At 38.0% G+C, this 72,089-nt stretch overlaps 1 long non-coding RNA gene across 1 annotated transcript; it reads left to right on the forward strand.

Annotated features, from left to right (window-relative positions):
* The first annotated feature begins 21,088 nt into the window (after positions 1 to 21,088).
* Positions 21,089 to 24,182, forward strand: LOC145166340 (uncharacterized). The gene is made up of 2 exons (XR_013740490.1): positions 21,089 to 21,407; positions 23,989 to 24,182. It is a non-coding gene; the product is annotated as an uncharacterized LOC145166340 (long non-coding RNA).
* The last annotated feature ends 47,907 nt before the right edge of the window (positions 24,183 to 72,089 follow it).

Consider the following 72,089-nt stretch of genomic DNA (forward strand, 5'->3'; position numbering starts at 1 on the left):
GCTCGCTGGCCCTTACAATAAATCGTGGCACCAAACCTGCTCAACCAGTCCATACCTACTATCACGGACACATCCCCCATGGGAATAGGGATCAAATCAATCAAATAAGGCACCCCGAAGATCTCTAGTACACAATCCTGATATACCGCAGATGCAAAAACCCCGTGTTCATTGGCGATAGAAACCCACAACGGATACTGTAACTCCCCAATATGCATATCAAACTCCTTACTGAATGATCAAGATACAAAAGACCGACTCACACCCGAGTCAAACAACACAAGAGCAGGCAAAGATTTCACTACAAACGTACCTATCAGGGGCATATATAAACATAACATAAAACATGATAAACAGAATAATAAATCGAAACATACCATTCATAACATCTGGAGCTGCTCTGGCCTCCTCGGCAGCGAACTGAAAAGCGCGAACTCGAGCCCGCGGAGGCTTTGCCCTACCGTGACTCCTATCTGTGATCCTCAGAGTAGCCAAAACTGGAGCCTACGCCAACCTGGAAGCAAGAAAGGGGAACTGGGCCTTCATATGGCCCACCTAATCACAATGATAACAAAGTCTGATGCCAGAAGCTGGAGCCTGCTGCTGGCAGTCCCTCGCAATGTGACCCTGCTTGCCACATTTGTGGCATCCCGAAGAAGATCGACAAGCTCCATCATGAACCTTGCCGTACTTCCCATAAGTGCAGCCCCTATGACTCCTTGGCCTAGAATCGGTGGCCCTAAACCGCTTCAGCGCAGGTTGCTACAGTGTCGGGGCCGGTCTCTGCTCTCTCGACTGGAGCTCCATCTTAATCTCCCGCCGCCAGGTGGCCTCCTACAACTCCATCAATGAACAATAAGGCTGAGTGGATACAAACTGCTTGATATCCGTCTTGAGCATGCTCAAGTAACGAGTCATCTGAGCCTGCTCAGAAGCACGAAACTCAGGACAAAACATGGCCCTCTCCGTGAACATGTTGGTGATATCCGTCACCAACTCAGTCCCCTGTCTCAAATCCAAGTACTAGTGGCCCAACCTCTCACGCTCCACTAACAGAACATATCTAGAATGGAACATATCCGAGAACTGCTCCCAAGTCACTACAGTCCTCTACTCAGGAGAAGATGAGCTGGTAACAAGTCTCCAACAATCCTTCGCTCTGGACCTTAGAAGGTTCAGAGCGCACCTGACCCTCTGATCAGCTAGGCAAGAGCAAGTTAAAAAACACCCTTCAATGTCAGAAAACCACCTCATGGCTATGAAAGGGTCATGAACTCTATCAAATGTCGGGGGCTTCATATTGTCGAAGTCCCGATACTGGAAAACTCTCCCAGCACCAACCCCAGCAGCGATAACAGCTCATCAAAATACTTCACCATGGCGGTCTTAATAGACCCAAACATCTATGGAAATTGTGCCTGAAGGTTGGCAACAACGTCCTCCTGAACGATCTCCCTAATCCTGTCCTCGGACATAGCTGGCCCATTATGGCCACCTGTCCCTGATCCTGATCCGGATCCTGCCTCGAAACGACGTGTCATCATCATACTGAAAATAAACCAAGGAGATATCAGATAACATGCATATCATACCAGGGGAACCAACTCCCAACAAAGCCCTAGGGGTTGTGACTTCCTTGTTATGCGTACGGGTCCTATGCTTCCAGTAGTATGATCCCATACTAACTTCCACACCTACCCGTATTTGTCTCAAGGATCATCACAAAAACCCTAACAATACTCACTAGAAAACGCTTACACTCAATCCTCACTCCCTAGAGGAAGGCTAAACATCACAAAACTGGACGGCTGACCCCACACAACTCATCCATGAAACTTCCACCAACCCTGTAGCACCCGTGTTTGCTAATCATACATAACACTGGACCCTATAGACAATCGAATATCTAATCCTTCCCTAAGCCCTTCATCAAACAAGAACAGTAAATAAGGCCAAAGCAAACATTCTCAGGCTATAGAATCTTAGCTATGTATAACTATGATGCATACACTAAGCAACTACAGTAATGATGTTAATTTCGTATAAGAAAGAACCTTAGGCTATCAGTCATCATATAATCAGACAATTCTATCATAAAATTCCTGAAGATCCCTAGCCTATCACTAGCATGCTATTCTAACATATCACAAGATCAAATAATAGTGTGGTAATTTGGGGTCTACTTACTGGCCCCGACTGATTGTACACATCGCATCCTCTTTGATTATTTTAAAAACAATTTGTAAATCATTTTAAAAATCTTTTTCCTCTTTTATTATTTTGAAAACAGTTTGTAAATCATTTTAAAAATCTTTTTCCTTAGTTTGAGACTGGATTCGCACGAGTGTTCCTCCAATTCACTCAAACCAATGCTCTGATACCAACTTGTAACATCCATAAAAATCATGATAAAATTAAACTTTCTAAAAACAACCCAAATTCAAAAATTGTTTACAAACATAGTTTTCAAAACATTTTTAACATCAGAGTCTCCCAAAATCATAAGACAAAATGTAACGCCCTGTTTCGAATCGTTCCCATTTTGGAGTAGTAATAAGGGATTGGGTAATAGTGGGCTTGGGCCCTTGAAGAATTGAGATTTGGACTCGGTTGGGGTTGAATAATGTAATTTGGATGTTTCGAGTATTCGGTTTGTGTTTTGGGTCAAAGGGTATTTCGGTAATTTGTCGGCTCCGGATTTTATGGAAATTAGATGTTTGTTCGGGATATTGTAAGGCAGGTATGGGTTGGTTAAAGTGTAGAGCTTCTCGTCACCTTTTCATGGATATAAAGATCATCAAAATCAGATTGATAATGAGGAAGCTATGACCTTCGGTGTATATTAGGGTTAAGGGGTTAAGCAGTACGTGGGGCGCACATATGTGTACGGATGGCATACTAGTTCTAAAGCCGGTACACGGGGCGTACAATGGTGTACACAGGGCATACTGATGTGAGGCAGGATCGCGCCTTCGGGCACGTACACGGGGCGTACATGTATCTTAATGAAAACCCTAATTTTGATGATATACCTTATATAAGCTCATTAAGTCTTTAGGGTTGGCCTCTCTACCAGCCTCCAAGTCCTCAAAACCCTAGAAATAGACCTTTAGCCTTCATGATGGTATTTTGAGCTCATGGTATCCATATTTGGTGTGTTTTGGTCCATAACCAAGAAGTAGCAGATTGGTGCAAGGTTGAGGATCAAGGAAGAGCTTATGGATCTTGATTATGTGCTTCATTTCCATCTTGTTTGAGGTATAAAGCTATGAAATTGATCATTGATGTCTTAGATCTATCAGTTATGACTTTTGGTTCCTTTTTGACCCTATGGATATGATCTAGTGGCTTGATGCCACTCCAGGAGCTTTGAGTCGCCTCTCTTGGTGCTTCTGAGGTTCAAGGTCCATAAAGTTAGCACCTTTAGGATTTAAACCCATCCATGCACAAGTTTGGGTCCTTTTTCATGATGGTAGAATGCTATATTTTGAGGTTGGGTCTTCTTGGGTCATGCAAAGTCACCAAGTCAGTGACTTTATGGTTCTAGACTCTTATTGGACTCAGATCTGTGGTTTGGACTTCTGGATTTATGCGTTAAGAGCTTAATGGAAGGATTCAACTTATTGGGTGAGTACATTGGGCGTACAAGTCTATACGTGTAGCGTACAAGCCAAACAGCAAGTACGCTTAGCGTACAAATGGATACACCCCGCGTACTCAGCAAGGAAGGATCTTGCATGTTGGGCTTCGATTTGGGCCATCATTTGGGCTTAGTTGTCTTGGGACATGTTGGGCCATCAGGTTTTGGACTGCTAATTATTTTGAGAAATCCTACAATGGTTTTGGGCCCAATTTGGAAAATTGGGCCATGGTTTAGACCTTGGGTGGTTTTTGGTATTTAGGCCTTATTGGATTGTTAAGTTTGGGACTAATTCTATGCTTACCGGGCGATGCCCGATGCCGGGCGGGGCTTGATGACTGTATGGGATGCTATAGTCTCTGTGATTATTACATGTGCTAGTAAGATTATATGTTTACATGGTTATATTATTATGTGTGTATCGGGCGGGGCCCAATGTCCCGCGGGTGCCTGGTGAATGACAGATCTGTAATCCGAGCGGGGCCCGATGTCGAGAGGGAATCGAGACCAGGCGAGGCCCGATGGAGGGGGGCCAGTAATTGATTTATGTATGTGTGGTATGTGGTATCTTAGGGAATTCACTAAGCTTTGTGCTTACGGTTTTCAGCTTATGTTTTCAGGTGCTTCGGTTTTCAAATGGAGAGCTCGGGATGATTGTAAAGCACACACCACATGTTTTCGCATTTTATGACTTACTCTGATTTTATGATGATGTTTTGATAAATCTTGATTACCTTGGTTTTATGGAAATGTTATGTACTAACGACTTATTAATCTAAAAACGAAAATTTTATGTTATTACGAGTGGGATGTTACATAAAACATGAGGAGGTGTACGATCAAGCCTGCGCCTTCCCGCGGTTATCTGAAGTACCTGAAACATAACCCAAAACTGTAAGCCAACACTTACTGAGATCCCCCAAAGTACCAACACACAAATAAATAACATATACGATAACAACATGTTGGGTCCAATCAAGCATCGAGTTGGAATACCCCAGGCCCCTCAACCATCGGGTTGGAATGCCAATACACTATGGGTCCATTCAACCATCGAGTTGGAATACTGCAGACCCCTCAACGATCGGGTTGGAATGCCAATACACAACGGGTCCTATCATCCTCGGGATGGAATACCCTCGGACCCACTCAACCATCGGGTTGGAATGCTCCCGGTCTGTTAGGTCACGCATAAAGCAGTAAAGCCTCAACCACCAACCAAACATGTGCACATATAACAGATAATCATATAACAGTTTACAGACAGTAAGACATATCTACTGATCACTAAGCATAGCATTATCCTATATACCAGGATACTTATCTAACATATCAATATAGTACAATAGCATGCATAACAAGATATCGAATCCAAAGGACCGACCTTGGTGCATTCGACCCGCAAGTACAGTGAGGAAAACTCACCTCACAAACTGAACAGAAGTTAATGAGGTCCCAACTCCGAATCTCAACTCTCTAACTGACACATATTCCCACCAATGACCAATTTCCATCAAAATCCCAAAATACCCAAATACCCTCAAGGTCAAACTTTGTTAAACTTGATAACAAACTCAACTGGTCAAACCAACTAGGTCAATTGAGTCAACCCATACGAGTCAACTCAGGGTGTGTATGTGGGGCGTACTCCGGAGGTACGATGGGCGTACACGCAACCTCACAGTTGACCACCATCGAGGTGGTTGACCTCGTAGGCGGGCTTACTCCGAGTACGCGGGGTGTACCCTTGCAAGTCCCAAACTCCATTAAGAGCTTAATGGATTAAGCTTTTATGTCCATAATTCAGATCCATGGCTAAAATCCTCCTAGGAGTGATAAAGTCTCCAACTTTATGACGTAGCTTGTCCAATAAGTGCTTACAAAGGTCTTATTCCATTTCAGACCTTCTAAATGATGCATGAAGAAATACTAGCCATTTGGAACCCATTTTTATGACTTAAGACCCCTCCTAGGGTCTAAAAGGACAACTCAAAGGTCAAGAACATGCCATATTCAAGATCTAACATTTTGGGACCAAAAAGCTCCATAAAGACATCCAAATCTAGATCTATATGCGAGAGGGGTAAAGTTGCAAGATTTATACCTTATAATGGTTGCATGGTGAAGGAATCTCAGATCCAAGTGTTCAACTCCTTCAAGATGAGCTTGGCTTCCTTTCCTTCTTCTTCAAAAGCACCAAAACACACAAGCTTAGAAATGTCTCCTCAAGAGGATATTAGGGTTGAAAACACGTATGAGAGGGTGGAGGTTGATAAGGTGAATGAAATGAGGCTATAAGAGTGCTTAAATATCAACCAAACCCTAAAAATTAAGGTTTCCTTATCTGGAAAGTACGCCCAGCATACATTGATGTATGCCTATCGTACTAGGGTGTGCCCTAGTGCGCTCAGCTTACACCACATACGCGTGGCGTACTCCGAAGGCCCAAAATTACAACAATGCCATTAAGGCCCTCTTTCATACATTCCTTGAACTTTGGGACCAAATGCAACATAAATGAATTAAGGGGTTTAATTTTGAAGTACCTAACATCGGGATGTTATAAGTACGAGTGAGATATGGATTTTATAGTAACTAAATATCTACCGTACTTAAAAAGTTACAACGACAAACACTACAAGGAGACTGGTTGACTTTTGGAAAAAGTCACCATCTAGGCAATCGTAGTACTACTTAAAGTAGGAATTATGAGGCAAGGAACGCCTAAAACGGAAGCCATATGAGAGCATTATGATTTTTATAAAATCATAACGGTAATAAAAACTCGTCGAAAAACGAAAATCAAAACTAGACAAACTGACCGAAAGGAAAGTTTTAGAGAATAACGATACCTACACGAATATATAAGAGTTGTTGAGAATGTAGTTCATATGCGAGAGTTATGGAATTTCAAAGTTGAATTTTCACCGTCACACATGCTCGTGCGCACCTGACAGAAGATATGTCTGGATACGGGATGGCATGGCACTCTGAGATGTCGACACGTGGCAGAAATCTATGGATCACGCGTATTTGTGCGGAGCACACTCCAAAACTTACTATAAATAGAAAGCTTCGGCAGATCAATTTCTTCACCCCTATCATATGTTCTATCTCTGTCTCGATTCGTGTGTCACTGCTCCAAGCGCCTCTCGAAGTGCTAACTTGTGGTTTCTACCCTACAACAATGATTTCATAACTCACAGGTGAGTTCACGGCCCCATTTTCCAAATCTTTTCGGGGGAGGAGGGATACATGTTTAAAATGCAACTTTACATAGTTATTACTAATTTTAGTTAGATAATTGTGCTCATAACATTAGGATGATATTATGCCCGGTAGATACTCTGCCCAAACATTTTAGCTAGTATTAGGCCTAGTTGTTATACTAAACCACAATGATAGATAAGATCGTACCTAGTTGTTATACTTTTTAGTTCGACTATACACGCGCATTCGCAACATGTTTCCGAAAAATGTAATCATACTCTGATATATTTTAATAAATAAAAATGAAAATTTTGCCTTGAAAATCAGGACGTGACGTTTATAAACTAGAATTGTCACATTTCCATCTTCGAATGAAAATTGATATTCATGTTTATGCAATGCATAAAATAAAATTTTGGTTTATAAACATCTCTAAAAAGTAATGGCAAACAACTAGTTTAATCCTAACTCTACTACTAAGCACAAAATCGAAATCCTCAATCATCGAGACATGCGACATTCATCCATTCCAATGATTGGATTTTGTTCTTGATGCATAAGCTTCATTCTTTACTTTAGATCCTACAATGTCATCGTGTGATTAGCATATCATGCATCAAGGAACCACAAATTGAATGTATTTGGAGCTTGATTATTCAAGTACTTGATGTAGATTCAAACATTTGACTTTACCATCTCCAAGTACTTAGGGAAACTTCGTTTCCTATGATCCTTGTCATTGTATTGATTGCAACTGCCTCTTTTGAATCATTTTTGCGTGAAATAGAGGACACACCAATTCCATTCTTTTATAATGGGAAGTTCCGGCTAAAATCATTCCTTTCCATTTAGGATTCGAACGTTTCCTCTTCTTTCTATCAACATTCAGAAACACAATAACTGGAACTAGATAAGAAATCTAATTCCTTTCTAGTTTCCCAGTTTGGAGAAGGTTTAAGAAATCCATCAATGTTTTTCTCCATACTATTAGTATGATAAATCAAGTCGAAACTATCATAAGAACTAATGAAATATCCAAGCACAAGGTCTATTGCAAGACTTTTGTCAAGGGTAACATTGAGATTCTCGAGTTTGTTTGTGTAGCTTTCATTGATTACATAGAAAACTCTTTTCTTCAATTAAAATTCAATTAGGAAGTTTTGACGATTTTCAAATCACTCTTTCCTTGTCTTTTAGTAAAACATTTCACTCAATGGCAAAATTATTTAATATGTTCACATGTTTACTATAAATCATTTTGGAACATCGAGGACATAAACATAGATATGCAAGAGACCCTTTTGACTAATCTACATAATTATGGGAATAACAACTTCTTTAAAGTTGCCACATTATTGATTTGAGAGATATGCTCATTATGGACATATTTCCCAATATCAAAATCAAGGAAGATCACATAAAAAATGAGCCATTCCCGTTAGAGAACACAGAGAAGTTAGAAATAGAACATATGTCAGGAGGTGGGACAGGATTCCCATCTAACCTAAAAGGAAAATTTTTAATAAGTTGGTTCAATCCTTAATTATTAACCCAATTTTAAATTGAGGCTAGGATCCAAAAATACTATTCGTAATATGAAGAAGGATGTCGTAGTCACATCACGAAACAATTTTAGGTAGGTAAAGCATTTTACCAATTTCAATCATAATGAAACTCCTAGATCTTTTGATATTCATTATATAATCAATGACATGTTAATCTCGGATTATGTTCTTCGATTTGTGACTGAGATGTCGAGGATCACAAACAATATGTGAATAACCACGCAAACCCATGTGACACCCTCGATATCGTTTAAGATCTCAGATTGGCATGCCGATTAAATACACACGCTCCATCAACAATCATAAATTTCAAGAATATACCATCATTTTTACTTTTTAGTCCCACATTAGTGTGCCGGTTAACCACACACGCTCCACTAACGACTTACAAGGAAATAATGTGTGTTTTCACAAATTAGCATACAATTTCACATTTTACCTACAGTGACTAGAGTGATATTTTTATAGAATGTTCTAGTACTTTTACATTATACTTTTATTTTGATCATTGTCCTATTAAACCATTTCGGCCAACGATCCACCACCACACAAAGAAGCGGTGGGTGGAAAGGACACATATTGAACAATCATTTTATAGGTTGTATCCTTATACCCCTCTTATAGTGTGGCTTCTTGAATGAGGTCTACTCTTGATTTTTATGACTTTATGTTATACATATAATATTATAACTTTATATGTATATGTACGGTGTATTTTGAATCCTTTTACAAATACAAGATTTAAATTTAATTATCTTAATTAACCTTTAATTAATTAATCTTTTAAACCATTTTGATTTAATATTTATCTTTTAATTAAATAATTAATTAATTTTGTATTAAATCTTTTAAAGGATAATTCTATTATCTAATTATATTATAATTGGATAATTACCTTTTAATTATCCTCAATTTTCAAATTTGGATTTCTTAATTATCTAGTTTTAATATTCAGATTTTAACCATTTAAAATAGTATTAAATAAGTAATAATTATCCAACATTTTGAAAAAAGCAACTAAATCCCAAAATTAAAATTCCAGGATGTCACCACGACGTGGTAGAGGACTGATCACGTCGCGGTCTTAATAAATTTTCGATTTACAGGTTTAGTTTTCCAGTTTCATCTCTATGCACTTATAATTGAAATGCCTACGCTCTGATACCACTGATGGGGTTTTTAGGTTAAAAAATAATGTACTTGCATAATTTCACATAAATAATTATGAGTACATGCAACCTAAAAGTATCTATGACATTTGCATTGTTATAGCAACATACTTTATGAAAAAAACTTATAACCTAATGAAATCGAAGATATTTGATTAGAATACATACCTTTAACATAATCAAATATGTTAGGTCCTTTGATCTTAAAATTCCATGGAAAAGAAGCACCAATAATGTGAACGCCTCTAATGGATCACAACCAAATACCCTAGAATACTTGAAATCAACAAGGAGAGAAGAGACAATGATAAAAATCGGATTTCATTATTCCATGAAGGTTATATACAGAAAATGCAAGGCCAATGGGTCCTATTTATAGTTTATGTAACTTGCAAATGAATTCGGATTTGAATAACTAAATATTAGATTTAATCCTTAATTCAAATCATTTCTTTATCAACTAGCAGGATAATTCTAGAACCTTTCTAGACTTCCCATAAAATCTTCCATCATATGGCTTATTTTAGAATTGCTTATTTTGTTCAACAATTGAACAATTACAATTCAACACTTGCACATTTAATTACTTCCAATTAATCCCAAATTAATTTCAGATTAATTCTGATTAATAATTAATTAATTTCGACTATTTCTAATTAATTCATAATTAATTATTAACTACTTCTGATTAATATATTAATCATATAATATATTAACAAATCTTTTTATCTCTCTCTCTCTCAAAGTCATTTCTAGCTATTTATAGCTTCTGAGGGCAGCCCAAAAAGGACTTTACTTTTATTCCATAAAGTTATATATCAATTTAGTCATGGCCTTGACCAATTTAGTTATGACATTGGACACTTATTCCACCAATTATGTATATATGTTAACTATGTTTGTCACTATGCTTGCAAATCTTAACCTCTATTTTTCTGTCATGTCTTTTAGAACCGAGTAATCATGATAGGGGTACGATAGTAAGCAAGAAATAAAAGAACTATAAATCAAATGTGGAGTTTGCATTTTGATGTAGAAGTAATGTAATTCCCGACCTGGTCCTTGATTGCTTGTTTGTTTAAATGTATTAGAATAACTAATGATATGCTTCCAAGTTAATAAAAATGTACACTTGAATGTTATGTGATATAAAAATGAAAAAAATGGTGTATTTTATGTATATTTATCATGTGTTACAAACCATGGTAAAATGATTTTGTAATTAATAAAACGCTTGTATGGGTTGATGCATAAGGGGTCCCCTTAAAGGCATGGAGTATGAATTCCTTTAAGAAGATCGCCATGATATATGATAAGTTGGTTTATATGAATGATGAAATAGGAGATAGCTTATACTCTAGTTGGGTATGCATTATATCAAAGGATAAGGGGATCATAATTGATGTTGTAAAAGTCATAGTGGAAAATGTTAACTATCTTTTCACGTTACATAAATCATGGGTTAGATTCCTAAGTTTAATCAAGATGAGTTGAAATTCCTAATAAACATTTTTAAGAATAATAATATGGATATTGAGACAATATTCATGATAAATGAAGAAGTTTTGAATGATGGGATTCCATACACTTTTCAACATGTGTTGGAGTAGATAATTACTACTCCATAACTAGGTGGGAGATATAATAAACAACATATGTGTGAAGATTTCAGAAATGCTAAAAAGGATATTATACATTCTGAGGTGGTTGACACTAGGGATAAATTTACAAGAGTTGTTGCTCCTGATCGAGATGTTGTTGGGCTGTTACAGCCCATATAGACCTTTTGGTAGATTTGTTAGAGTTTTTTTCTCATTACATTGTTGATATAACTAATTGATATGTGGTGGGTAATGTTCATGTGGTTGTTGTTGGGTAATGGGGGAGGTGGTCCGATTGGTGTTGAGATGGTTATTGTAACATCCTAAAATTTAAGATAAGGTTCTTAAATTAATTAAGAACCTAAATAAAGGATTATTTACATAACTAAGTCATTTAAATTATAATTATATCATTAGTTGATATAAAGCTTAGAAAGTTAAAGGTTGAAATGTTAACATTTCGGAGTTAAGGGACCAAAAGTCCCAATTTGGCAAAGTATGTTTGACCAAGGGTCGACTCAACTAATGGAAGTGACTAGAAATTTTTTATAATGGATGGAGGAGGACTTTTTATGCCAAAAATTGAGTTTAAATCATAAATATTGAGTTTATTGTGGGAATTGGCAAAAATTCTCAAACTAGGGACCAAATGTGACAAATCCGAAATTAAGATGCATCCACTCTTCCTTTATGGAGTAAGAACGAGGTTGAGCACCAAAAACCCTCTCTAATGGCGATTTTTCATCCCTTATCCATCTATGCTTGATTCAAGTGAGCAATTGAACATCCAAGCAAAGAAATGAAGGAACAAAGGTTTACAAGGTATAATTTCTTCCCCTATTAGCCTAGAGATCGATTTTATGAAGTGGGTAAAACCCCAATGTCGAATTTGATGAGATTCAATGATTAGGTTTTGTTTTTCTAACCTCCCTTGATTGATTTCCATAGTTCTAATCTCAATCCAATCATCCTATTGATGGATTTGATGATTTGGGTGAAAACCCCCATGAACCCTAGAAATTCAAATTAGGGATTTCATGTTTATATGTTAGATTGGAATGGATTCAATGAACTAGATGTTGTTTGAAGGCAATGAATCCAAGTATAATGCTCAAACACATCTATGATGGTAGAATCATGTATAAGCTTGGATTGAAATGGATTTGGGGACAATATGATGAAAACAATGGAATCCTTAGTTGTTGGAATTTTGAGGAGTAAAGGAAGTTCATAAGTATAAATGGATACTCTTAGAATGATTGGAATTTAAATCTTAAGTTGATTACTTGATTCCTTGATTGATATATTGAATTATTGGCCATAAGGGAATTTTGGGAAATCTAGGGATAACTACATGTTAATTGACATCTAAGAGGTGAATGACATTCATGGATATGAATTGACACTTTAGAGATGGAATTGGAACATAAACATTAAGGGTCTCTTGATCTATAAGTGGCTCTAATGATTGTTTTAGCCTAAAGGGAAATTTGGGAAACATGGAATAAAATTGAGGATTCCATGGTTAGTTTATGTACTTAAAATGAGATTAGTGAAGGTTTTATGTGCTTTAAAACATTTATTTTAGTGTTCAATAAGTTGAGAACAAGCCTTGTGATCTTTGGAATGTTCAAGTGAAAAATGGACTGGTTTACCCTTCTTTTGAACACTTGAGGATCATCATGATCTTAAGATTTCAATGAACACTTAATGGATTAAGTGGAGTGTTTTAAGATGATAAAACACTTCCTAAACATGTCTGAGAACCTATACAAATGGAACAAAGTGATTTTGAAAAGGGTCTTCAAGAAGTATGCAAAGTATAGTGTTATTTTGAGAAAAATCGAGTTTTGTGTGTGTGCAGACATCAAAACACGGCCCGTGTAAATGCATGCTTTAATTTACACGACTCGCGTAACTGTTAGAGGTTTTCTTGTGTTCTTCATAACTTTTGCATACAGACTCGGATTTACGCACGGTTTTTTCCTACATTCATATTTTGCATGAGGAATGATTTGAAGCAATAAAATTTAATAATGGAAGCTATGAGGGGTATTTTGGTCATTTTAATGACTTATGTCCATATATGGTGTATGTAGTGTTTGAAGAGGATTGATTTAGGGAAAGGAACTTGAAGAGCATTAGCTAACCTACGTGTGATTGAGGTGAGTACGTGTTAGCATTTTTCCCACTTTAGGGCACATGGCAAAATAATTTTATTATAATGAAATGCAATGCCTTGATATATGAAATATTTTGAAAAGAAAGTGTTAAATGTTTTTGTAAAGAATTGTTTTGAAAGAACGCCTTTAAGGCAAGAATGTTTTTTAAGGAAAGAAATTTTTGGAAGAACGAATGTTTTGTTAACGTGTTTGAAATGTTTTGAAATATAGGTGTTTTGCTTTTTTTTTTAAATGAGTATTTTGATACTAATGTATGAACTATGTAAAGCATGGAAAGTAATGAACAGAACGGAAAGAAATGAAAAGAATGGAAAGAAACGGAACGTAATGAATAGAACGGAAAATAATGAAAAGAATGGAAATAAATGGAAAGTAATGATTAGAATGGAAGAAATGGAAAGTAATGAAAATAATATATTGCTTGAGACATGATGTCTCTGTAATGCGATATAGAGGAATCTATCGGGGTGACGCCTCCCCTTCGCGAGATAGATGTCCTAATGGAAATGATGCCTTGGTGGATTGATTTGTTCTTTCCACCTTGGTATAGACATGGGGATATTTCTAGGCCCTAAGTATAAAAATGGCAACGGTTTAACACCGGAATTAACCCTTAATGAAATAAGGAATGGAATATGAAAAGAAATGTCTTGAATTACATTATGACTAATGAAATGTTTTGATATAGAATGGAATAAGGAAAGATATATTCTGAAATGAAATGGTAATACATGAAACGATATTTATGATATGTATGAAAAGAGTTTTCTTGAAAATGCTTGAAAAGATATGTTTTGTAAAAATGAAATGTTTTGATGAAAATGTGATAAATGTTTTTTGGTCACAAACCCGCATAATTCACAAGACATTATTGTCTTACATATCTCTTTTTAATGCCATGTATTCCAAGATTGTACTTAAGGAGAGAGGATGATAGATAAAAGTTAGAAGTTCAGAGATAGAGAATGGAGTGGAACTTCTTAAGTTCCTTATTTATTGTATTGATGTAATTCTCATTTTCTTGCTATGGTTTGTATGATGCTTAATGGTAACACCCAATGTTTGTAAATGTTTTTGTGGGACCGGTTTTTGTTAAATGTGGGTTATTACCTGAAATGATTTTAAAACCATAGCATTTTAAAGTTTGAATTTTTTTTTTGGGGTGTTACAGTTATGGTGGATGCACCAATGATGTTCTTATATGCTATCAATTATTCTATCCAGATTGATGGTGTTTATAATGGAAGTGAAGGTTATTATGGGGATACTCCTATACACCTTATGACTTTTACCCCTATAAGTCTATCAATGCTTTTGTCCATATTGAAGCTATTAATAATGGAGGTGAGAGTTATTATGGGGATACTTCTATACACCATATGGCTTTTACCCCTTTGATTCCCCCTTCAAATAGGGCTAGATCTCTAGTGCATGAATATGTTTTGAAAAAAAGAGAAGTACCATGCAATAACAATGTTTTGATTCGTGATGGGAACAAAGATAAGTCGTCAAGATCTTTCAAGTAAACATCCTCTCTATTCAAGTGTAATGGAATTTTTACAAGTGTGGACTTATATAACACTATTTTCATATGTAGATTCATGGGCTACTGTGTAAAGGGGTGCGAAGGAGATATGAATGAATTGTTAAATAGAATAAAAGGAGTGGGATCTATCAAATGAATTGCTTAACAATTAATATTCAAGGAGGTGTGATCACAAAAATAGTAATTAGATAAGGGGTTTGTGTCAACAACATATGATAAATTTCTTAGGATTTCAAGAAACAAATATGTCTAATATGGAGAAATCCATGATTACAACTTATTAAGGAAATCTATTTTTCAATCACACTTGTTCGAATGCTAAAGGTAATTCATGTGATATACTTTTCATGTAGTATCCATCTAAGTTTGTAGAAACTCATGTTACTTGTAATGAAATTTATATTACAGTCGAAGGGAAATGTATTTCTTATATTTCACCTATTTTAATCATTACAGTTTATACCCAACAACCATTGGTTAAGATATAGACTTTAGGGTCCACTTTACTATGATTGATTCATGGTCGTGATGGTGATGTTTTACTCCTTGGTGGATTTAATGAAGTCTAAGACTAGTATAAAAGAAAAGGATTGCTTTTTATCGATCTTCAGCTAATGTTTATTTTGGATGTTGATCATGTTGATATTCCTCAAGGAGATTACTTGTTTACTTGGGTGAATAAATGAGGTTCTAAAATGAATAAGCTCGACCGATGTTTGATTTTCAATGGTATCATTGATGCCTTTTCTAATGTTATGGGGGACGTTTGGATAAAAATAGTCAGATCATCTTCTGGTTCTTATTCAAGAGGTAAATTCAGATGACATGCCTACTCTTCTTCATTTAGTTCATTCATGGTTTTCTATTGATGACTTTAAAAGGGTGTTCACGAATTATTGGACTCAATATTGGGAAGTTTCGGAGAACCATATGATCAATTTAAGAAAGAAACTCCAATATCTTAGATGTAACTTAAGCAGTCGGTATGCTGAGGTGAAAAAAGTTAAAAAAAAACAAAAACAAAAAATCATCTTAACAAAACTATTGAAGACAATGGTGATATAGACAAAAGTTGGTTTTAAGGGTGGATTTAGATTTTTGCATAAATTTCTTGAAATAAGTGGAGATATTCATCATCTTAAAAGTGTGGATTTTTCTCAAAAGGCTAAAGTTAATTAGAGAGGTATAATGATATAAAGCTCCAAATATTTCCATGGAATTATTAACAAGAAGAGAAAGAGAATTATTATTCATGTAATTATGGTTAATAAAGAATAGGTGATTGATCCTACTTGGTTCAAAAACGAGTTTCATTCGTATTTTACTGAGAAGATTTTGTTAATTACCCCCTTTCGAACTACTCATGATTATTACTTTTTTTTTAAAGAAAATCACCAATAACAAATTTTCTTTTCTTGAATCTCATTTACTTGCGAGGAGATTAAGCAAGATGTGTGAGATTATGTGTGTGTGTGTGTGTGGGGGGGGGGGGGGAGCCCCAAGACCGAATGGTTTCTTCTTAAAATTTTTGCAAAAACAATGTATATTGGTTGCGACATTTTCTCTTTGTTTGAAGCGTTTTTTTGAATGAATAAAACAAGAGTGGTCGAAGTCGGCGTTATGAGTAAGATGAAGAAACTAACATTCAAACTGCACTGGTTGGTTTAATGTTAGGTGAAATTATGTCGATAAAACAGATGACACCATATCGAATCCACTCTACTAGATCTTATACATGACGATCATAATTGTCGAAAGGAACCGAAGATAACACATAAAATATATAGGGAGTAAATAAGACTCTAAGTATTTTTCAACGTTGAAAATAAAAGCTACAAAAATGCAGGGTTGTTTTAGTAGGAATTAGTTATTTAGTTATTTATATTTTTTAACTTATCAAAATGGGAATACTTCAATAAAGTCCTTACATATTAGCCTCATAATCGATTTAGTCATTATATCTTTTTTTTATTCAATTAAGTCCCAAAAACTGATAATCGTATTGAATTTAACCATTAACCTGTCAAAAGGTCATCAAACTTTCAAAAATTACATTTTTGGCCCAGATTTCAAAATTTATTACAAATTTGGTCAAAAATTTACACTTTTGGCCCAAATTTTTTTTTTTATAAATTTGGTCCAAAATTTACCCTTTTGGCCCAAATTTTAGAATTTTGTTATGAATCCATCCTAATTTTAGTTTTTTTACAACTTTTTTCTCAAAATTTTGTTTCGAATATGTTTTTCTTTATAAAATCATATTTATATAAAAAACATATTTTCAGATAAAAATAGGTATTTATTAAAATAGGTATTTATTAAGTACATAAATATATACAAATCCTTTTTTATAAAAAATTATATACAAACACATATTTTACAAAAAAAATGTGGGTTTGTGTGTGTGTGTATATATATATATATATATATATATATATATATATATATATATATATATATATATATATATATATATATATATATATGCACACAAATAGGTGAATCTATATTTTTTTTATAAAATCATGTTTGTATACATTTCTTTTATAAAAACGTGTTTGAATAATTTTTTTATATAATATGTGTTTGTATACATTTTATATATAAACGTGTTTGAATACAAATGCATTTATTATAAAATAGGTGTTTATAAATATATATATATATATATATATATATATATATATATATATATATATGTGTGTGTGTGTGTGTGTGTGTGTGTGTATGTGTGTGTTTATAAAAGAAATATATACAAACACTTATTTGGGCGCATATAAATATGTTTTTACAAAAGAAAAGTATACGTTTACTATAAAATAGATGTTTATATATATTTTTGTATAAATATGTGTTTTCATACAAATGTATTTATAATAAAATAGGTATTTGTATACATTTTTTTTTTGTAAAATACATATCTGTATACATTTTTTTTTATAAAAACGGATTTGTATATATTTATGTACTAAATAAATACCTATTTTTATAGATAGGTATTTCGTATACAAAAAAGTTTTTTTAAAAAAAGTTTTTATATAGAAAATATAAGATTTTTTATGTGAAAATATGTTTTTTTGTATAATTATGATTTTATAAAGAAAAAACATATTTGAAACAAAATTTTGAGAAAAAAAGTTGTAAAAACAACTAGTTAGGATGAATTCATAAAAAATTCTAAAAGTTGGGCCAAAATGGTAAATTTTGGACCAAATTTGTAATAAAATTTAAAATCTAGGCCAAAAGTGCAAATTTTGGACCAAATTTGTGACAAATTTTGAATTCTGGGCAAAAAAAATGTAATTTTTGAAAGTTGGATGACCTGTTGATCTGGTAAAAAAGTTAAATTGAATACGATTACCGACTTTTGGTACTTAATTGAATAAAAAAAGATATAAGGACTAAATCGATTATGAGATCAATATGTAAAGACTTTATTGCAGTTTCCCTATCAAAATTAATTAAAATAATAATTTGAGAAAATATAATATTTTGAAACTTTATAAAACATATGACATGCGTATTTTAAACTTTGATATATAAGAATGGTTACCTTGTTACGACTTTACTCCAGTCACTAGCCCTGCCTTCGGTATCCCCCTCCTTGCAGTTAAGGTAACGACTTAGGGCATGACCAACTCCCATTGTGTAACGGGCGGTGTGTACAAGGCTCGGGAACAGATTCACCACCGTATGACTGATCGGCAGTTACTAGTGATTCTGACTTCATGCAGTCGAGTTGCAACCTGCAATTTGAACTGATGACGAGTTTTTGGAGTTAGCTCACCCTTGCAGGATCGCGACCTTTTGTCCCGCCCATTGTAGCACGTGTGTCCCCCATGGCATAAGGGCATAAGGAGCATGATGACTTGACGTCATCCTCACCTTCCTCCGGCTTATCACCGACAGTCTGTTCATGGTTCCAAACTCAATGATGACAACTAAACACGAGAGTTGCGTTTGTTGCAGGACTTAGTCCAACACATTACAACACGAGCTAACGACAGCCATGCAACACCTTTGTCCGGGTATAATAATCAATTGATAAAAATAAAGATTTAAAATAATTATAAAATATTTAAAAATATTAAAAATTGACAAATATAATATTTTAAAATTTTATAAAATATAAACATGATACTTGAAAATTAAGTCAAACGAATATTATCTGTTGATATTTAAAAAGTGTATCATCTTTTAATAATGGTGAAGTGAACAAGCGCAAAGCTTTTTCTAGTTTTGATTTTTTTTAATATCATAAATTTTTATTTATCGTTTTCAAAGGATGATATAAAGTCGGTAGTAATATGGAATTCAATGAATAAAAGAAGGTATGGGCAAGAAAATATCTTTAAACCAATAGCTTGATTTGTGTGGTCCTTGTTATTTATACAATAAATAAATGAAAAAGAGAGTCATCTTTAAATAATGGTTTTCAAAATATAATTTTTTATGGGTTTTAGTTTCCAAGTGTCATAACATAATTTAATCTTAAAATTATTAAAAAACCCAAAACATAGAGATAAGGAGATAATATATATATATATATATATATATATATATATATATATATATATATATATATATATATATATATATATATATATATTAAAACAACTTTTAACAAATCCTTTCCTAAAGTTAGCTTATTTAAATAATATGAATTAGTACAATCAAATAAATGCATGAGACTAGTATTTTCATTGTGACTTGGACATTCCCTAGGCTTGGAAATAACATAATTTCCCTCTTTAAACTCTATTAATATTTAACCCTTATTAAGAACCTAGTAATTTGAGGCGTAAAGTTCCACACACAAAGTTTAAAGTTCAAACTTCAAACCTTGATACACTAAAAAAAAATTGAAAATATTCCACAATTGACTTTCCATTTCCATGTAGGTCATTCACATGGTATGAGTTTATTATTATTATTATTATTATTTTTTATCAATATTCATAGTGATATCTAGATGAAGCAATTAGAAATCTATTTTGACTTGCTTTTAAAATACATAGCTCAACGGGCTTATTAAATTTGAGAATATTTTCTCCATTCCGTTATTGGATTGGGAGTTCAGAGTTGTATATAATTTAAATTAATAATCATTACAATTCTTTGTATATTTGGAGAGGGGTAAAGATGTAAAATAGGAGGAGTTAAAAGAAAAAGAAAGGTCAAATCAGTCATTTTCAGAGAGGAGGATGAGTCACCAGCCTTCCCACCTCTCGCCTTGGATTCTTGTAAGTTGTAGGGATTATTCGGTTTCGCCGTTTTAAGCCAACCCATCTTCATGTTATGTGTCCAGTATGAATGAAGTGATAAAGAGGTCGGAAAATTGGATTATCGGTTTGAAGATAAATATAATATTAATTTTAATATGAAATATTAAACGCAAATTTTAAAATTTACGAGTAAATAGTTTACAATTGTTTACGACAAGCTTTTATATTATAAAAACAATCAACAAGTTTTCGTGTATTATTTTCATTATCATAAAATAAATAACGTGTTTCACCTGCAATCTTAACATTGTATCACAAACTCATAATCATAAATTTATTTAATAAACAAATAAACAATTAACACCCATCTAAATTAAATATATCTAGAACTTAAATAAATAAATTGTTAATCACATCAAAAATATTTTGGGAAAAAGAGAAAACAATTTACCAAATTCTAAAGTTTAGTGTTGGACGATGTATAATGAAAATCCAATAGAGCCGTTGTGATTTACGAATTTTGGTCATTAACAACGTTTGTTTGTTTAATTTCAACCTCTAAATCAGTCAAAGATATCAACCATTTATCCAAAAACTCTCTAAACCCTTTAGGGAGCTGAGAAAGACCCAAATTGTCCATAATTTCGTAAAACAGATATGTTTTTTTTTTTCCACAAACCTTGATTCATTTAGTTTCAACACCATTTTATTCTATCTTTAATATATTAAAAATTACTTATTATGTTAAATTAAATACATGATTCTTATATTATGTCGAAGATTATGATCATATTAAAAATTAATTTCTTTACTCATAATATATACTTGTCTATTTTACCATTTTAAAATATGTGTTTATTTTTGTTGCTTCTATGGTCCTAAGACGAATGTCGTTTTCTATAATTATGCCCAAATTGAAAACAAATATAAGAGATTCAATTAAGTTTGGTAGTTGCAATCAAAGTATGAAAACCACAACTTATGAATTTATAGCTGGGGGCAAAAGTCTAAAAGTAGATACAATTCTATGGACCTGATTGCAAATTGTCAAAAGGTTGAAACTGGAAGCGACTCATTGATTGGAAGTTAACGTGATCATAATGTGCATCTTTTACATGGGGTTTAAGATGTCAAAGTATATAATTGTTTCTGTAATCGAAAAACCCTCCCAAAACCTTGAAAGAATTCAGAGAAATCGATAAAGAACAGCGGCAATGGGGGCAGGTCCGAGTTAGCGAAGATCAAGTTTGAATTCACTGTGTTTTGAGGTAAATTTTGAAACCAAACTTCGATTAAATGATATATTAAAGTTTATGTGTGTGAATCTCGTTACTTAGTTGAGTTCCCGTGTTCGATTCGACCAAAAAATCCATGGATTGATACGTTTAGAGGGTAGTGAATCCTTGGTTTTGAACGAAGGATTTAATCTTCTGATTTTGGTTAAGGCTAGAGGTGTTTAATATAATATTTATATGTTTATCTTACATGATCCGAAAGCCCAGATCATAGCTTCAAAATTGGCGTAGTTGCAGAAAAATCGGGTATTGGGGACTAGATCCATACCCGGTGTTAAGTCGGGTGTTGGGCTAGATCAGATCCAGTTGCAGAATGGGTTAAAGACTGCTTGGGAATTGGAAAAACGAAACCAATTGATGGTTACACTTTTATTAGTGGCGTTTTTTTTTCATCAAACATATTCATAATTTTAGGTTACAGCCCCCGAGGGATTTTAGTATTGCAACTTCTTGCCATTTTAGAAAGGCAGAATTTCGTATATACCCTTGCTAAACATTTAAATATCATATTTGCCCGACCTAAACTTTAAATATCATATTTGCCCTTCTTAATATTTTAAAATATCATATTTACCCAAATCTAATTTTTAAATAGATTTTACTATTTAATAATCATTTTTTACAATTTAAAATCATTAAAATTGAAAAAAATAACTAAATGGACAAGAATACCCTTACTCTCTATCGCATAAACCCCTTACCTGATGGCTTCTGCGATCGCAGAAGATCTCGTCGATCAAAAAACGCACAAAGTCGACATTCTTTTCAGCCTTCTCGCCTCTTCCCTGTTGCAATAGGCACGATTATCAGGTTAATTTCTGGCTTTATTTGTGAATTGAACATTCAATTCATGATTACAACGGATGAATAACTTAAAACCTGAGAATGCGTGATCAACAGATGTGTAATCGGATACAATCAGTAGGTTATTTGTTAGCTCTGTTTGTCAATTAAACCGTTTTGCAGCTCGTTGAGCAAGACTCTGAAGGCCAATCTGCTTGTTTCGATTTCAAGCATGTACAGATTTGAACAAAATCATAAAGAAATAAACAATTGATTAAACTTAGGGATAGTATACGCGAGATAGACATGAAAGAAGTTGAACAATTGAAACTATATTCATGTTAATTCTAGTCGATCGCAACTATAAAGGAATTGAACAATTGAAACTAGGAACCCTAAAAAAGGAATTCACATTCTACCTGATTGAATGTTTAGTGCGTTTGATGAATACCTGAATTCTAAATCATAGATGTAGTATGTAGCTTCCAATACGAATTGCTGGTTGGCGCTTGATCTGAGATACGGGAAGAAGCTGAAGCTGCGATGCCATATGGAGCCTGCAATCATCAACGCGATTGATATGTACTGGAAATTAGACTAGGGGTATTATTGTCTATTTATTAAGTTCCTTTAATTATAATCATTTAAAATTATGAAAAATAATTATAAATCAATAAAAGTTATCAGAAAAATAGATTTGGGTAAATAAGATATTAAAAATATTTAAGGAGGGCAAATACGATATTTAAAGTTTAGGTCGGACAAATACGATATTTAGATGTTTAGCAGGGGTATATACGAAATTCTGCCTTTTAGAGGGATAATTACGAAAAAAACCAACATATATTTTCAAAAATTCGGTTTAATCATCAATTTTTAATAAGTTATAAAAAAATATCAATTTTTGCTAAAACAGTTTTTATTATAAAAAACATTATATTTTTTCAAAAGTTCGGTTTAACCACCAATTTATGGATGATTTTTTTAACACAAAATAAAAATTAGTGGTTTTTAGCACAAATACAGGTCAGTGGTCGCGATAAAATTTTATAAAAAAATGAGTTATTTCAACACAAATGAAAATTGTATGGTTAAACTGAAAAAATAACAAAATATATTGGTTTTTTAGTTATTATGAAGTTATAAATATCACAAAATGGTCCGAAAGCTCTAAAAATAGGTTTGTAACCTTGCTGTAGCAACAAAAATGATTATAGAAAACTTGTATCTTGGTAAAAAGATACCAAAAGTGATTATAGAAAACTTATATCTTGGTAAAAAGATGCTTAGTAAATAAATCTTGATTTCAAATCATTTTTTTTTTGGTATAGTTGCACTAGGGGTATTTTGTTAATATTAAAATAGGCTGAGCTCAAGATTGACTTGCGATTCAAAAAAAATTGTTTATGCCGAAAATTTTAAAAAAGTTTAAATATTAGAATCGTTAGAATGATAAATTTACCTAATATTACTACGAATGAACAATAAGCCCGAACTGATCGAACAGAACAAGTGGATATTGTTGAATATTATAGGGCATTGGTTTAAAAATGTTAAAATATATTTCTTAGGGATATTTGTTCGAACATGTAGGGATTTCAGTTACCAAAGATAAAGTAACAAAGGGCCAAGTTTAACCATATGAGTTTCGTGTGATTATTATGTTTGCTTGCACAAAAATATTTATCAATCAAATATTATTGAATATTGTAAGGCATAAATTTCCAAATGTCTTAATATATTGTTTAGGGATATTTCTTGGAACTTGTAGGGGTTTCGGTTACGAGAGATAAAGCATCCAAGGCTCAAGTTTACCCATAAGAGTTTCATGTGTTTTTTTATGTTTGCTTGCACAAAAATGTATATCATGCAAAGTTTTGTGTATATATGTTTCTAATTATTATTTCAAGTTTACTTTATGATGAACATTGTTGCATGGAAATTATATATGGAGTTGTTTACATAGTCCATGATTATTTGGGGTGACACATTTAGTGGTAGCAAATATGTTGTTTGATCGTCGTGAGCAAGAGGGATGTGTTACGACCAAAAAACATGAGAATTGAGAGTTTCACTCTCTCTCATTTCTTCTTATTCACATTTTTTAGAGATAATCTGATTCTGTTGGATAAATATTGTTATGGTTTGTTTTTAATCCATTCTATGGTATTCTACATGGTTCTAAGCTTAAAACATGATTCATATTTATGAATTTGAGTTTGGGTGAAAGCCAACCATGAATCCTAGTTATGAAATTATAACTAATGAAGGTATTCTACATGGTTCTAAGCTTAAAACATGATTCATATTTATGAATTTGAGTTTGGGTGAAAGCCAACCATGAATCCTAGTTATGAAATTATAACTAATGAAGTTGAGAAACAAGTAATTGCTTGGATTCTATAATCATATGGTAAGTTTGATGCATTAATCACAAGGTGAATGCTCAAACTTATGAAATATGAAGAAATATGGTTTATACATGGGAATTGGTCGTCTTAAGGCTTGTGTTCTTTAAAAAGAGTGCAAGCAACCCTTATAAGTAAACCTATGTTCATGGAATTCAAATTAATTCATTGGAAAATGGTTATAATCATAAATAAAGAGAAACTCGATGAATCCAAAGTGATTCAATAAAGTATCTTTGTATTTTGGACAATTTGGAGACTATGGAATAGGACAAGTTGTTTCCATAGTTGTAATAATGGACCTACACTCACTTGAAGTGGATTACAAATATAAATTATGTTTCATGACTAGTTTTTATGATTATTAGAGATACTAGATTAATTACGTTGACTACGTATGGACATTTGTGCAAAAAGAGTCCATAACCCATCTAGATGGAGTTTTGGATAACATAAGGTACTTGGAGTAGTTTTAATGAACATAATAAGTTAAGTTATGAGAAAAAAGCTCATAAATTAATGTAAACTTGTTATTAATACCTAAAGCATCTAGGAAAAGTACAATGGCTTAATAGGAAAATCTGCATCTTTTGGGTTGTGTGTTGGTGTGTCCCCTTCATGTTACTTTTTCGTAACTTATGTGTTTGAGGTCGGTTTTGATTCCAATCACCGCCATTAGTCCTTATATGATGAATATATGTTAGGAAATGAGTTATTGGACCTTGGATATGGTGTGACCTTGTAGGCGTATTTTGGTTTGTTAGTAATCTATGTTTGAAATCCATAGGTGATGATTAAAGAACATAAAGCTTAAAAGGAGTTGTTTTATTGTTAACTTTTTGAGGTGGATTTATAAGGAACACATGTTGTTATATTAATATCTTATTTTCAAGTATTTTATGCTACTATATGCTAGATATTATTTGAGTTGTTTTTGAATTATATGATGTTTCCTTATATGCAATATGTTTACTATGAGTTTTTTTTGTGCATTGTACGAAATCTCTTTTAAAAAGTATGTTGCTCATTTTAGCTATTGTCTGTTAACTTGAAAACTATTTAGTATCTTTCATGTACATACATTTGGGATGAGATACCATAAGTGTATCCATGTAGGATTTGACAATTAGGTGTTGATATAATGGTGCGTATGTAGATTTCTACATAATCCTTACATTACACAAGTGAGACTAACTACATCTTGTGTAGCCTAATGTGATGGTTCACTAGTGTCTCTGGTTTGTAAATGAGTAAACTTTGAGGGTTACTCATAAGCTCAATTATTTCTTTAGTTTACTTTGGTGAGTTTGGACGAATGAGATTGACACAAGTTGCGAATAAATGCATTTATTGAATATTGAGTTGTAGAATTATTTATTGATTACCCTATTGATGTTTATTAATATTGTTTATCTTTGCTAACCATTGTATAGCATTTTTTGAAGTATATGGGTCTATAGTACCCTACGATATGTTTTTATTATTTCAATTGGTTTTAGGTGTTTAACTCGAATGTGATGATCATCAACATTTACTCAAAATGTATTCTCACTTGGCTTTCCAGTGCCTAACTTATTGGTATTTGCTTAGACTGAAGACCTTAGAGACAAGGATAAAAGATAGCAAAGACATTTCGAAGGTCACCACTTGTATGGTTATCTGGACTATGTTATGATATTGCATTATTACATCCTTGCTATTTTTGAATTCTAAAACTTTTTTTTGAATGATGGGACCATATGATTTTCCGCAACTAAAACCTTGAAAGGATTAAAATCATATTGTTTAAATGATATGTTAAATTAACCTAACGAAGGGTGTTTCATTTTGTTCTATGTTTGTCATTAATTTCTTTTTGTCCATAAGGGTCTGTTCCATTTTTTTTTCATTTTGTCATAATGTACTATTTGTTATCGGAAAGAGTCGGTTTCACCAGTGTTACAAGTAAATGTATTTTTTTTCACATTATTTAACGAGTTGGCAATGTTACATGGACATCTTATTTCTAGGAACTCTTAGAACCCTTCAACTAAAAATTATGTTTCCTTTTAGTCATTGAAACAATGATCAAAATTTTAGCTGGAAACTAAATTAATCACGCTAGTAACCTTCAATATAGATTCAGGAAAGTCGATTAAGGTACAATCATGTTTAATATTAAAGAATTTTTGTTTTGATAAAAACCATAAGCTAGGTATAAATGGTGATACTTGAGAATGGTTGTTGATCATTCTATTACTTTGGTGGTGGATATACACCGGTCAAGGGTCTTCCTTGAAAACCCCTTAAGCCATTTTGATGGCCAAGTAAACACATACACACACACATTGACGAGGGTTTATAGTGATGGAATATTTGGTTTGCGTTGTATTTCTTGTTGAAGTTGTCCCACAACCAATCCATTTTGTTTAATATCATATTCCTAACAACAATTTTAATAAAATGATAAGATTGATAATGTTTGATCCATAGTGTAGGGAGTTAATAACTTTAGTATGTATATTGAAATCATGCACACAAGGTTCATGAGTGGCTTCTAGATGTAATTTAAATCGAGTAGTCTCTACAATTTTTTAGGATGTATATGATGATGAAACATGTGATGATAAAGAATATGATGATGAAGCAAAGGAGGTTCAAATGAGGTGAAGTATCAATGAATGAGGTGCAATAAGACGAGGATGAAGCACTTGAGTTGAGGTAGAGGTGAAAGCAAATTATAATGGGGTGTTATAGATGGTAAGGTAGTCAGAAGGTGGGGAAGTTTTATAGATGGTGAGGTGATAGTAAGGTTTTTGGACAAGGTTTTTATAGATAATAATGTAAGGGGAAGGGTTTATATTTTTAAATAAAAATAAAATGATTTTTATGGAATCCATAATCTTTTGGTGAAAACCTATTTGCGCATCGACTTCAATGCTTATTCCATATCCCTTAGATTTTTATATATTTTCCATATCTCTTAGATTTTGTATATTCTAAGGGAATTGATCCTCCTTGAGTCTTTATATCTTAAAAAAATTGGCATCAACTTTAGCGATCAAGTTTTGTCTCAAAACTCACTCACTTTCTTTAGCTAGATTTTGCCTCTCTAATGTTGATTCTATATTCCTTAGATTTTTTAGAAAGATATATAAATGATTTTGAGGCTCATTTTATATACAAGTTGGTGCGGCTTCATCATAATTTATGTAATACCCTTATTTTTAATAGAAAATTTACTTGAAATATCTATATTTTCTAAAAAATAAACCAACATTGTTTTTAAAAAATTCTACCAAAAATTCCAATTTATTTTTACATAATTAGAATACGTCTGTAGGAAAACCAACTACAATTTTCAATAGTTTCCAACATGAAAAAAAAATGTATAAATGTAAGTACCAACTATATAATACAACTTGCAAACTCAATATGTGCTAATAGCTATCAGCAATAGGGATGCTACTTTGGCACTAACCCGATAACATTTACCTTGTCTTCATATCTCTTAAGCATAATGGTAAAAAAAATTGATGATATAAAACAACTAAATAACCAAATTATCTAAAGTATATCAACTATGCTTATTATGATACAAAGATACACCATACGTATGCAAATGTAATTCATATGATTCTAGGTGCAACTTAACCCAAGATCCCAATAACAGCTTATCTAAATTCCAAAATAATCCACACTAATAAATGGTGTCTGGTACCAATAAAAGGGAATGGTTCTCAAAATGATACGCCATCCAACCACAACATCATAAGAATTGAAAAGAAAGATCCTAATAACATTAGTATACAAACTAACAAACAAACCTCCAATACTGTGTCCTCCATTGCAACAACCCACATTTATTACCACTCTACTACCGGCACAATACAATATCTACGACACCCCATTATTTATACATTTCAATACTATGGTTTTAACACATTTTAGACTTGAAGCCACATTTTACAAAATACGGCCCCACAAAAACGTTTTTTAAGTATCAATCGATCGTTGGGTGTTACAACTAGTTACCAAAATACAAACCTTAGTAAAGTAGCATACTAACGCAAAATAAGTCCATCGTCTAGTCTTTCGAAAGGTCTTCTTCTAAGGATTAACATCTTCTATTTGTTTACGCACGAACCTGATATACATGGAATAAAAAGCAAAGTATGTAACACAATAATTTCTCGTAATTTACATTGGATTTAGATAATTAACTACAAAAATATTGGATAAATTCTTTTAATCAAACCTACTTCATGCGACAATATGTATGTTATGCATGATCACATTCCAATGTAATCTACAGGGAGTCTATCCCATTATGTCAGACCATACCGACTCTTTTGGGCCTCCCGCCTTTTATCTTCTCGATTGTAAACCTTGCATCCTTAATCTAGATCACTTATGTATCGATTATGATTTTTTATGCACATGACCTACAATAGTGACTCTTCATGTATGTACCAATATAGGAAGAACAAATCAACCTATCATGACATAATGCTAAATAGACATATACTCTACAAGTGTGGCACCGTCTCAATAGAGTATTGTTTATGCCATTTTAGGACATCAAGTTTCTAGACAATCTTTATATGTTATGCTATTCACGTTCAATGTTTACATGATCACCACTTTTCTTTTATGTAAGGCAATCACACACAAGTGCCTTGATATGCATACACTTAAACATAAAATTTAATAGCTTGAAGACATTCATAATAGTTTGTGTAAAATAATGAGAAACATAAACTTAGACATTTATAAAGAATAAATCATATAACATTCTTTGTCATTCATAATTATTGTAACACACAAGTTATAATATTATCAATGATAAAGCATGTTATGTGATTTCTTCTTTGTAAATGTCTAAGTTTTGTGTTTGTTATGATTTTAGGCAAAGTATTTTGAATGTCTTCAAATTATTAAAGTTTATGTTTACGTATATGCATATCAAGGAACTTGTGTGTGACTGGCTTACATAAAAGAAAAGTGATGATGATATAAACATTGAATGTGAATTGCATAACATATAAATATTGTCTAGAAACATGACGTCTTAAAATGGGATAGACAATAATCTATTGGGATAGTGCCACACTTGTAGAGTAGATGTCTATTTAACATAATGTCATGATAGGTTGATTTATTCTCCCTATTGTGTATAAAAATTAGGATTGATATATATATATATATATATATATATATATATATATATATATATATATATATATATATATATATATATATGTTCTAAAAGGCGCACCATGGCGCGTGTAACACCCCGACTCCCAGGTATAAATTTTATAGCTTTATATTCATATTCAAAGGCCTACTCGACGAGTTGGATGCCCCAACTCGTCGTGTAGAAACATATATGGCCGCGTGACTTAAGGGACCTACTCGACGAATTGGAGGACCCAACTCGACGAGTTGAAGATGGAATATGAAACCCTAATTTTTAGGGTTTGCACCCTATTTAAAGGACCTTAAGTCCTTCCTCCCAGCCTCCTTACCACCATTTCACGTCCAGAAGAAAACCCTAAGCGATCTAACCACATTTTTTAGTGTTTGTGAGGCTAAAAGGGTGTTTTTGGTGCATTTGTTGAAGAGGCTTGAAGGTTGAGAAGCTTGGAACGGGAAGGAGCTTGTAGAACCAACATCTACATGTTTTGGTTTCCATTTGAAGGTAACAAGTTGTTACCTTGATCATTCTAGTGTTAGATCTCCTTATTCATGGGTTTAAGGCCATTTTTAGCATATTTGTGGGTCATTTCGGGTATTGAGCATGATCCGAAATTGTAACTTCAGATCTGGACTCCTCTAAGTCCTCATGGTCATAAAGTTATTGAATTTATCAAGCTTTGGCCCTTCTTTTTGGCTTAAACCTCTTCCTTAGCTTGGTTTTGGCATTTAAGACCTTGCATGCACGTAAAGTTTGCAACTTTACGTGGTAACCATGCCCTAGGAGGCTAGATCTACAATTTGGAGCCTTGGTCTCGCTTAAAAGCGTCTAAATAAGAAAAGGACCAAAGGGACTCGACGAGTTGCATGGTGAACTCGACGATTCGGATGAAGATTGCATGATTGTTTGATTGGGGGTTTGGATTGATGCGATCTCGCTTTGTGCTTGTGCCAACATACCCAGGGAGGACCGGATAGACTGCAGACCCGGTTAGGACGTACTAGTCAGGCCGAAGGCCTGGCGAGCGGTCCGGATAGGCTGAAGGCCTTGCGAGGCGGTCCATACGTGCCGATGGCTCGGAGAGCGGTCCAGATAGACTGATGGCCTGTGAGGCGGTCCAGTCAGGCTGATGGCTCATTATGCATGCTGTTTTCTATGATATGGTTATATTTGTATGGCGTTGGTATTTTGGGGGAACACACTAAGCTTCGGGCTTATAGTTGTTGATTTTGTTTCAGGTACTTCTGATGCTCGCGGGAAGGCGAAGGCGTGATCGTGCACCTCCTTATATTTTTATGATTTGATTCTAGGATACTCTCACGTGAAACCATTTTGAAAACAAATTTGTAATAATTTTTGGTTTTTGAATGATTTAAAAAGTTTTAAATTGGCATGATTTTTATGGGTGTTACAAGTTGGTATCAGAGCCTTGGTTTGAGTGAATTGGAGGATTCACTCATGTGTATCCAATCTCAAACTGAGGACAAGATTTTTAAAATGATTTTAAAATGGTTTTTAAAACGATCAGCCGAAGCCAGTAAGTAGACCCCAAAATACCTTACAGATTATTTGATTTTGTGATATGTTAGAACAACATGCTAGTACTGAAGAGTTTTGAGCATTCTAACACTCCTAAGGTGTACATGCAACCCTAGGAACCTTGGATCTATGTTTGTCTAAAATACATGTAAATTTTGATTTCCAAGGTTCTTAATCCTATCTAGCATACATGGGGAACTTATAAACATAAAAGATAGCTAGAATTACATACCTTGTAGTTGATTTGATTCCTTGAAAACCTTGAGAGCCTAGCACCTCAAGTGTGATGCCTCAAATGTCTCACACAACACCAAATGCACTTGGAATAAACTTGAGAGAAATGTCACACTACTTGAAATCGACTAGCCCTCTTCTTTCTTGCTTAAGTGCCGATTTTGGTAAACATAAGGATCCTTATATACTGTGTTACAATTAGGGTTACACCATGTAAACCCTAATTGTCATGACCTTTCATTTCCATGACCCATGGGTTCTATAACCACCATGGAGCATCCTATGCGTTTTAGCCCAACTTGATAATCCATGAAGCATTAGCCCACTATACAAGTATGAGTTATTTACACAATCAACCCATATATTTAATTAGTCTTCTTTTGATTACTTAATTAATTCCAAATTAATTCTTGATCAATACTAATTAAATAATATTATTAATATATTAGAACTTATAATATATTAATAAACCATAAGTGTTATTTCTCTCACTTTAGTCTATCCAAATGCATGATGCCATGCAACCCAAATGGACCATGCCAAACCGTGTCAAGTACATACCAGAAATAGTTATGGACTTAGACACCTTATCCAACAGTCTCCCACTTGGATAAGTCTAATAACTATAGCTGCAAGTATGACTTCAGGAACCGATCAGCAATCGTAGCTCTTTCAAGGTCTCTCGGAACTGAGATGATGATGATACGCCATTTAAGATAAGTGATCATATAATCCTCTGATCTAGATATCAGCCGAACAAATACATGGAACAATGTCTTACTTAATGTCCAACAGTTTGTTTCTCGATTTCCGATTTGTTTGACATAGAACTTAATTGAACACATCAACTTAGTTCTGACCGGGCCCGGTACATAGGTCAAAACAAAATCATCGAGGGGCCCAGATATCGCTTCTAATCCAAGAAGGAACAGATAAACTTCGACTTATATGCTTGTTCTACTACTTGTTAAATCACACACAAAGGCACATTTTATAATATCGAGTTACCAATGCATTTTCGTACGATCAATGCATAAACAACTCATAGGCAACAAGTCATATCTCTAGGTTTGAAGACTTATATGATATTACCGTCTCACGATCACTCGAGATAAATTCCATGAAGTGATACCAGTGAGCGTGGGTTGAATCCAATACTCAGAACTTATGAGCACTCATGAGTGTTGTAGCATCTCTTGCTATGTCTAACCACATAGCCCTCTACAAGCCAACTTCATGACAATCTTAATTCATATCTACTTCCAACATATGACCGACTGTGGATAATTTGAATAATATGTAAAACATAACATAAATATTCTGGAAGTCAAAACATGAAAAAGAAATAATAGTAAACGATCGACACAAGATAGCAACACTTTATTCATAAATAAACACACCTTTTATTCATCATCAAATGTCAATTTCACTTTACAAATTTCAAAGTTATCTAACTACTAAAACTAATATCATCCTTCAGCCCTATGCTCCTTGTATGCTGGAGATGCTTAGCCCTACTCAGTCCCTTCGTGAGGGGGTCTGCTGGGTTCTCATCCGATGATACCCTCTTTGCCACGAGGAGTCCTTCTTCTATTCGATGTCTGATGAAATGGTATTTTCTGTCAATGTGTCTGGATCTCCCGTGATCCCTTGGTTCCTTGGCTAAGGGAACTGCACTTTCACTATCACAGAAAATTTCCATAGGCTCCTTTATAGCTGGTACTACTCCAAGGTCTCCAATGAAGTTCTTCAGCCATATTTCCTCCTTTGCTGCCTCGCTTGCTGCTATATACTCTGATTCGCAAGTTGAATTAGCCAATGTCTCCTGCTTGGAACTTTTCCAAGTAATTGATCCTCCGTTTAAGGTAAAGACCCAGCCCGACTGAGAGCGGAAATTGTCCCTATCAGTCTGGAAGCCAGCATCACTATACCCTACAACTCTCAAGTCATCACTCCCACCAAGGGTAAGGACCCAGTCCTTAGTCCTCCGTAGGTACTTGAGAATGTTCTTTACCGCAGTCCAGTGAGCCTTGCCAGGGTTCCCCTGATATCTGCTGACCATGCTCAAGGGAAAGACCACATCAGGACGAGTACAAGTCATAGCATACATGATCGAGCCTACATCGGAAGCATAAGGTACTCGACTCATTTATGCTATCTCAGCCTTGGTACTCGGGTTCTGAGTCTTACTCAATCTGGCGTTACTCTAGATGGGTAACTCTCCTTTCTTGGAATCTTGCATGCTGAACCTCTTCAGCACCTTATCCAAGTATGTACTCTGACTAAGTCCAATTAGTCTTTTACTCCGGTCTCTCAGAATCCTTATCCCTAGAATATAGGCAACTTCTCCTAGGTCTTTCATAGCGAAACACTTCCCAAGCCAGGACTTCACTTCCTGCAAGGTTGGGATGTCATTCCCTATGAGTAGTATGTCATCCACATACAGTACCAAAAAGCTAACTATGCTCCCACTAGCCTTGACATATACACAAGATTCATCTTCACTCCTTGAAAAACCAAACTCTTTGACTTTCTCATCGAAACAAAGATTCCATATGCGAGGTGCTTGTTTCAATCCATAGATGGATTTCTCAAGCTTACTCACTCTATTAGGGTACTCTGTACTGATAAAACCCTCTGACTGACTCATGTAAACATCCTCAGCCAACTTTCCATTAAGGAAAGCGGTTTTGACATCCATTTGCCATATTTCATAGTCATGAAATGCAGCAATGGCTAACAATACCCTAATAGACTTAATCTTGGCTACTGGTGAAAAGGTCTCATCATAATCAACTCCCGGATTTTGAGAAAATCCCTTTGCAACCAGTCACGCCTTATACGTGTGTACATTACCATTCATGTCGGTCTTCTTCTTGAAGATCCATTTGCACCCAACTGTCTTACGACCTGGTACATTGTCAACCAAGTTCCAAACTTGATTGTCATACATGGACTGTATCTCGCTGTCCATTGCCTCTTTCCATTTAGCAGACTCGGGGCCTGCCATGGCTTCCACATAGCTGTTAGGTTCATCCAGACTTACCAGTGTCTCATCACTGATAAGTGTATCACCTTCCGCAGTAATATGGAAACCATAGTAATGCTCAGGTGCATTCCTAACTCTCGTGGAACGCCTCAGAGGTATAGACTCGTCAATTGGATCAACAAGAGTTTCCTCCTCAAGTTGACTGCTAGGGTTTGAGGTTCCTTCACCACTTGACTCTTGAATTTCTTCAAGGTCAATTTGCCTCTCACTGTTTCCTTGGCTTATGAACTATCTCTCTCGAAAGACTCCCCTCCTTGGTACAAAGACCACATTCTCACTAGGTCTGTAGAAGAGGTAACCAAACGATTTCTATGGGTAGCCGATGAAAATACACCTCTCACTTCGAGGTTCGAGCTTATCGTGAGTCTCGCGTCTCACGAAAGCTTCGCAACCCCAAATCTTGATGTGGGCTAGATTAGGAACTTTTCCAGTCCACATCTCGTGATGTGTTTTGGCAACCTTCTTTGTAGGGACCAAATTAAGGATATGGGCGGCAGTCTCTAAGGCATACCCCCAGAATGAGATTGGCAGCGAAGCTCGACTCATCATGGAACGAACCATGTCCAACAAGGTTCGATTACGCCTCTCAGCCACACCATTCAACTATGGTGTCCTGGGAGGTGTCAATTGTGAGACAACCCCACATTCCTTAAGATAGTCGAGGAACTCTGTACTAAGATACTCACCACCACGATCGGATCGAAGCATCTTAATGTTCCTGCCCAATTGATTCTCGACTTCCTGTTTAAACTCTTTAAACCTTTCGAAAGTCTCTGACTTATGCTTGGTTAAGTAGACATATTCATATCTACTATAATCATCTGTAAAAGTCACATAATAACGATTAGCATCCCTTGTGGCAGTTTTCAAGGGTCCACACACATCTGTGTGCACTAGATCCAACAAACCTTTACCCCTTGCACAAGAACCAGTAAAGGGTGACTTTGTCATTTTTCCAAGTAAGCATGATTCACAATTATCATCTGACTTTAAGTCAAATGACTCCAAGACTCCATCCTTTTGGAGTTGGCCTATGCGTTTCTTGCTTACATGTCCAAGACGACAATGCCATAATGATGCTTTATCCAAGTTATTATCATTAGTAGAATCAATACACAACACATTATTTCCTAAGTTATCTACAACAGACACAACTTCATACACACCATCACAAGGTAATGCTTTAAAATAAAACACATTATTAAAGAAAGCATTTATTCCACCAACTTCATTAGTCCACTACTTAGCAATAAAGAGTAAACTCCAATCTTGGTGACAGGTGAAGCTTTCCTATTTCCCATGATCAAGTTTATCTTTCCATGCTCCACATTCTCACTTCTTCTTAGTCCCTGCAAATCAGAACAAATATGAATACCACAGCCGGTATCAAGGACCCAAGAGTCAGAATAGGGTGAGTTATTAGATAATATAGTGTAAATACCTGCATTGTTGGGTTTTACTTTCCCATCCTTCAGATCTTGCTGGTACTTTGGGCAGTTCCGCTTTCAGTACGCCTTTTCATGGCAATAGAAGTATTTATCCTCTTTTGGATAAGAAGAAGGAGTGACGAAACCTTTCTTGGTTCCACTTGTAGAGGAGCCATCAAGGGTCTTACCCTTGGTACCCTTGGAAGGGTTCTTCCTATTCTTCCCTCTACTTTTCCCGATTGCCAAGACAGGGGGAGTTTTGAGTAGGAGTATAAGTGGTAACAATCGATTTTCCTTTAAGACCACTTTCAGCGGTCTTTAGGAGTCCTTGAAGTTTGCTAAGTGTAACTTCCTCCTTGTTCATGTGGTATGTCATGCGGAATTGATCATAACACGAAGGTAAGGAATGCAAAATGATATCTATTGCCAACTCCTCGGGGAAGTTCACATTCAGCTTCACTAAACGGTCCACATACCTTTGCATTTTCTGCATGTGACCCGTGATGGGTTCACCATCCTTCATCCGAGTTGTTATCATGGAGGAGATGATTTCATATCGCTCTTGACGAGCACTCTGATGGTAGCGGTCCATCAAATCCTGGTGCATCTCAAAAGGATAGTAGTCCTCATAGGACTTTTGGAGCTCGGCTGTCATAGTGGCCATCATGATGCATGCCACTTTGGTAGCATCTCTTTCACGTGCCTCATATTTAGCAAGCTCCTCAGGAGTAGCAGTCGGCTCGGGTACCTTAAGCTCCTTGTCAAGAACATATTCTTTGTTCTCATACCGAGTGACCATCCTGATGTTCCTGATCCAATCTGTAAAGTTGGATCCATCAAAGATGACTCTCCCACAAAGGTTCATGAGAGAGAAGGAGCCGATAGGGTTTGAGCCAGAAGCAACATTGTTGGAAGACATCTGAAAAAAAGAAAAGACAAGTTTAGTTTAGATATAAAGATAGTCCTTAATAAGACACCCAATTGTAATGTTAAGGCTAGGACCCAATCACAATATATTATAACTTAGAAGAGGGATGCCGTAATCTAAGCTAAAACATATTTGAAAGGTAGGTGAATGACGATTCACCAATTTCCACCATGAAAAACGAAATATATAAATTATTAGGTTTTATTTGGTTTTTAGAAACTCCTAGATTCTTTTGAGATTCATTGAACTTTTCAATGGCATGTTTCAATCTCGAGTGTGCCCTTCATGTTTTGTGACTGGGATACCGAGGATCACAAAACAAGGTGTGAAGTAACCATGCAAATTAGTTGGTACCCTTAATGTTTTTCACTTAATCGATGTGCCGGTTAACCACACACGCTCCACCGACCTATGAAAAACCTTAAATCACCCAGTGCCTACCTTGTTAAGTCCAAGTTAGTGTGCCGGTTAACCACACACGCTCCACTAACGACTTAATCAAAGTGCAAAGTGTAATTTCATGGGTTAGCACCTTATTAACATTTTCCTAAAGTAACTAAGATTGGGAATTTGTAAAAACATTTAGTTACTTTATAATAATCATTATACTTTTAATGAGAACTTTAAGTCATTGTCCTACCCGTTCGGCTAACGGCCCTCCACCAGTCAAGGAAGCGGTGGGTGAGAGTGGACACCCACTAAGCTGCCATTTTATAGGCAACAACCTTATACCCCCCTTATAGACCGGTTTCGTGAATGATGCCTACTAACGGTAAAACGACTTGATCTTATACATATATATATATATATATATATATATATTATTAACTTATAATATTATAAAGTATAAGGGTTGAATTTTAACTTTTAAAATTCTAGGGGTTGGAACTAAAGTTTATTAGATGACTTTACATGTTCCAAAACTTGAGGGCAAGTTTTGTAACTTTACAAAACCTTTCAACTTATGAGTTATTAAAATGAAGACTCTTCATTTTTTTGTAACTTATGTGTTCTTTTAATGGACTTATAACAAAGTGACTTTTGGTTATCCATAACTTGAGGACAAGTTATGGACTCCATTAAAACACATAAAGATCATGAATTAAGCATTAAACAAGTAATTCCTATGATCTATCAAGAACTCATAAGAACATGAATAGTCATATCAAAATTTCAAGAACATATGAACACATATAATCATGTAATTTTGATACTAGCCATTGTAAATGGATTAGAACAACCATTACACCAACTAAAACAAGTTTTAAAACACCAAAACAGATTAGGGTAATGTTTCTAGTCCTTTTCCAACAGCAAAAGTCGAAAATCTGCACTCTGACTGACCAACTCGTCGAGTGCAAGAACTGACTCGCCGAGTTGGTTGATTTTATGCTTGGACTCGTCGAGTCCCCTGTGCAGACAACAAGAAATTCGACTTTTTTCACTATTTTGCAACAAGTATCAAACAAACAAGCCTAGGCTCTGATACCACTGAAGGGTTTTGAGCATTCTAACACTCCTAAGGTGTACATGCAACCCTAGAAACCTTGGATCTATGTTTGTCTAAAATACATGCAAAATTTGATTTCCAAGGTTCTTAATCCTATCTAGCATACATGGGGAACTTATAAACATAAAAGATAGCTAGAATTACATACCTTGTAGTTGATTTGATTCCTTGAAAACCTTGAGAGCCTAGCACCCCAAGTGTGATGCCTCAAATGTCTCACACAACACCAAATGCACTTGGAATAAACTTGAGAGAAATGTCACACTACTTGAAATCGACTAGCCCTCTTCTTTTTTGCTTAAGTGCCGATTTTGGTGAACATAAGGATCCTTATATAGTGTGTTACAATTAGGGTTACACCATGTAAACCCTAATTGTCATGACCTTTCATTTCCATGACCCATGGGTTCTATAACCACCATTGAGCATCCATGGAGCATCCTATGGGTTTTAGCCCAACTTGATAATCCATGAAGCATTAGCCCACTATACAAGTATGAGTTATTTACACAATCAACCCATATATTTAATTAGTCTTCTTTTGATCACTTAATTAATTCCAAATTAATTCTTGATCAATACTAATTAAATAATATTATTAATATATTAGAACTTATAATATATTAATAAACCATAAGTTTTATTTCTCTCATTTTAGTCTATCCAAATGCATGATGCCATGTAACCCAAATGGACCTTGCCAAACCGGGTCAAGTACATACCAGAAATAGTTATGGACTTAGACACCTTATCCAACAAGTACTAGGCTAGGGACATGATAGAATTGCCTGATTATATGATGCCTGATAGCCTAGGGTTTTTCCTTATAGGAAATTGACATCATTACTGTAGTTTCTTAGTGTATGCATCACGACTGTACATAATTAAGATCTTATAGCTTGAGAATGTTTGGTTGGGCCTTATTTCGTGTTCTTGTTTGATGAAGGGCTTAGGGTAGGATCAGGTATTCGAAAGTCTATAGGGTCCAGCGTTATGTATGGCTAGCATACACTAGTGCTGCAGGGTTGGTGGAAGTTTCATGGATGAGTTGTGTGGGATCAGTCCGACAGTTATGAGATATTTAGCCTTCCTCTAAGAGTGAGGATTGAGCGCATGCCATGCTTACGTATATTGTTAAGGCGCTGTGATGATACTTGAGACAAATATGGGTTGGTGTGGAAGGTAGTATGTGCCGGTACTACGGAAAGCACATGACCCATACGCGTAGCAAGGAAGTCACAACCCCTAGGGTTTTGTTAGGAGATGGTTCCCGGATTATTATATGGAATGTCTGATATCTTCCTGGTATATTTTCAGCATGGTGGTTACTAGATGATTTGTGACTAGATCCGGATTAGGATCAAGAGATGGCGGTCAGGAGGGACCAGCAGTGCCGAGGTCATTGGTCAGATGAGGTTGGATGAGTTGGACGTCGAGATTCGAGAGATCCTGCATGATGAGGTTGCTACACTGTTCCGGGCAAAGCTACCTAAGATGTTTGGGTCTATCAAGACCGCGATGGTGGAGTATTTCGATAAGCGCTATGCAAATCTTGCTGAGACAGCTGTAGCTGCAGCCGTTGGTAGTCGGACCAACCGGGCTTTCTAGTACCAGGACTTTGATAACACGAAGCCCCCGACTTTTGATGGGATTCAGGACCCGATCATAGCCATGAGGTGGCTATCTGACTTGGAGGGATGTTTCTTCACATGCTCATGTCCTACTGACCAGAAGGTCCGATGTGCCATGAACCTGCTGAGGTCCAGAGCAAAGGACTGGTGGAGGTTGATGACAGGGATGAGCTGAGAGCTGCAGTTACTTGGGAGCAGTTCAGGGATATGTTCCACGCTCGCTACATACCACGGGTCGAGTGAGACCGACTAGCTCATGATTTTCTGGATTTGAGACAGGATACAGAGTCAGTGCCGGAGATCAAGCGTATGTTCACTGAGAGGATGATGTTTTGCCCGGAGTTTGCTTCCGATCAGCCTCAGATGACATATTATCTGAGCATGCTCGAGACTGACATCCGACAGTTTGTGGCTACCCAACGCTGTGATACACTTTTGGAGTTACAGGAGGCCGCTAGGCGGCATGAGCTAGAGATTGAGCTGCAGTTGAGAGAGCAGCGGCAGGCCCCGACACAGTCACAACCGGCACCAAAGCGGTCTAAGACCGTTGATTCTAGGCCGGGAGGCCAGCATGGCCGAACTTGTGGCAAGTGCGGGAAGGGTCACTCGGGGGTTTGTAGATCCGGTAGTGCATGCCGTAAATGCGGCAAAGAAGGGAACTTTGCGAGGGATTGCCGCCAGCCATCCTCGGTTCAGGATATAAGGATATACTACCACTGCCATCAGGTTGGTCACGTGAAGACCAACTATCCACAGCTTTCTGCCAGGCCGGCGCAGGCTCCAACGCCGACTACACTGAAGATTACTGACGGGGGTCAGGGTAGAGCAGAGCCTCCGAAGGCTCGGGGACGCGCCTTCCAGCTTACAGCCGCGGAGGCCAGGACAACACCATATGTGGTTGCTGGTATGTTTCTATCCTTTCTTATTGATTATATTTGTTTTATGCTTATATATGTTGTACCATGTTAGGTACATTCTTAGTGAACTCCTTACCTGCTTTGGTATTATTTGACTTCGGGGCGAGTCGCTTTTTTGTCTCTCAGTCATTCGGTAGGGAGTTCTGTTTGCCTGTAGGAGAGCTAGAGTGTCCGTTGCAAGCCTACATCGCCAACGAACACATGCTTTCTGCTTCTTCGGTCTATCGCGGCTGTGTTTTGGAGAACTTTGCGGTATCATTCCCGATAGACCTGGTTCCGATTCCCATGGGGGAAGTATGTGTGATAGTGGGTATGGACTGGCTGAGTCGATTCGGTGCCATCATCGACTACGAATGTCAGCATGTGGTAGTTCGAACCCCAAGTGGGGGAGAACTGGTTATCTTCGGTGAGGGTACCAGAGTGGGATCGTGGTTTTGCTCAGCTGCCAGGGCTCGACAGTATATTCAGCACGGGTGTGCGGGTTATCTAGCGTATGTGGTGGATACACGGGTCGGAGATCATACCTCGGTTTCAAAGGTTCCAATAGCCAGGGAGTTCGCTGACGTGTTTCCGGAGGAGCTACCCGGAGTGCCTCTGGAGAGGCAGGTCGAGTTCAGGATCGACCTTGTGCCAGGTGCGGCCCCTATCACCAAGGCATCATACCGGTTAGCACCACCAGAGATGCAGGAGCTGTCATCACAGCTGGAAAGCAGTTCATTCATCCGAGCAGTTCTCTGTGGGGAGCGTTTATCCTCTTTGTCAGGAAGAAGGATGGTTCACACCGGATGTGCATTGACTACCAGGAGTTGAACAAGTTGACGGTGAAGAACCGCTATCCACTCCCGATGATATATGATATTTTCGATCAGTTACAGGGAGCATCTTGGTTCTCCAAAATAGACTTGAGGTCCGGGTACCATCAAGTCAGGGTTAGGGAGGAGGACATGGAGAAGTCCGCGTTCCAGAATCGTTATGGACATTACGAGTTCGTGGTGATGCCTTTTGGGCTCACCAACGCGCCAACAGTGTTTTTGGACCTGATGAATCGAGTCTACAGACCGATGCTCGATCGCTCGGTGATCGTGTTCATAGATGATATCTTGGTGTACTCCAAGACTAGAGAGCAGCACGAGGAGCATCTTCGGTAGCTATTAGGAGTCTTGAGGCGAGAACGAATTTATGCCAAGTTCTCGAAGTGCGAGTTCTGGTTACGAGAGGTTCAGTTCCCTGGACATCTTGTTAACCAGGAGGGGCTTTTGGTCGATCCGGTCAAGATCGAGGCGGTTATGCAGTGGGAGGTTCCGAAATCTCCCTCGGATATCAGGAGCTTCTTGGGATTGGCTGGGTACTACCAGAGACTCACACATGATTTCTCCAAGATTGCAGTACCCCTCACTCATCTGACGAGGAAGGGGTGGATTTCCAGTGGGGCCCTGAGCAGCAGAGGGCATTTGAGACCCTCAGCCAGCGACTTTGAGAGGCTCCAGTCTTAACTCTCCCGGAAGGAGTTGAGGATTTTGTAGTGTTTTATGATGCATCCATCACGGGACTGGGAGCGGTCCTTATGCAGAGAGGATGGGTGATAGCCTACGCGTCGCGGCAGTTGAAGCCACATGAGACGAGATACCCCACACATGATTTGGAGTTGTGAGCGGTGGTATTCGCTCTCAAGATTTGGAGACATTATCTCTACGGGGTCCGCTATACCATTTACATGGACCGCAAGAGTCTGAGACACATCATGGATCAGCCAAACCTGAATATGAGGCAGCACAGATGGTTGGACGTAGTCAAGGATTATGACTGCGAGATCCTTTACCATCCGGGTAAAGCGAACGTTGTGGCGGACGCCTTGAGCCGCAAGTCGGCTGGATCCTCTACTCCAGTGACATGTATGAGGATATCAGTGGATTCTCCACTTGTGAGCTTGATCAGGGAAGCTCAGTCTGAGGGTGTACGACAGGAGAACTGGAAGCTGGAGAGGATTAGAGGCGAGATCACCCAATTTGTGCAGGACAGTCAGGGGTTATTGACCCGTTGCGATTGGGTCTGGGTTACAATGTCTGGTGGGGTCAGACAGATTGTACTGGAGGAGGCTCACAAGTCTCGCTTCTCTATTCACCCGGGGGCCACTAAGATGTTCCGGGATCTGAGTTTGAGTTACTGGTGGTCGTGCATGAAGCGAGAGATCGCTTGGTACGTTGAGAGGTGCTTGAACTGTAGGATGGTCAAGGCCGAGCACGATAGGCCGCATGGCAAGCTACAGCCTCTAAAGATTCTCATGTGGAAATGGGAGCAGATCACGATGGACTTCATTACCAAATTCCCGAGAACGGAAAAGGGTTTCGACGCTATATGGGTCATCGTGGATCGATTACCCTAGAGTGCCCACTTTTTCTGCCCATTCGGGAGAGCTCATCGGCCGAGAAGCTGGCCGATGTATATATATGCAAGATTGTCGCTCGCCATGGGGTTCCAATCTCTATTGTCTCAGACCGCGATGTTCGGTTTACCTCCCGTTTCTGGCAGAAGTTCCACGAGGAACTGGGCACGCGTCTGCATTTCAGTACTGCATACCATCCGCAGACAGACGGCCAGAGCGAGCGAACCATTCAGACCCTCGAGGATATGTTGAGGGCCTGCGTCATTGACTTTGGTGGGAGCTGGGACTCCTAACTACCCCTTGCATAGTTTTTCTACAACAACAACTATCAATCCAACATTGGTGCTCCACCTTATGAGCTATTGTATGGACGAAGATGCCACACCCCAGTCTGTTGGGGCGAGGTTGGTCACACGGTGTGGGTCGGACCGAGGCAGTCCTACAGACTACCGAGATGATTCAGTAGATCAGACAGTGGTTGCAGACTGCACAGAGTCGGCAGAAGAGTTACGCCGACCGACGCCGATCTGAGTTGGAGTTTCAGGTCGGTGACATGGTACTCCTGAAGGTCTCACCCGGGAAGGGTGTGATTCGCTTCAGGAAGAGGGGGAAGTTGGGTCCCCGATACATCGGGCCATTCAGGATCATTGCCAGGGTTGGCAAAGTGGCATATTGTTAGAACTAAATTATGGTTTATACTTAATGAAAAGAAAGCTATAAACCAAGGGGGAGATTGTTAGGTCATAAATTGTGGTTTATACTTTGCTTTTCATTAGATACTAGAGTTCTCAGTTTAGGACCGAAAACACCATGTTTTGGTGTTGTTTGGACCAAAATCACATGTGATTTTGGTTAGGCTTAATATTGTTTTGTTTAGGTTTTGGGCTGCACCTTGGTTATTAGGTCTAGGTATAAATAGTGTCATTTGAGCCTTGTAAAGAGTGTTGGACGTTTTTGGGGGCTGCCATATGCTAAGGACGCGATCTAGAGAGAAAACAAAGTGTAATCAAGAATCTTATGTACCCGACTATTCATCTATAATAGTGTGCATTGAATATTAATTATCTTGTTCGTATTCATCTTATATCTTGCATTATACACTTTGATTGGGATTCCACACCATCAAAGTGAATCCGATTGATACGTTGGAGAATTCGGGACTTACACATATAGACTAGATATCCCGGAGGAGCTTAGTCAGATCCACATCACTTTCCATGTTTCACAGTTGCGAAAGTGTATTTTAGATGAGGAGGCAGTGGTGTCATTGGATGATATACAGGTCGACGAGCGCCTGAATTACGTGGAGAGGCCAATAGTCGTTCTGGAGAGGAAAGTGAAAGTTCTACGGAACAAGGAAGTACCTTTGGTAAAAGTACAATGGGAGCATCGGAGGGGATCCGAGTGGACTTGGGAGCCGGATGCAGAGATGCAGGAGCATTACCCGGAGTTGTTCATCGCAGCAGACTTCGAGGACGAAGTCTAGTTCACGTGGGGGAGAATTGAAACACCCCAACTCCCAGATATAAATTTTACAGCTTTATATTCATATTCAAAGGCCTACTTGACGAGTTGGATGCCCCAACTCGTCGTGTAGAAACATATATGGCCGCGTGACTTAAGGGACCTACTCGACGAATTCGAGGACCCAACTCGACGAGTTGAAGATGGAATATGAAACCCTAATTTTTAGGGTTTGCACCCTATTTTAAGGACCTTAAGTCCTTCCTCCTAGCCTCCTTACCACCATTTCACGTCCAGAAGAAAACCCTAAGCGATCTAACCACATTTTTTAGTGTTTGTGAGGCTAAAAGAGTGTTTTTGGTGCATTTGTTGAAGAGGCTTGAAGGTTGAGAAGCTTGGAACGGGAAGGAGCTTGTAGAACCAACATCTACATCGTTTTGGTTTCCATTTGAAGGTAACAAGTTGTTACCTTGATCATTCTAGTGTTAGATCTCCTTATTCATGGGTTTAAGGCCATTTTTAGCATATTTGTGGGTCATTTCGGGTATTGAGCATGATCTCAAGTTGTAACTTCAGATCTGGACTCCTCTAAGTCCTCATGGTCATAAAGTTATTGAATTTATCAAGCTTTGGCCCTTCTTTTTGGCTTAAACCTCTTCCTTAGCTTGGTTTTGGCATTTAAGACCTTGCATGCACGTAAAGTTTGCAACTTTACGTGGTAACCATGCCCTAGGAGGCTAGATCTACAATTTGGAGCCTTGGTCTCGCTTAAAAGCGTCTAAATAAGAAAAGGACCAAAGGGACTCGACGAGTTGCATGGTGAACTCGACGATTCAGATGAAGATTGCATGTTTCTGGATTCTGCATGGCCTCGACGAGTCAATGAGAATACTCAACGAATTGGTTAGGGTTTTCCCGACATTCTGGACACTGCATGGACTCGACGAGTTGTCTGGAAACTCGGCGAGTCGACTAGGGTGTTGACGACTTCTTGAGTCCTGAAGGAACTCGACGAGTCAGTAAGCTACACTCGACGTGTTAGGTCAACATGGACTATCGACCTTGACCGTTGACTTTGAGTTCGACCAAGGGTTGACCAGTTCACTTCTGGGGGTATTTTAGTAATTTGGAAATTTATGGAAGTGGATCATTGGTGGATGTAGGTGTTTGAGTTTGGAGCTGTATTTGGGAAGTTTAACATCATCATCCCAAGCTACTTGTGAGGTGAGTTCTTCTCACTATACCAACAAGGTCTAAGGCACCAAGGCCGACCCTTTATGATTTGTATCCTGGTTATAGGATTATGCTATGTTAGTGATCTGTTAGATCGGTATCCTGGTTATAGGATTATGATATGTTAGTGATCTGTTAGATCGGTATCTTGGTTATAGGATTATACTATGTTAGTGATCTGTTAGATCGGTATCCTGGTGATAGGATGATACTATGTTAGTGATCTGTTAGATCGATATCCTGGTTATAGGATGATAGTATGTTAGTGATGTGTTAGAACTGTATGATTATCTGTACATGCTAGCTAGCGAATGATATTTATGTGCACATGATTGTTTGATTGGGGGTTTGGGTTGATGGGACCATGCTTTGTGCTTGTGCCAACATACCCAGGGAGGACCGGATAGACTGCAGACCCGGTTAGGGCGTACTAGTCAGGCCGAAGGCCTGGCGAGCGGTCCGGATAGGCTGAAGGCCTTGAGAGGCGGTCCAGACGTGCCGATGGCTCGAAGAGCGGTCCAGATAGACTGATGGCCTGTGAGGCGGTCCAGTCAGGCTGATGGCTCATTATACATGCTGTTTGCTATGATATGGCTATATTTGTATGGCGTTGGTATTTTGGGGGAACTCAGTAAGCTTCGGGCTTATAGTTGTTGATTTTGTTTCAGGTACTTCTGATGATCGCGGGAAGGCGAAGGCGTGATCGTGCACCTCCTTATATTTTTATGATTTGATTCTGGGATACTCTGACATGAAACCATTTTGAAAACAAATTTGTAATAATTATTGGTTTTTGAATGATTTAAAATTTTTTAAATTGGCATGATTTTTATGGGTGTTACAGCGCGCGCCAATGCGTTCCATGGCGTGAGGCGAGGCTTCGCCGTTACGAAAAGTCTCATAACGTTGCTGTTAGGCGTGGCGCGTGGCAATGCATGATAGGGCGTGCCATGACATGTTATGGAGCGTGTTTTTTCGTTTGAGACACGTTTTCTTGGTCTTTGTTATGTCTGTTCTAATCGGGGATACAAGTATTGTGTTTTTTTCTTAACTTTTTATTATTAGTTATTGATATGACACTTCTAAAAAGTAGTTATATTTAATATAACTTTATATTTATGTGGTAATATTATTATAAATTAATACAAAATCGCCGCCTTACATCACATCTTGAAAAATGCCATGACTCGTTAAGATTGAGACTTGGCCTTGTCGGCACGCCACGCCTCACGCGATTTCGAACCTTGATATATATATATATATATATATATATATATATATATATATATATATATATATATATATATATATATATATATATATATATATATATATATAAGGTTGATATGATAAATTGATTTAAATAAGTCATAACCTATAACTTATACAATTTTTAATTTTTTTTTGTGTTGATAAACACTTTTCGTTTTAATATATATGAACACTAAAAACTGTTTATTAGTATAAAATGTAAACTTGTGTATCCTTTACGTCTTAATAGAGAAACTTAAAAAAGAGACTTTTATTTGTTGAATTCTGTTTCTATACAATGTCATTTATTCTTTTTTCTTTTTCCTTGTCTAATAGTTTTACAAAATAATAATAATAATAATAATAATAATAATAATAATAATAATAATTGAACATTTTTTATACAAACAGTACTTAAAAAAACATAACTGAATCATATCACTATAAAATATATAAAGTAAAAAAGACCAATCATCTAAAGCGGTCAAAATAAAGAATAAACTGTGGAGACTAAACATGAAGGAAGATATCCTCCATACTATAGTCCGAGCCAAAGAGACATGAGTCATTAAGGTACGACCATTCGTTCTTTTATGATAGCCAAAGTAAAGACTCGAAGGTTTGGACTGAAAGTCCAAAATGGAGAGAAGAGCTAAAGCAAGGTTAAGCACCACCATCAGTTAAGAAGTCCAAGAATTAGAAGGCAAATGAGATATAGTTATTACCTAGGATGGATAGGTAATGCGCAAAATCATCATGCAATCCTATTTTTTTGATGATTCCGGGATGTAATTATCTTAAGGGGGAGATAATCGTAACGCCCGTTAGGGCTAGATGATTAAGGTATAAAAGGATAATTTTTCGTCACAATGATAAATAGGAATTAAGGATAAAAGATTATTTAGGAAAAATAATGTAAATAAAAGTCGTAGTAGTTGTGAAACTGAGAGCGTGCATATAGAGAACGTCCAAATCTGACTTCGTATGAGGAAGTTATGATTTTTCGCAGTATTCAACGAAACTGTGTTAGCACAGAAATGGAAATAGAAATCGGTTGTTTGTTAGCCAAACCAGTCTAAACGGGAGTTGAAGATCTCATAGATACAATTTCATCGATATAAAGACAGTCGAGAATGGATATCGTATGAGAAAATTATGATTTTTATATGGAATTTAATAGTCTACACGTGTTAAAAATATAACTTTAAAAATGAAGTGAGAATTAGCCGACGGAGTCTAAAAGAAAGTTGTAGATCTAATCGATAGCTACGCAGGTGTATAAACAACATCGAAAACAGAGCTAGTATGAAGGAGATATGGTTTCTTTTTGAAAAAATTAGTAATTTGCACGCATGCTCGCGAGGGGAACGGTGTGCAATAGGCTGCTCGGATTGCACGACACACATCTTGTCGGTGCACGGTGTGCACATATCTAACTATAAATACCCCTCCAATTCCTTCATTTCTCATCTTACACTCTCTTATCCTTCTCTGAAAACTCTCTAGTTCTTAAGCTCCAAATTTTCTGGACTTCTGAACTCTTTTAGCTAGGCTTTGGGATAGCTAAAAGCATGACTACTAGGAACTCTCGAGTCGAAGTTCTGCCAGTGCCATCTCCTGATTTTCGCTGGAAAATCTCTGTAAGTTAAGGTACACATATTCTATTTAAAGTGTAACTTAGATTTATAGTCATAGTCGTTGTTATGAACCTATAAATAAGATTTATCAGTTATTCCAAGTCATTATAATGATTAATCTACTTATGGGCGTGATGTCTAGGCTAGATTTAATGAGGTGTTTAAAGTGGAATTTTCAAACAGTATACTTTGTATACCAAACTGTAACATCCATAAAATCATAACAAATTTAAACTTTTTAAAGCAACCCCAAATCATAGAATGTTTACAAAATCATTGTTTTCAAAGTATTGTTCCATATCAGAGTATCCCAAATATCATAAGTACATAAAACGGAGGATGTGTATGGTCATGCCTTCACCTTCCCGCGATCATCAGAAGTACCTGAAACAATAAACTAAAACCGTAAGCCAACACTTAGTGAGTTCCCCCAAAGTACCACCACATACCATAACAAACAACAACATGCATACCTGAGCCTCCAGCCTGACTGGACCGCCTTGCAGGGCCTACAGCCTATCCAGACCGCTCTCAGAGCCATCGCCATGACTGGACCGCCTCGCTGGGCCTACAGTCTATCCGGGACGCTCTTGAGGTCTTCAGCCTAATTGGACTGCCTCGCAGGGCCTACATTCTATCCAGACCACACTTCGGGCCTTCGTCCTGACTAGACCGCCTCGTAGGGCCTATAGTCTATCCGGACCGCCCAGGGTATCTTGGCCTTCAGCACAAAGCAGGACCGCGTCAACCCAACCAACATAACATGCGACATATACCACATAACAAATAAACATATAGTCAGTCAACAGGCAAACAGGCAGATCTACAGATCACTACCGCATGTTACCATCCTATATACCAGGATACCAATACCACAGATCTCTACATCACAATAACATACTACCATATATGAGGATATCTAATCCAATGAGTCGTCCTTGGTGCCTTAGACCCATGAGTACTATAAGGAAAACTCACCTCTCAATCTGGACAATAACTGATGAGGTCCCGACTCCGAATCTCAACTCTAACTCTCACCTAATCAACCAAATGACCAATTCTCAAACACAATCCAAAATACCCTTAAGTCAAACTTGGTCAACCCTGCTAAAGTCAAAGTCAGAGTCAATGGCCCTTAATGACAAATTTCATTTCCTCACGTCGTGACCAGGCGTTGGTCACGTCGTGACAGTCTACTCGGTTCAAATCCGACTCACCTCGGCCCAACCTAGTCAACTCAGTCAAAGAAACCTCTTGAATCGACATTACAACATGAGCACCCATTCTCACGTCGTCAGCTCCAAGGATCCTAACAGAAGATAGGGATTCTTCGAATCTCACGTCGTGAGCGCAATCTAAAGCTAAAAGTTACCTTTTAAGCCCTTATTCCATTAAGACCTTGAATCCATCTCATCCAGAAGTTAAAGTGGACTCCTAAGGTCCATAAAAATGTTTCCTTTATGGCCATTCATGCACCAACATGATCCAACCCCTTTCTAGGTCAAGAGTGAAGAAATATGCTTCAAACTTTCATGCATGCCTCATATACCTCACCAAATTTCAGATCTGAGCAATATGATAGTCAAGGAACTCTTGGAATCCATAAAGTTGCTAACTTTATGGATTTACCTCACTCAATCATGCAATAACATGAATAAAATGGACAAAACCCTAGATCTACCCATAATATGCAATAAATTTGGAACCTTTGATACTTACAAAGGTCCAATAGCATGAAGGGATGATGATGATGATGATACTTTGCCCACTCTACATCTAGCGTACTTCTTTCCTCTTCTTCTCTTATTTTTCAAGCTAGAATACACCAAAAATGGCTAAGGATCTTAAGGAGGAATATGATTAGGGTTTCTGGAGGCTTAGAGAGTGAGAGAGGCCGAGGGTCGGCAACCCTATCTCTCATTCCTTAAATATCGAAAAACTTAGGGTTTTGGTCATCAATCGCTCTTACGTCGTGAGCATTATAATGATATACGGGTCCAAATCACTCCTCAGGACGTGAGCAAGCATTCTCACGTCGTGAGAAGGGCCAAAAATGAAACTTTTAACTTCACAATAATAATAAAAATGTGCACCTGATCCGAGTATTATAATTCTCCCCCACTTGAATCAGACTTCGTCCTCGAAGTCAACTGCTGTGAACAACTCTGGGTAATGCTCCCGCATCTCTGACTCGGGCTCCCAGGTCCATTCGGAATTCTTCCGATGCTGCCACTGAACCTTTACCAAAGGTATCTCCTTGTTGCGTAAAACCTTCATCTTTCTCTGCACTATCGTCACCGGCCTCTCAATATATTTCAGGCGCTCATTGAGCTGAATTTCGTCCAAGGGGACCACTACCTCATCGTCCAAAACTCACTTCCATAACTGCGATACATGGAAAGTGTTGTGGATCTGACTAAGCTCGCTTGACATTTCCAATCGGTAGGCCACCCTGCCTACCATAGCGATCACACGGAAAGGTCCAATATATCAGGGACCCAATTTCCTCCTCTTCCTAAAGCATATCACACCCTTCCAGGGTATGACCTTCAGTGGCACCATATCTCCAACTTGAAACTCCAACTCTAATCAGCGTCGGTTGGCATAAATTTTCTGCTGACTCTGAGCAGTCTGTAGTCTCTGTCTGATCTGTTGAATAAGGTCCGTGGTCTGAAGGACTATTTCAGTCCTTCATATGACCCTGTGACTGACCTCTCCCAGCAAACTGGGGTACGACATTTTCGACCATACAAAAGCTCATAAGGTGGTGCACCAATGCTGGAGGGATAACTGTTGTTGTAGGAGAACTCTGCCAGAGGCAGGTAGGAATCCCAGATCCCACCAAAATCTATAGCGCAGGACCGCAATATATCCCCAAGGGTCTAGATGGTCCGCTCTCTCTGACTGTTGGTCTGCGGATGATAAGTAGTATTGAAATGTAGTCTCATGCCTTGTTCCTCGTGGAACTTTTTTGTTCGAATTGGGAAGTGAAACGAACATGTCGGTCTGAAACGATGTAACCGGAATCCCATGTCGAGAAACAATCTCCCGGAAATATACATACCCCAGCCTTTCGGCCAAAAATCTCTCCCAGATGGCCAAAAAGTGGGCACTCTTGGTCAATCGACCCACGATGACCCATATAGCATCAAAACCGTTGGTAGTCTTTGAAAACTTGGTGATAAAATCCATAGTGATCTGTTCCCACTTCCATATGGGAACCTCCAAAGGCTGCAGCTTCCCATGCGGCCTCTGATACTCAGCCTTGACCATCTTACATGTCAAACACCTCTCGACGTACCAGACTATCTCCCTTTTCATGCACGACCACCAGTAACTCAATCTCAGATCCCGATACATCTTGGTGGCTCCCGGGTGTATAGAAAAACGAGACTTATGAGTATCCTCCAGTACTATCTGCCTGATCCCACCGAAAACTGGAACACAAACCCGACCACATCGGGTCAACAACCCCCGACTATCGGTGATAAACTTGTCGATCTCGCCCTTGATTCTCTCCTGTTTCCAGTTCTCCTTCCGAACTCCTTCTACTTGGGCCTCCTTGATCAAAACCAAAAGTGGAGAATCCACGGATATCCTCATACACATCTCCCTAACCGAAGACCTATACGACTTGCAGCTTAAAGCATCCGCTACCACATTCGCCTTACCCAGGTGGTAAAGGATCTGGCAGTCATAATCCTTGACCACGTCCAGCCACCTGTGCTGCCTAATGTTCAGGTTCGGCTGGTCCACAAGTTATCTCAAACTCTTGTGATCTGTATAAACAGTACAACGGACCTCAAAAAGATAATTTCTCCAAAATCTTGAGGGCAAACACCACTGCCCTCAACTCCAGGTCATGGGTAGGATATCGCGTCTCATGCGGCTTCAGCTACCGCGAAGCATAAGCAATCACTCGTCCTCCTTGCATAAGGATCACCCAAAAACGGTGATGGATGCATCACAGAATACCACAATATCCTTTACTCCCTCCGGAAGGGTCAATACCGGGGCCTCACATAATCTCCGCCAAAGAGTCTCAAATGCCGACTGCTGCTCAAGGCCCCATTGGAAATCCACCCCCTTCCGCGTTAGACGAGTGAGGGGTACCAAAATCTTGGAGAAAATCCTGATCTTCGAGAAACTCCTGATCTCCGAGGGAGATTTCAGAACCTCCCACTGCATAACTGCCTCGATATTGGCCAGATCGACCAAAATACCATCCTGGTTAACGAGATGTCCCAGGAATTGGACCTCTCGTAACCAATACTCACACTTCGAGAACTTTTCATACATCCGTTCCCGCCTTAATACTCCCAGAAGCTCCCGAAGATGCTCGTGATGCTGCTCTATGGTCTTCGAATACAACAAGATATCATCAATGAATACGATAACAGATTGGTCGAGAATTGACCTGCATACTCGATTCATCAAATCGATAAACACAGCAGGCGCATTGCTGAGCCTAAATGGCATCACCACGGACTCATAGTGCCCATAATGAGTCCGAAACGCGGTCTTCTCCACGTCCTCCTATCTCACTCTCACCTGATGATATCTGGACCTCAGATCGGTCTCAGGCCCGTCCCAGAGGGTAGGCAATAGGGGCGGCCTTCCAGGGCCCCTCTTTTAAAGGGGCCCAAATTTTTTTTATGGAAAATGTTATATTTAAAAGATAATACAAGTAATTTTCTTTCAATTATTGAGTTGTTATAAAAACTTGATGAAATTTGTATATTTTAAGGGCCCATTTTTCCCCCTCGTCCCGGGCCTAAAATATGTTTGGAACGTCCTTAATCGATATTAGAGAACTAAGATGCACCCTGCAACTGATCAAAGAGATCATCAATCTGAGGAAGGGGATAACGGTTCTTCACCGTTAACTTGTTCAACTCCCGGTAATCAATGCAAATCCGGTGCGAACCATCCTTCTTCTTGACGAACAGTATCAGCGCTCCCCACGACGAATTGCTCGGTCTGATGAATTGCTTGCCTAACAGCTCCTGAAGGTGAGAGGACAACCCCTGCATCTCGGGTGATGCCAAGCGGTACGACGCCTTGGCAATCGGAGCCGCACCTGACACTAGACCAATCATGAACTCAACCTGCCTCTCGGGAGGCACATCGGGTAACTCCTCCTAGAAAACATTGGTTAACTCCCTAACAATTTACACCTCTGAAACTGAAGTTTGTTCCCCGGCCCGAGTATCAACCACGTAAGCCAGATAACCCGCCCACCTATCCCGAATATACTGTTGAGACCTGGCTGCTGAACAAAACCCTGAACCAACCCTAGTAACCTCTCCATAAATAACCAGTTCTCCCCCACTTGGGGTTCAAACTACTACTCTCTGACCCTCGTAATCGATCATGGAACCAAAACTGCTCATCCAATCCATCCCCACTATAACACATACATCCCCCATGGGGATAGGTATGAGATTAATCGGGTAGGGTACCCTGAAGATGTTCAATACACAGCCTTGATATACATTGGATCCAGAAACCCCGTGTTCGTTGGCGATAGAAACTCGCAACAGAAACTCCAACTCGTGAAGGGGCATATCAAAGTCTCTACTAAAAGATCGAGACACAAAGGACCGAATCGCGCCGCATCATACAGCATAAGAGCAGACAAAGATTTCACTAAGAATGTACCTATTGGAAACATAGATATAATCACACCATAAAGTAATTGACAGAACAATAAATAGAAACATACCAGTCACATTGTCTGGCGCTACCCTGGACTCCTCGGCAGTAAGTTGGAAAGCACGTCCCCGAGTCCTTGGGGGCTCCGCCCTACCCTGGCGCCTCTCGGTAATCCTAAGAGTGGATCTTGATGTAGAAATTGGGATTAGTGATGAATCCATAATATCATTAGTCGCTAGGAATATAAGACTAAGACTTAATGATATTCGAACCTAGGTCACATCAAGGGAAACGTCAAGGTGCTAAGGTGAAGTTCTGCCTAAATTCTTAGACATCTACTTTTATCAAGCGAGTGCATAGTCCTTTTCATGAACATGATTATAATAAAAGTATCGATTAAAGTATTAAATATCTATTAGAAAATTTATATGTGAGCTCTATGCTTATTTCCTGGATTATGTGTTAGAAATGTATTTGAGGATATACGATATGCGAACCAAATATGGTTCTATATATGTTAAAAGATATATAAAACTATTTTTACATGATAAAAATAATAATATAGGTATTATTAGAGAGAATGATAAAAGTATATTAATACTTAAATACTATGTGCTAAATATATACACTTAGATAGGATACTGTTGACTAAATAGAGTTGGTATTGGGAATTTAGTAGTTCCTCCCGTTAATAGGATAAGGCTTATTATAGATGCCTACTTCAGTTAAGTTTGATATTGGGTAGTCACATTCAGTGTAAGTGTCGGCAAGTTAGGAACGGAGAATAGAATTCTATTACGTGACACTTTCAGGTGTTAATGGTACGAAATGTGTACGGGAGTACAAATCATATTCCTTTTTGCAGGACCAGAAATGGTGGGTCCAAAGCAGGCAACTGTAATGGCATGTCTGCATATTCTTGGATGACTAGAAATGGTGGGTCCAAATCAGGACATTGTAATGGTATGTCTACATATTATTGGATGACCAAAATGGTGGGTCCAGATCAGTCAACTGTAATGGTATGTTTGCATATTCTTGGATGACCAGAAATGATGGGTCTAGATCAAGAAACTATAATGGTATTTATGCGTATTCTTTTGGATGACCAGAAATGATGGGTCCAGATCAGGTAACTGTAACGGTATGCTTGGTTATCTCCCAAATGAGAAACACTTTGATGGTTCATGTACCTTTATGACTTTCAGCAGCCAAGGATGCCCTAGCGGTGTAGTCAAGCCCTTTCTTTTAAACGCTTTATCTTCCTGATAATCGCGGGCTAGGATCTTTTGAGGATCTATTAGGGTGGGTAAGTTTAAGTATGATGTTTTATAGATAGCTAAATTGGAATTATATCTATATGTTGTTTTGGTAATAGTTAGTGTTGCAGGGTTAAGATATATATATATATATATATATATATATATATATATATATATTATAATATTGTGGGATTGAAATACCTATGTATCTCACCAGGTTTCCCAACCTGACCCACTCATGTAACACCCCAAAAATCACGATAAAAGTTTTCATTTTTAATTTATAAGAAACCATTGTTTTCAATCAAAACCATATACATCAAGTTTAAAATACAAATATTCCCAAGACCCGTGTAACATGAAATCTCCAAAAACATGTTACCGAAGGATGTGTACGATCACACCTTCGCCATGCCATGGTTATCTGAGGTACATGAAACAATAAACTGAAACTGTAAGCCAAAGATCATTGAGTTCACCTAAAGTACAACCACATAGAAGTAAAACCTCAACCCAAAACCATTACATGTCAATATATACATAACAAATACTATATAACCAGTTAATAGGTAAACAGACAGATCTATAAACCGATACCACATAGCAACATCCTATATAACATAGCAACATCCTCTAACCAGGATATATGGTTCAGTGGGCCGACATTGGTGCCTTCGACCCACAGGTACAATGAGGAAAACTCACCTCTCAGTCTGAAAAGATCGATGAACATGACACTGCTCCGAATATCACCTCTATCGGTCACTTATTCATCAATAATGACCAATCTCAAATACAACTCAAAATACCTAAAATACCCTTAGTTCAAACTTAGTCAAACCCTGGTCAAAGTCAAAATCAATCCTTACTCAAAAGTCCCACAATCCACTAGTCACATCGTGACCTAATAAGTCAAAACAGTCGAGGAATGCCATCCTCACGTCGTGACACCCTTGTGCTCACATCATGAGAACGCTTTGATCAGAAGTACTTAATGAAACTCTTAATCTCTTTTTGGCAAAGCAACTAAATCCTCCATAGTGTCTTATTTACTCTAGAACATCATAAAAAACATGGCTTTTTGGACATGCATGTCCAATTCATGTCCCAAACACTAACTAGGGCACAAAAGAAGGAAATGACACCAAATCTCATGCAAGAGTCTTAAAACTCAATCATATTCCAGATCTAGCAACTACACTACTCAAGGGAAACTAGAGATCCATAAAGTTGGAAACTTTATGGGTTTCAACCACTACATCATGTTGAATATGAAGGATTAAGCATAAAAACCTAGATCTAAGTTTATTGACTCATAAAGGAATGAACTTGAAACTCACAAAAGGTCCAGAAGGTGTGAAAATGCTTGATGGTGGGACTTGAATGAAGAATTGATGGAGTAGATGCTCTTCCTCTTCTTTTCAGTGGCTAGACTCACCACAAATAAGCTCAAGAGAAAATAAGGATGATAGAGTTTCAAAAGGGTATGCAAAGAGGTGTTGGAGGATGAGGTTGACCTAACCCTTGCTCTCACTTTATTTGAATACTGAAATAAAACCCCCAAAATTAGAGTTTCCTCATAGGAAGGTCTCACGTCGTGAGCCATATGTGCTCACGTCATGAGCCCAAAGGTGATGCATGATTGCACTAATTTCCTCATGACGTGACATACATATCTCATGTCGTGAGTAGGGCAAAAACCTTTGAATTTTTAAATTGACAATTGCTCACCTAAACTGAATGTTACAATTCTCCTCCACATGAACTAGACTTCGTCCTCGAAGTGTGCTGCTGTGAACAACTCAAGGTAATGCTCCAGTATCTCCGACTTGGGTTCCCACGTCCATTCATAACCTTTACGATGTTGCCACTGATCATTGACCATAGACACCACCTTGTTGTGCAAGGTCTTCGTCTTCCGATCTACGATCACCACTAGTCTCTAAATATAATTCAGGCTATCATCAACCTGAAGATCATCCTGAGGAACAACCGTTAATTCATCAGCTACACACTTCCGAAGCTGCAAAACATGGAAGGTGCTGTAGATTTGACTGAGCTCCTTAGGCTAATCCATCATGTAAGCTACTTTACCAACTCTGAAAATCTCTCAAAATGGTTCAATATACCGGGGTCCCAATTTTCCCATCTTCCTAAAGTGTATTACACCCTTATAAGGTGATACCTTCAGCAAAACCATGTCTCCAACCTGCAACTCCAACTCAGATCGACGCTTGTCAGCATAACTCTTTCTCCTACTCTAAGCCGTCTGCAGTCTCTGTCTGATCTGCTGAATAATATCTGTCATATGAGGGACTACTTTGGTCATTCCCATAACCCTGTGACTAACCTTTCCCCATCATACTGGGGTACGAAACGTCCTCCCATAGAGAAGCTCACACGACAACGCACCGATACTGGAGTGATAGTTGTTGTTGGAAGAAAACTCCACCAGTGGAAGGCAGGAGTCCCAAATCCCACCGAAATCTATGATACAAGCTCTCATCATATCCTCAAGTGTCTTAATGGTCCTCTCACTCTTGCTATCAGTATGCGGATGATAAGTAATGCTAAAGTACAATCTTGTACCCAGTTCCTCGTGGAACTTCTGCCAAAACTGTAAAGTAAACCAAACATCCCGGTCTGAAACAATAAAAACTAGAAAATATCGCATACATAAACATCGGCCAATTTCTCGGCCGACAAGCTCTCACGGATGGCTAAGAAGTGGGCACTCTTGGTCAACCGATCCACTATCACCCAAATTGCATCAAACCCCTTAGCTGTCCGAGGCAACTTGGTGAAAAATATCCATGGTGATCTGTTCCCATTTCCACATGGGAACCTCCAAAGGCTGAAGCTTGTCATGTGGCCTCTGGTGCTCGGATTTGACCATCCGACATGTCAAACACTTCTCGATATACCAGTCTATCGCCTGCTTGATGCACGACCACCAATAACCGAGTTGCAAATACCGATACATCTTGGTGTATCAAAAAGCTGGACTTATGTGCTTCCTCCAACACAACCTGCCTGACCCCACCAAAATCCGGTACCCATACTCGACCATACCGGGTCAACAATCCTTCATTGTCGCTAGAAAACCTGTCAATTTCGCCTCTGAGTCGCTCCTGTTTCCAGTTCTCTTCCTTTTCTCCCTCTGCCTGAGCCTCTCTAATCATACCCAACAATGGTGAATCAATTGAAATCCTCATATATAATGCTCCCAACAGCAGAACTAGCCGTCTTGCAGCTCAAAGCATCATCGACCACATTCGCTTTCCCCGGGTGGTATAGAATCTCCTAGTCATAATCATTGACCACGCCAAGCCACCAACACTTCCTCACATTTAGATTCGGATGATCCATGAGATATATCAAACTCTTGTGATTTGTGTAGATGGTATAACGGACCCCATACAGACAATTCTGCCAAATCTTGAGAACAAACACCACTGCTCCCAACTCCAAATCATGAGTCGGATAACGGACCTCGAGCGGTTTCAGCTGCCGAGAAGCATATGCAATAACTCTCCCTCGCTGAATAAGAACTACCCCAAGGCCGGTGATTGATGCATCACAAAACACCATGAAATCCACAACACCCTCAGGGAGAGTCAACAATAGGGCCTTACATAACTTCTGTTTCAAAGTCTCGAATGCAGGCTGCTACTTAGGCCCCAACGGAAATCCACACCCTTCCACGTCAGATGAGTGAGGGGTACTGTCATCTTGGAGACGTCCTGAATAAATCTCCGATAATACCCTGCTAATCCCATGAAGCTCCTGATCTCTGATGGAGACTTTGGAACCTCCCACTGCATAACAGGATCAATCTTGGCTGGGTCAACCAAAATCCTGCTCTGGTTAACGAGGTGTCCGAAGAACTAGACCTCTCATAACCAAAACTCACACTTTGAGAACTTGGAAAAAAGCCGTTCCCAAATCAATACTCCTAGAAGCTCTCGAAGGTGCTCCTCGTGCTGCTCTCTGGTCTTGGAATAAACCAAAATATCGTCAATGAAAAGAATGGTGATCGATCTCATCAGCTTGCATACTCGATTCATCAAATTATTAAATGTCGTCGACGCATTGGTGAGCCCAAACAACATCACCAAAAACTCGTAATGACCATAACGAGTCTGAAATACAGTCTTCTTCGCATCCTCCTATCTAACCCTCGTCTGATGATACCACGACCTCAAATCGATCTTGGAAAACCAAGATGCACCTTGCAACTTATCGAAAAGGTCATTAATCTGTGGGTAACAGTTCTTCACTGTCAATTTGTTCAACTCCCAGTAATCAATGCACATCTGGTGTGAACCATCATTCTTCTTGACAAACAAAAGCGGTGCTACCCACGACAAACTAATTGGTCTGATAAACTTATTTCCCAACAGCTACTAAAGCTGCGAGGACAACTCCTGCATCTTAGGTGGTGCTAATCGGTATGACGCCTTAGCAATCAGAGCCGTACCTAGAACCACATCGATCCTGAACTCAATCTGCCTCTCAGGAGGCACACCGAGTAACTCCTCCATGAACACATAAGAAAAATCTCTAACTACAGGTACATCTGAAACCAAAACCTCCTTCCTAATCCGAGTATCAACTACATATCCAAGATTGACCAAACAACCATGTTGAATATACTGCCGATCCTTTGTAGCGGAACAAAAAGTTGACCCAATCCTGATACCCTCTCCACAGATAACCAGTTCTCCCCCACTTGGGGTTCGAACTGCCACCCGCTGAACCTCGTAGTCAATCATAGCACCAAACCTGCTCAACCAATCCATCCCTACTATCACACACATCCCCCATGGGAATATGAATCAAATCAATCGGATAAGGCACCCTAAAAATCTCAAGGACACAACCCTGATAAACACTCGATGTAGAAATTTTGTGTTCGTTGGCGATAGAAAACCGCAACGGACACTCTAACTCCCAAAGAGTCATATAAAATCCCCTACTAAAATACTGAGATATAAAAGATTGACTCACACCCGAGTCAAAAAGCACAAGAGGAGGCAAGTAGTTCACTAAGAAGGTACCAGTAACGACGTATGGTGCCTCCCTAGCCTCCTCTGCCGTAAGCTGGAAAGTGCGACCTCAAGCCCTCAGGGGATCTGCCCTACCCTGTCGTCCATCGGTGATCCTCAGTCTAGCTGGTGCTGGAGCTTGCACCAGTCTATCTGCGAGCAATGGAAATTTGTCCCTCATATGGCTAACCTGCTCACAGTGGTAACAAATCTTGGTGCTCGGCGGCGGAGCCTCCTGACAACAATCCTTTGCAATGTGACCCTCCTTGCTACATTTGTGGCACCTAGATGATGATTGGAAAACACCCTCATGAACCTTGCTTTACTTTCCACAACTACAACTCCTCTGCCCCCATGTCTCGAATCAACATGCTTGAACCACTTCGCTGTAGGCTGTGATTGAATTGGAGCCTGCCTCAAATCCATCTTCTGTATCTCAATCTCAATCTCCCATATCCTTGTGGCATCCTGAAGCTCAGTGAGGGTACCATAACGCTGGGTGGACACGAACTGCCGAATATCAATATTAAGCATGCTAAAGTACCGATTCATTGGAGCCTGCTCCGAAGCAGAAAACTCTGGGCAGAAAAGAACCCTCCCAGTAAACATCTTGGTGATCTCCGTCACGGACTCAGTAGTCTGTCTCAGATCCAAATACTCATGAGCCAACCTTTCCATCTCCACCAAGGGAACGTATCTCACACGGAACATCTCTGAGATCTGCTCCCAAGTAACAACAACTCTCTGCTCAGGAATATAAGCACCAGTGACCAATCTCCATCAATCCTTCGCACCCAACTTGAGAAGGTTCAGGGCGCACTTGACCTTCTGTTCAGTAGGGCATGAACATGTGAAGAAACAACCATCCACATCAAATAGCCACCTCATTGCCACAATCGGGACCTTGACCCCATCAATCTCCCGGGGCTTCTTATTTTCGGAGTCCCGATACTGGAAATATCTCTCCCCTCGGATCCCTGAAACAGCAGCCTCAGTAAGAGAAGCATAGCGATCATCAAATAGCTCAATCATGGTGATCTTGATAGACCCAAACAACTCCGGAATCGATCCCCATACAACAGTACCCACCTTATCAACAAACATCTCACGTATCTGATCATCAGTCATCCCTGGCCTATCCTGGCCACTCGCTCTAAGTCTGGAACCAGATCCTCTCGTAAACACCATACTAAAAAATAAACCAAAATATATAAGAAATGCCACAATTCATACCATAAAACCATCCCAGACAAACGAAACCCTTAGGGTTTGTGACTTCATTGCTATGCGTACGGGTCTTGTGGTTTCAGTAGTACGGGCCCATATTACCTTCCACACCTACCCGCGTTTGTCTCAAGGATCATCACATCACCCGAACAAATACTTAACTAGAATATGCATACATCCTATCCTCACTCTAGCGAGAGTGGCTAGTCATTCCTTATCTAGCCGGCGGTTCACACATACCCATCCATGAAACTTCAACTAACCTTATAGCCACTCGCGTATGCTAATCATACATAACACTGGATCCTATAGAAAGTCGAATACTTGATTCTACCCTAAGACCATAACCAGACAAGGAACATGAAGTAAGGTCAAATCAAACATTCTAAGGCTATAAAATCTTAGTTATGTACAACTATGATGCACAGACTAAGCAACCACAATAATGATGTCAATTTCATAAAAGAAGTCTTTCTAGGCTATCAGACGTCATACATCAGGCAATTATATCATGTAATTCCTAAAGATCCTAGCCTATCACTAGCATGAAGTTCTACCATAACTATCATAAGAAAATAACAGTATGGGTAACTTGTGCTCCGGATGATCGTACACATCGCGTCCTTCTTCGGTTACCTTTGACAACAAATTTTGAAATCTATTTTGGAAATTATTTTGAAAAATTTACAGATCCTTAGTTTGAGTCTGGATTCAAACGAATGCTGATCCAATTCTCTCAAACCAAGGCTCTGATACCAACTTTTAACATCCCAAAAATCACGATACAAATTTAATTTTTAATTTATAAGAAACTATTGTTTTCAATCAAAACCATATTTATCGACTATCAAATACAAGTATTGTAACAATCCAAAAATTCAAGGGTAAAAATTTCATTTTTATTATAGTCAAAACACAGATACCATTTAATCCAAACATTTAAAAAACGTTGCTAATTAAAAACATTTATCAGAGTTCATCCCAAAATCACTTATTACGGAAAACCCGGGTGTGTGCGCTGCGATGAAGCCGAGCCCTTCCTTTCCAACTGACGATACCTGAAACCATAAACAAAAATGTAAGCACGAAGCTTAAGGAGTTATACAGGATTCCGTGGGCTCCCCCAAGGTCTTATACCTATATGCCATGGGTTCCCCCCACGGTCTTTACCTGGAATGCCATGGGCTCCCCCACATGGTATGATATCCAAGTGCCACGGGCTCCCCTCGGGGTCTTCCATGCAAGTAACACATAGTCAAATAGCGTACCACATATCACAGAAACAACTAGCATACCACATAACACATAATGGGCCGGCCTCAGTGCCTTCGACCCATTGGTATGGTGAGGAAACTCACCTCGAATGCAGAAGCTTCCCGAATGAAATCCTTAGGTGCTGCCCCGCTAGCTTCCTGAGCTGTCACTACCAATCAATATACCCAATTAGCAATTGGGTTACATGCTATAATCCTTAATCTATACTTAGGGTAAAATATCCATTATACCCCTGGCCCTGTATGATCCAAAACTAAGGCCCAAGCCCAAAACAAAAGCCCAACACTATAATGTCCATAAATCCATCAATGGCCCAATTTTCGGAATTTGGCACCAACCCCTTACAGGCCTTATCCTCAGCCCATAATCTCCTTCATTATAATTTGGTTTACTCTAAGCACACCTTGGGACTAACTTCTGCAAAGTCAAAGTCAAAGTCAAAGTCAAAGTCAAAGTCAAAGTCAAAGTGAACGCTCCGAGTTGACTTAAGTCGTCGAGTTACCTATCAACTCATCGTGATATTACGATCCAACTCGTCGAGTTTTCCTACAAGTCTTCAAGTTCCTCCATTTCCAACAGAATCAGGATAATCCCAAACCAACTCGTCGAGTTCACCCATGAACTCGTCGAGTTCTTCAGTCTGCCAACCCACTTAATGCATTAAGTCATTTTTCTTGAATTCAAAGGTTCCATACCTTAGATCCCCATCCTTAGAGATGTCTAGAAGGGTAAAGTTTTGAACTTTGCCCCCAAGGATCGTCTAATAAGCTATAAACCCAAACTATAGTCCCCATAAGGAGGGTCTTGACCCATTAAGCCCTTAAACTCTCACTCCAATGTCCCGAAACACAGATATGAGGTCCTAACGTGGTTTAATCACGTAAAGTTTCCAACTTTAGGTCCATGCATGCTAGAACACTCTCTAAGGTTCATTTTTGGCTTCATAGTGGACATATTTCATGAATGGGACATGGAGGCTATTAAAGTTTGCAACTTTAATCCTCTAGAGGTCATGTAGGGGCCAGATCTACATCCTCTACCCCTGCAAACCTCTTTTCTTTGGATACTTAAGTCAAAGTCCTAAAACCAAGCCAAAACTACCAGAAATCAGATCTACTAACTACATGTCAAGGTTGTGACTTTATACCTCAAAGATGTAGTCTTTGATGTAGAGTTTCTGGATCCAAGATCACTCCTCCAAGCTTGATACTTCTCTATTCAAGACATCCTTCAAGAATCACTCTAAAGCTCACAAAACTCAATGAACAAGGAGGGAGGCGGTTCTAGGGTTTTCTCTGGACAAGGAGGCTGGTAAGGAGGCCAGCCCTAGAAGTTAAGTCCTTTAAATAGGGTACAATGCCCGAAAAATTAGGGTTTTCATTTCCAGTGCCAACTCGTCGAGTTGGGGCTCCCCAACTCGTCGAGTAGGTCCTCCAATCTACGCGGCTGGAAAGCCTTCTACCTGACGAGTTGGAGCTTCCCAAATCGTCAAGTTCCTTGCAATACTTCAAAATAAAAAGAATAAATTCATACCATAAGATTTCCTGAATGAACATTCGCTTTCCATGAAAACCCGAGCTGGCAAATTACCTAAATGCCCCTTTGATTTCGAAACACAAACCGAATGCCTGAATTATCCGAATTACTTTAACCACTCCAACTGAGTCTAGGACCCAACTCCTCTAGGGTCTAAAACCTGATAATGCCCAGTCCTTTGATCACCAACTCAAAATGGGAACAGTGTGGAACAAGATGTTACAACTCTCCCCCACTTAAATTAGATTTCGTCCTCGAAATCCGTCCTTACCAGCACATCCAGCAATCTGGTCAATACCTCCACAACTCGGAATAGTACAACTCTCCCAAAGCAACCGAAACTAACCCTAGAAGGACTCATCAAACCTGAAATGGAACGAACCTTAGACCCTTGCAGAAGACTACCTCAAACCAAGGCTCTGATACCAACTTGTAACGACCCAAAAATTCAAGGGTAAAAATTTCATTTTTACTATAGTCAAAACACAGATACCATTTAATCAAAACATTTAAAAAATGTTGCTAATTAAAGACCTTTATCAGAGTTCATCCCAAAATCACATATTACGGAAAACCCGGGTGTGTTCGTTGCGATGAAGTCGGGCCCTTCCTTTCTAACCGACGATACTTGAAACCATAAACAAAACTATAAGCATGAAGCTTAGTGAGTTCCCCAGAGCATACCCCACATAATCTACATAATCACATAAACCATATTAATCACATAAGCCATGCATATAAACATACAGGGATGTCGTGGATTCCCTCCAGGGTCTTACTCCAGGATGCTGTGGGCTCCCCCCAAGGTCTTATACCTATGTGTCATGGGCTTCCCCATGGTCTTTACCTGGAATGTCATGGGCTCCCCCACATGGTCTGATATCCAAGTGCCACGGGCTCCCCCCGGGGTCTTCCATGCAAGTAACACAGAGTTAACTAGCATACCACATATCACATAAACAACTAGCATACCACATAACACATAATGGGCCAGCCTTGGTGCCTTCGACTCATTGGTATGTTGAGGAGACTCACCTTGAATGCAGAAGCTTCCCGAATGAAGTCCTTAGATGCTGCCCTGCCAGCTTCCCGAGCTGTCACTACCAATCAATATACCCAATTAGCAATTGGGTTCCATGCTATAATCCTTACTCTATACTTGGGGCAAAATAACCATTCTACCCCTGGTTCTATATGATCCAAAACTAAGGCCCAAACCCAAAACAAAAGCCCAACACTATTATATCCATAAATCCATCAATGACCCAATTTTCCAAATTGGGCCCCAACCCCTTACAGGCCTTATCCTAAGCCATAATTCCCTTCATTATAATTTAGTTTAGTCCAAGCATCCCTTCGGACTAACTTCTCCAAACTCAAAGGTCAAAATCAAAGTCAAAGTCAAAGTCAACCCTCTGAGTTGACTTAACTCGTCGAGTTACCTATCAACTCGTCGAGTCCTCCCTAAAGTCAGAATCACGATATTGCGATCCAACTTGTCGAGTTTTCCTACAACTCGTCGAGTTCCTCCGTTTTCAACAGAATCGGGATAACCCCAAACCAACTCGTCGAGTTCACCCATGAACTCGTCGAGTTTTTCAGTCTGCCAACCCACTTAATGCATTAAGTCCTTTTTCTTGAATTCAAATGTTCCAGACCTCAGATCCCCATCCTTATAGATGTCCAGAAGGGTAAAGTTTCCTAGTTTACCCCCAAGGATCGTCTAATAAACTCTAAATCCAAACCCTAGTCCCCTTAAGGAGGGTCTTGACCCATTAAGCCCTTAAACTCTCACTCCAATGTCCTGAAACACAGATCTGAGGTCCTAAGGTGGTTTAATCACGTAAAGTTTCCAACTTTACATCCATGCATGCTAGAACAGTCTCTAAGGTTCATTTTTGGCTTCATAGTGGACATATTTCATGAATGGGACATGTATGCTATTAAAGTTTGCAACTTTAATCCTCTAGAGGCCGAGAAGGTGTGAAAATGCTTGATGGTGGGACTTGAATGCAGAAATGACAGACTATATGCGCTTCCTCTTCTTTTCCTTGGTTAAAATAACCACAAATAAGCTTAAGATCAAATTTGGATGCTAGGGTTTCAAAGGGGAGTGCAAGGAGGTGGTGGAGGCTGAGGATAGGCTAACCCTAGCCCTCACTTCCTTTAAATACAGAAATAAAATCCCCAAAATTAGGGTTTCCTCATAGGCAGGTCTCACGTCGTGAGCAATATTTGCTCACTTCATGAGCCCAAAGATGATGCACGATTGCACTGATCTCCTCACGACGTGACATACATATCTTACGTCGTGAGTAGGGCAAAAACCTTTGAATTTTTAAATTGACAATTGCTCACCTGAACTGAATGTTACAAATCATTTTGTACGCATCACAAGTATCAAGACTTAAGCCACTAGAACTTTATTAGCATGCTGAGTGATTAAGAAAAAGTATGCAATGGTGTTCCGGACCATTAGGGTCTTTACGCTGTAACCTATGTATTTTATTGATTATGACATCCTTAGGATTTTATTTCAGACAATCTTGTACTATAAAGATTTTTATATACTGGGATTTTCAGCAAATAATGTATTTTTAAAGCGTAAAGAAAATTTCTTTTTGTTTATGAAAATTATAGGATGCCACATCGGGTGAGGACTCCAATTTTGGTGAGGACTGCGAGGAGAAATCTGTGATTTTTTTTAGATTTTTGTATTTCTTTTAATTTGGTGACATTTTTTTTGAATAGCGCAAACTTTTTATGGCTTTCCTCTTAAGGGTAAAAATTTCAAGGACATTATGGTCAAGCTTCCTTTCTAAAACCTAGATCAGAACTGAAGCGTAGCTTCTTCCTTTTTTCTTTAATCTCATCACAAATTTTCTGTGCTAACTACAAATCATTGTTGTAATCTCTTGTCTGATCTTGTAGTCCATTCTGATTCTTCATGTTTAAGCTTCATTTTTGTTCGTTTTCAAGTTATGGAACCAGGTAAATCTTTACTTTTAATTTCTACTGTTTTCGCTTATTTTGGTTTGATCTGAGATATTTTTTATGTTTACTGCTTGATTTTTGTTTGGAAATCATTTTGGGGTGTGGAAATAAGTCCGATTCTTTGTATTTTAGCTTCCATACGTTCCAATTTTCCAAGATCCTAACCGATTTGAAGTGGACTCGTCGTAATTTCAAGTCGAATGGAAAAGGTCTCGTGGTAATTTCAAGTAAAATGGAAGCATGTAAATTATTTTCTTTTTAAGTAATGTTTGTTGTTTTTTCGTTTTAAAACCCTAGTTCCATAAATATATATATATATATATATATATATATATATATATATATATATATATATATATATATATATATATATATATATATATATATTATCTTTTTACTACTTTGTTTGCTTTTTTTTGTTGGTATTTAAGTTTAAAAAATATTTGTTGATGATTAGTTCTTCCTAAACTCATGTTTGTGTTCATAAATGAAGTTGAATCTGAGGATGCTTACAAGGTGTTCGATGAAATGTCTAAAAGAAACAATTTTTTAGAAAATTTGGATTCTTGAATATTTTCTTGTTGTTCTTTGTTTTTTTCTTTAAAACCCTAGTTTCCGAAACGTATGGTCTCTAGTTACTTTATTGTATGATTTCTTGTTGTCATTAAAGTTAAGAACATTTGTTGATGATTAGTGGTTTGTAAACTCATGTTTGTGTTCATAAATCAAGTTGAATGCAATGATGCTTACAAGGTATTCAATCTAGTGTCTTAGAGAAACCATATCCAAGAAACTTTGAATTCTTGAACATTTTCTTGTTGGTTTCTTTTATTTATATGTGATATATTATGTAACTACTTATAACAATGAACATTGTTTTTCTGTTGAAATTAACTTGTTAGAAATTTTTATCCATTAGTTGTTTTCTTTTGTTACTGGAAGTTTTATATTTTTATGTTGTTTGGTTTTAAATGCATGTTACTATATAAGCTCATGATTGTTTTGTAGATTATATGCAAAATTTGTAATCATAGTTCATTTAAAAAATTATGATCATTTTGTTTTTGTTACTTAATGATATTGTTAAATTATTTGTTTTAGTTTAACTATTTATGATTGAATCATATGCTTATTGTGGATCAATGTATTTTGTTAATCCTAGTTCATTTAATCATATCTACTTGATTTGTGTTTTTATTGGATCGTATGATTAAGTTTCTTATTTTATGAATCATAGATTGATGATTGTATCTTGTGTAAGTCCCTAATTTGCCTGTGTATCAATCAGATCCGTTTGATGGTGCGGAATCCCAATCAAACGGATGATGTCAGATCAAATAGAAGAGAAGGAGAAGAAGAATAATATGAATCTTGTATAGTATTGATTAGAATGAAGATCCGGATACAAGATTCACACACACTAACACACACTCTCTTCTCTCTCTCTATCTCTCTCTAGAACACCTTCAAATACACACACTTAAGCTCCTCTAGTGTTCATCCATCATCCATCTATTCCTCACACCCCTCACCCCTATATATACTCAATTGGGCCGGCCTTGGGTTTACGGCCGTAAACGGAGTTTACGGTCGTAAACACCCATTGGGCCGTAAATAGAGTTTACGGTCGTAAACCTGTTTACGGCCGTAAACACTACTTGGCCGTAAACCTGACCGTAAACACATATAATATTACAGAAAATTACAATCAACTAGAAAAGCAAAGTATAAACCATATTTTTGACCCAACAATCTCCCCCTTGGTTTATAGCTTTCTTTTCTTTTCTCAAATGACCCAACAAGCTCCCCCTAAAAAGTAGCTGGCTTTCTTGATAATCTTCATTGGGAGCTTTGGCTTCAGCTTTAATCTTCGAATTCTTCACAGCTTCAAGATGAACATATGAATCTTCAATGAATGACTTCATCTTGAGCAGTTGGGCTTTTTTTCAGAATTTGGCTTTGAACGCACGTTGGGTGAGGAGGCTTTTTGATAAGATTCTTGAAAAATAGCGCTTTCAGCTTGAGAATCTTCAGAGAGAATATCAGAGAGAACTAATCTTCTGGATCACTTCAGCAGGTTCATAGATATCAGCAGACTGATTGAGGAGGCTTCAATGCAATCCGTCACATAATCTTCAATTTCAGCTTCACCTTGCTTCTGGGGTTGAAAGATTGAATGTCGAAAGAATAATCTTCATTTCTTGCTCCTTCGAATGAGAATTCTTCGATGATCACGGATGAAGCCTTGGCTCAAAAATCTTCGACACAAACTCCATGAGTCTTATCTATACCTGAATTCACTTTTCAAGACAAAACAAAACTAAAAGAAAAATTTAGCACACAATATTTTTGGTTTTTTTTTCATATTTTCTGAAAAAGAAATAAAACAGAAATAACACTATTTTTTTGGCTTTTTAATTTTTTTTTTTGATTTTTGTTTGGTTTTCAAAATTTTTAATTCTCCCCTAATATTTAAATTAGAAGAAACTTTGAACAAATTTAACAAAAATAAAATGATATCTAACTTTAAGAGTGATTTGGGATCAAAGTTTTTAGACAGCCTTAATCCACTTGTCGGTACCTTTTATCTTCACGTCTTTGTCTGGTCGATCGCCGGTATTGTGGTCCACTTAAACACGAAAAATTATGACAGATTTAGGACATACTATTAGTTACAAGACAAGGTGATCCTAAGTTCCTAGATACTATATCTTAAGGACCATTCAGCTGACGACGACCAGGGATATTGTTGTCCACCAAAATTGAGCAGCGAGATCTATAGACAATCTGTGAGTGTTCAATTTTAATTGTACTGGAACATGTTTCCCGCTTCCTGATATGCCCCAGTAATCAAGAACTTCCAGAGTACTCCTTACATCGGGTGAGCAGACAATCATTAAGAGAGAAGATAGATTCAGATTATTGTTAATTATAATTTTAGAGGGATTGAGAAGTAGAAGGTTGCATATGCTGTGTACCAGGTCGGATTGTGAGTCACGCAAAGGAGACAACATATGGCTAACAGATAGGAGGAATTTCATAGATATAATTTGCAGAGAAATAGATTTGCATATGTTGCAGTCCAGGTCGGATCTCTTCCAATCACGTAAAGGAGGCAATATATGACTGACAGATAAGAAGAGAAAGAAAACAATTTTCTACAGACCTAACTCATCGGAATTTACCAGTCGCCCCATCAATACCGGATTTAAGGACAGAATCCGCACATCGAGGAAAAGTTAATCCACAGTTCCAAGTACGGTTTCATTTAATGTGACGAGTAGATTCCCATATATATCTCCCTGCTCAATCTATCCGAGCGTCGTATCGTCAGGCTAAACGGATCTAACTAGGTCAAGATTTGTCAAGACTAAGAATTTCTTAAGTTCAACTTTGCCTAGTTAAGTCCATTTAAAATCTTTCGTGCCTACCGACGCATCAGCCCAGAGTAAAGACCCTTTAATTTTGGGTACGTTACGCAGACTCAGATTGCCTGTTATCACTTGATAATATCACTTCCCAAAACATCTCACTCAAACTCATTTCATTAACCAACATATTTTTGGATTTTTTTTTGGATTTTCTAATGTTTTTGGATTTTGTTTAAAACTTTCTAATTTTTTGTTTTGTTTTTATTTCTCCCCCTAAATTTGTGCATAGGAGAGAAACGAAAGTAAATGCGCAAATTTAAACTATCCTAAAACAAAAATTAGTCTTTAAAGTGAATCAGCTTACGAAAAACTCAGGAGTAGAGAGAAGAAAACTCAAACCGTAAGTCACCGATTGAATCTGCATCCAGAAAGTCTGAGAACAGCACGCGTAATCTCAGAACAGATCTAAAAATTCTTCATGTCATTAAGCACTAACCCCATTTGTGATCCCTTCTTTTCTTCCTTTCCCGCAAAGGACACATACTCCCAAACAATGTTCTGAGTGTTGTACAGCTGAGAGATGTCTCCTATCATGTGCCAGGAACAGCTACTACCAACAAACCGAAGTCTGATGATATGCCTCCATAGCTGCTCCGACACAGAGTGGGATCAGTTGGTCTTTGGAACCCAGTCCATTTTGAAACTGGGTCGACCTTT

Source organism: Lactuca virosa, chromosome 3, assembly GCF_052849685.1.
Source record: "Lactuca virosa cultivar CGN04683 chromosome 3, Lactuca_virosa_CGN04683_v6, whole genome shotgun sequence".
Classification (NCBI taxonomy): domain Eukaryota; kingdom Viridiplantae; phylum Streptophyta; class Magnoliopsida; order Asterales; family Asteraceae; genus Lactuca; species Lactuca virosa.